Genomic DNA, 60,948 nt, shown 5'->3' with positions numbered 1-60,948 from the left:
TGGTGTTAGGCTGCTGAGCACGAGGCCGCGGGATCGAATCCCGGCCACGGCGGCCACATTTCGATGGGGGCGAAATGCGAAAACACCCGTGTACTTAGATTTAGGTGCACGTTAAAAAACCCCAAGTGGTCGAAATTTCCGGAGCCCTCCACTACGGCGTGCCTCATAATCAGAAAGTGGTTTTGGCACGTAAAACCCCATAATTTAATTTTCATAAAGAAAATCACCGACGATTAAGATACTCCCTAATGAGAAATTTGAGCGTTGCGCTATATGTGTTTTCATTTCGCGATATATTAGCTGGCGCACGTTGCAAACGGAACGAAATGTGGCGCGACTGCCGCACGAATCGGGAGATCGCGAGAGGCAGCGCGTGGGTGACGCGTGGGAGCGATTCCCTGCAGCGGCCGCAGACAGACCGCCGGTCGTACAGCGCTTTGTTACCACGTGCGACATTGACGAAGTCGACCGTGACGATGTCAGCGCTTTTCGCAGGCACAAAATTGACTTGCAATTTGATTTAATGTTATTGAATGGCGGCTACCACGCCAACCCATGCTTGCTTCGGGACGTCGATGACGTTGCTTTGGTTTAGAAAAAATCCGTTCTTCTCTGAAGAAATTTCAATGGTGAAGCTCATTCGGACACCCTTCTTGACATACATCCAGTCGATTGCAGTGCCCGGAGCGATATCTGCGTTCATTAAAAAAAAACTTTTTGTTAATAAACTTTCCGTGAGCCCTGCAGCGAAGGTATAGACGTTGCCTTAAGCAACCGCCTCAATATTTGAGAAAAGCTACCGAGGGCCCTTCAAGGAAACCAGGGTATACAAGTGAACGGGCTCTTGCACAATTAGGAAAATGTAACATATGAAGGAAAGGAGAAGAAAGAAGTATACTGGCATCAGACATGTCTTTAGAAGTTAAAAGCACATTACATTTCGTGCAAGTGGGAGCAAGGTAGTTTAGTTTCCACATGAGCTGAATATTCCAGTCATCCGTTAACTGTCACACCGAATCAGGTAAGCACAATACGGACTCCTTGAATTTATATGAGTGGTTTGGAAAGCGCACACAACTTCATGTCGAGTTCTCTCATATTTTCGCGATAACGATGATAAACAGACACTTTGGCGCGAACAAGGACGATACCTGCGTATTTTAATTACTGTTATTTTTGTAAACAAACAAGTTTGCGTGATATTCGACTTAGTTTTAAAGACGTAAACTTGTGGAGGAACATCAATTCGTAGATTATAATATATGTGCCATAGGGTAGTTATTTAAAATGTTAATTCGCGTAATTATGTTAATTATTCAGTTAAGCATTTTGATTTTTCGTAGAAGTAATGGCCGCGCCTCATTGAGCAATTTAAATCAAACCAGAATTTTGCTATCTGCCACAGGCAATTTTTTAAAATTTGGTGCAGCTAAAAAAAAAAAAAAACTTTGTATACTATATAACTAAGATTCATGCACGTCTACTATACTCCGGCGCGGCGGTCGCAACCATGTTTAAATCAAGACCAACATATTTTTATCTTTATTGTTTGCTGTTATGATGCTGTATTTGCGACGAAAATGCGTCACGATGTGCTAGGTCAGGCATCCGCGACCTTTGATCGTGTACTCACAAAGTAAGGAAGATATGGATCCGGCTTTGTAGAGGGTGCCGCTAACCTCCTGTATTGCCGCGACTGCTCGATTTGCCCTCGCCATCTGAAAGGACATGCGGAACAAGAGGACTGAAGAGGGCCGTTGTGAGGAGTGTTGCAGGCTTTCACCAAAACACGCGTGCATGCGCAAAAAGGTTGCCGGAAGACTACGCCAACAATCCCGAGATTCAACACAGTTCATATTCAAGACGTTCCGTAAATAAACTTATCAGTAACAGAATTGCAACGCTAATATTTCTCATCGCGGTTTTGAGTCAGATTCGCGGGATATTTTCATAACAAGTCGGAATCAAGGGGCGGGAAAAGAAACATTTATGAGAAAAATATGTAATGCAGAGCATAAACACCAGAAGTCGCCCCGCGTATTCCAATTTGTTGGTTCCTGTGAATCTCAGTCAGTTTTCGAGCATCCATCCATCCATCCATCCATCCATCCAAATTAACGACCCAATAACGAGAACAGCAAAAAAAAAAAAAAAAACAAGAAAAGTAACTGGGGCGAGTCATGAACCGTCGCGGTACGGAACAGCGTCCGTCCGGCTGTGTATGTACACAAGCGATTACCGACAGTGCGCTCCCGTCGCTTCGAAATCAGAGAAGCACGCCGGGCACGCACTCTTGCCGCGCACGCGGGGCGGCGCTGAGGTCACACCAACAAGGACAGGTAGCGGCCAGCGCGTACCAGTTCGTCGTAGTCCGGCGGCCTCTCGGAGCGGAAGCTGTACGGGATAAGCCAGAGGTCTCCAAAAGCGTGGAAGCTGAAGTAGAAGGCTATCCTATTGCGGAATTCAGTCACGTATTCCCGGAAGGCGTGCGACTCCGGCTCCGAGAAGGGCGCCTTGCCACAGAAGGTCTCCTTGCAGGGATCCGCCTCGTCGGGCGTGCCTGCACATACGCGCCGCGTGTGTATGCGTGCGCACTGCAGCGACGCGAAAGCCGCGCGCCCGGCGTCTGGGCATCGGCAGTCGCGAGAGTTCTCGGCGTCTCTCCAAAGACGAGTGCTACATAGCAGTCGAGGATAGAAAGAAGGGGTCAGTCGTGCGTAAGAGCGGCAGTCAATCGCCCTTCTCGCAAAGAGCATTTAACCCTGTAACACTCGAACACAATTCCATATCAAGCAAAATTGGCACAACTTGCTCACCGCTATTTTTGGCCATGCAGCAATTTTCGCACGAATAGAAAACAAAGGAATGCTATTTCAGTTATAACTTTATCAATACAGCAATTACTAATTTAATTCTTCATTTGTTGAACTCCACAGATGGGGAAGGGGGGGGGGGGGAAGAAGCACTAACCTCCAGCGTTTCAACATCGCCACTAAACGTTTTGCGTTAAGCTTTCCGCGCTTAAATCGGCATTTTGAGGCGTCAAAATCAGCGTAGGATATATGATACGCTTGGCGTTACGGAGTGCATCTCAGAGATTAACAGTAAATGTATGCGCTGACCGGTGGTCTTAGTTTTGTTTCCTGTTCTGTTGCCAATTTTTCTTGCTATATATATATATATATATATATATATATATATATATATATATATATATATATATATATATATATATATATATATATATATATATATATATATATACATATATATATTCTCATTTAGACTTTTTATGTAATTATAATATTTGGGAAGTTGATTAATTAAGCAAGACTGATCGTCTAATTAGGCGGAATGAAAAAAAAATGAGTCCAAGCGACGGCAAACAACATTACCTTGGTTCTGTCAAGCTACGCGGCATTCGCATATTTTTAAACTCTGGCTAAAGTTAGCTGGGACATCCTGTATATAGTCTGTATGTAGTTCGTGTAGTCAGCGCTGCGCACTGTCTTCCTTAAAATAAATGCAAATTCCTATAGCAGAAGTCAATAAATATAGCCCAGAAAACCGCAGAATGAAATTAACTCACGGTATCTTATATTCCCCCCTCCCCCCACACACACACAAAAAAAGAAAAGGTTACGTACAGAAAAAAGCGTGCACGCATTAACACCTGAAAATACTCTCTCGTTCCATTACAAGGTGGCATTTCTTGTTGCTTATTTTTGTTGCTTATTACTAGCAGCAATCTTAGCTGTCCTTAATGTAATCAGCGGTTTACTTTCTCACTTGTGTTCGTCTGGGTGCACTTCACCGGTATATCACTGGCTGATGCAGTACTACTCACTCCTATATATCAATATGTATCATTCACTCAGTGGTATTTCACTGATGCGTCGCTTCCACTACACTGAGAAACAAGCAAGGGAATTAGAGTGTAATTAAATAACAAGAATTGGTTACAAATTCCTGCTTGACGCGCTCTGATTACAGAGGTTATTTTTTTTTTATTTGTAGAATCCCACACAAAGCATAACAACACTTTCTTGCGTGTGTGTTTCAAAAAAATGTTTCGAAAACTTACTGCAGAATGACACGTCGAAATTACGGTTGAGGTCGGTACCGTAACACTTTGTGCCATTGGACGAGTACTGAACTGATCGATTCTTCCTCCACATCCTGTTCTGCATGGCAGAAGAAAAAGTACTTCGTTTATTTTCCTATGCAATACAATGGTCACGTTTCACAGCTATAATATACATCACAAGCTTCAAAGCTGCGATCCGAAGCTCAGCATTATCTGACAAAATTTTCTTCCACCGTAGGAAGCTATAATTACTAGCAAGCTGACTAGTCGTTGGAAGCAGAACTAATGCACTCTCGCGGATGATCCTGTTTGCACGTGTATACGTGCAAACAAAGTTCAGTAGAACATATGCAAATACATCTGCAATGGTATTTGGATGACAAGACCTGGTAAGGGAACGGAAGAAATAAAATGTCACGGACTGAGAACATTAAGCCAGCTAGCGCTAGGAAAAGCGATAAAGTATAGCATACGAAATTATCGCACTAGAATTCGTGAAAGAAAACTTTACGGCATGTTCACGATCGGCAAAGTTTACACACCGATCTCCTAGAGAACTCGTATCCGTCGGGATTGAGGCAGGGGATCACTCGCCACTCGTAGTTGAATATTTCGGAGACGTCTGAGGTTCGCTCCTGATGGCGGCTGACAAGCTGCAACAAGAAAAAAGAAGTTTTTTTTTTCTGATGATAACCTTCCAGGCCTCTCTTACTTCCAAACGGTTCGTTGTATAAACAGTGAGAACAATCTTCTCCTTCTATTCCTTAGTTTGAAAAGCTGTGAGTTTTCCTTGGCTCAGAGACTTTTGATACAAACCCAGCGAATCGCGCACATGAAAGGGTGTGCGTGAGGGGTGCCTGTTCATCTTGCTGAATTGTCCTGACGCTTCGAAATGCCATCCTGAGTGAACTCTTTTGAAATGCACTTTCATTCACGATGGATCGACTAATGATCTTGTCTATCTATCCAACGGGATTATTCTGCAAATAGCGACTGATCGAATCTTTCCCACTATGGTAGATTTGTGCAGGCGTCACGCGGCAGTCTCGGCCACGGTGGTACGTGGTCTCGGCGGATCATGAGCGGCATCGCCTGCCTAGCGCATTAGTTTACAGTTACTTATTGGTTGCATGGTTTGTGTTTGAAAAAAAAATTAACTTCTTGCAGTATTAAGGAGTTTACATTGCCTTGAAAATGAGTCCAATGCGTTTGGACCATCGACTGCGGATTCGTCGCTAGGAGAACGACATTAGAGACAAAAAAATGGGAAAATTCTGAACCATGGTAACACTGTTTTTGTGTCCTTCAGATTGATTGATATGGAAACGAAGGGATACAAGAGCAGTATAGTCATGCTTGGACATGTCGCTCTTCGATGCACCCAAAAGTCACGTGCCTGTTTGCCGCGACCGTCGCTAGCCTACAGTATTGCGGAATTACTACTCCGGAATTGGAATGAACGTGACCCCGCAATGGTATGGAATGGCGACAACGTTTGGAGGAATGTAACGGGAATGGAGTTACATCTTTTTCCGAAAATAGAGCCCCTTCTCGTTTACGCGCTATTTTTGGCAAAATACACCGAAGAGCCACCCAGCGCACGTTCAAACATTAGTATGCCAGAGCCTCGAACCTAACAATACAGTAGTATAACGTAATAGTTCTGCGGAAACCCGGAAGGAGGAGAGAAGCCCACGTTCAAACATTAGTAAACCAGAGCCTCGAATCTAACAATACAGTAGTATAACGTAATAGTTCTGCAGAAACCCGGAAGGAGGAGAGAAGTAAGTAGCTAAGGGGAAATGAGACATCCACCCAACCGTAGCAATTGCTACAAAGGAAACCCATACGGGTTCCTCGAAAGAAAAGCCTCGCAGTTGAAGAAAAATTCGTTCTGGCCCGGGACTCGAACCTTGGACCACCGCCTTTCCGGGGCGGCCGCTCTACCATCTGAGCTAACCAGGCGGCTAGCAGGTGGCAGGGCGAAGTCGAATTTGTCAACAACTCGAAGCAAAGGCAAGAGTTTGGCGTAGTAGTTCTGCGGAAACCCGCTAGGTGGAGAGAAGTAATTAAGTGAAAATGAGACATCCACACAGTCATAGCGATTGCTACAAAGGAAACCCATACGGGTCCCTCGAAAGAAAAGCCTCGCAGTTGAAGAAAAATTCGTTTTTCTTTTTTTGTTGTTGAAGCAGCCGCCGTTAACACTTCGGGTTTTCAAAACTAAACGGCGAAGCGCCCATTCAGTTTATCACATTTTGTTGGAAAATTTTGATGAATAAAACCAAAATAAAGCTTCTTTTTGCACCTTGAACTGCCTCCGACCTTTATTGAAGCATTTAAATATCACGAGGACACCTAAGCAAAAATACGCTACGTCATCATTTTAGCATTAACACATTTAAGCTTAAACAATATTAAAACATCACAAGCCGTTAGAACATGCTGACCATGCAAATACTAAGGTAGCGGGCGAAATGCCCCTATGGTAATTAGTAGGGTGGTTGTACTGCACGAGATATGTCCCCAAGCTACTATCCCTCGACCTTGGTAACGTATCTTGCGTATATTTGCAGTTCTTAACCCGTCTGACGACATCAGCTTTATGGTGCGTTCATTGGTAACTCTTTAAAACTACCAAGATGCCTTTCTTACGTTGAGGAATTACAGGAGTGGAATTGTACTGCCCGGCCATTCCCGGAGTGGGAATGGTCTAAGTTTTTTTCATTCCGAGGAATTGAAAGGAATGGAATCGCGGCAAGGTTCTAAATTCCCCGGAATAGAATTGGAATGGAATGGGGGCGCCGATTCCGCAATACTGGCCCACACCCCCCATGCAACAAAAGGTATGCGCGCTCTGATTGTTATGTCACCTAGTAAGCCAAGGCCGATGCTACGACTGAAAACCGCACTTTAAGAAAGAGGCGGTCAGGGTAAGCGTCGCTGACGTGCCCCATTGAAATGCATGAACTGTCGACCTTCCTGCGTCACGTTACTGCTCAAAGTGCGCGCATGACCTGGGTTTTGAAGGAGGTGTTGCACCGGTTCGCACGGAAAGCAAACAGGCCCGACTGCCACAGAGCAGCCTACTCGCCTCGTTGACGATGTACATGCAAGCGGAGATAGTGATCCACTCCCTGGCATGAACACCGCAGTCGATCAGAATAACAGGAAGGTCACTTTCGCTGGCTACCTTTAGAGGAATGAAAGAAAACACAAGAAGCAGTTGGTTACCAAATATAGGAAGTGGCAAGACAACGTGATATACTTCAATAGGCGTACAACGCCTGATATAAACTGTTGCACATATTCTTTGTAGGATATTCGAGAAAAAAAAAAGAAGGAAACGTGGCCACAGGAATTTCATTAAAAATACAAGAAACAAGAAGTTCACATTTTCAAAAAGAAAAAAGAAAGCGTGCGACGCTGTGCTAGTTTGTTGCATATGGCTTTTGACGGCAAAACAGCGCAGGAAGCGAAGACAGAAAGGAAAGAACACACAATGCTTGGTTCGCGGGATCGAATCCTGGCCGCGGCAGTCGCATTTCGATGAGGGCAAAATGCGAAAGCACCCTTTTACTTAGCTTTAGATGCACGTTAAAGAAACCCAGGTGGTCCAAATTATTCCCCCACTACGGCGTGCCTCACAATCAAATCGTTGTTTTGGCACGTAAAAACCCACAATTTAAATGTCTTTTAACAGTGCTTGCTGTTGCGTGTTCCTTCCTCTGTCAATCTTCATTTCCTAGATGCAGTGTTTAACCGTCAAAATGCACAAAAGAAACTTCACAAAGAAGTTCACAGAAATGAGCTTCAAAGTGCGCGTATCAAGAATGTATCGCGAGCAACTTAAGCGGTTAATTTCGCGGAATATTTATCGCAGTGCCCGTCGTGTAAGCATTCCCTCTGTTGGGCTCAATCAGGAAAAGATGCCGCTTACCTTTTCGATTAGTGCATGCAGTCCTTGTGCCTCGAAATTTGAGCGATTTACCACCATCTGCCTGCTTTTCTTCTTTTCGTTCCCCCTTCTAAGTCTTATATAGGCCACCTTCCGCGCAATAAAAAAATTTCAGTTTCTAGTCATCCTGTATCCGTGTATCTGTACCCCGTGTTTATAGAGCCGTTTGTTCCTTAACACGTTCAAGTTGCAAGAGTCTTACAAACGCTGCCACATTTATCGGCCACATAATTGCGTTTTAAATGTCGGTCACGGAAGGCGCTCAGAAGCACGTTAAAATCACCGATAAACAGCTACTCTCTCTTTTTTTTATACAGTAATACCTATGCTTCGGCCATATATCAACGTGTGCGTAACCAATGATACTGCGCTAATTTTTCGTTGCGGTATAGCGGAGACAACAAACATGAGATGGTGCCTACCTTCACAGCGATGATGTCGTTGTCATCGTGAGTTTGCCCAATAACTTGCGTTTCAAGAAAGCTGTGGACTTTCGCAAATCCCAGCAACGCTTTCGTTACCTGACAAAACAAACGAAGTATAACAAGAAAAAAAAAAGGTGTCATGGGCGAAAAAAAAAAAGGGCAAAGCAACATTCGAAACAGACCTTGTAAGATGAGAGGATGTGAATAGTATAGTTGAATACATGTTTTAAAAAGCGACAAGTAGGTCACGTCGCACTTCAACGTACTTATATTCCGACACGCTCTGCGGGGCACAAGATTTTCGACAAGCCATGGTACTGGTGGCAGTTCGCCTACCGCGAGAGAACAATTCGTTGTTGCATTTTCCCTTGTTTATTTATTTACTCCCATTCGAAGAGTTCAATCCCCTTGAATAATGAGGAAAACAGACTGCAATGTCATTGGTCCTCTGACGCACGCATTAACGAGTTACAACAGATGAAGAGCTGAGCGAAGGAAATGTTTTCTCGCCTATACGAGCGAATTCCAGCGCGTGCTAGCGGAAATATTGTTCTTCGTAGAAAAACAACAATACGATATAAAAATTGGTGCCTTATGGCACCCAGTTACGAAGGCAACAGCGCGTACAATTTGTATTTTATACGGGAGGGATTTAACGTTTGCAACGTTTTCTTGCGCTTATTTTCTGCTGACGCTTGTGCAAGGCTGCATACGGGCGACTGACTGTTCACCATGCGAAAAAAAGGGACTTCGGCTTACGGCACAGCTGCCCCGAAATCCCTAGTGTGAACAGGATTTTTATATAATGGGGCCTAATTTTCATGTGCAGTTGCATATGAGAAGAAAATTAAAAGAAGAAAATGAATGGTCCGCTCTACCCAGAAGCTCCTTCCTTTTTCGTTGTTTTTTTTTCCCATTCATTATACTGTTCACTCTTCCAAATATATTATATTATACGTGTACTGAGTACGCACAACCGAAATTAAAACAGATAGCTTTGTTGTATTCGGGGCACGTTAAATATTCTCTGGCGGTCAAAATTAATCCGGAGTTCCCCACTACAGCGTGCCTCTTAATCAAATCGTGGTTTTGGCCCGTAAAACACCAAAATTACAAGCTTTGTTGTACGGGGCCAAACAATCCCACCATGCATGCGTGCGGGACGTGTAGCTTTGCTCAGCATATATAGCAGGCTGCTTAGCTCGTTGGTCTATAGCGTGTCTCTAACTGTAGCGCGGCCCGCCGCTGTATAACTCCGTGGCTATGGCGTTGTGCTGCTGAGCACGAGGTCGCTGGCGCGATTCCGGCCGCGGCGGCCGCATTGCGATAGGGGCGGATTACAAAACACGCTTGTGTATCGTGCATCGGATGCGTGCTAGAACCCCAGGTGGTCAAAATTAATCTGGAGTCCTCCATTACGGCGCGTCTCATAATCAAATCGTGGTCTTGTTTTGAAACCCCTGTAATGTATCGCGAACTGATGTGAACGCGAAAAGACGCGAATATGGCGCTTGTGGTGTACTTTTTTTTTTGTCCGCGTCTGTTTACTCTGCTTCGAAAAAATAAAATGGCGGCGGTACCTCCCACGAAAACCACGTCACTTGCATGTAAACTGTACAGCAACGTGGCCGTAGTCGACTCACAGACTTGTAGCTGTAATAGCGCGCGTAGTCGAGAAGGTCAGAAGCCGTTTCCCCTCTGGCAGCGCTCGCATCGTCGGGGGCGATGAGGCGCTTCTCTTCGTTCACCAGACTGCGAAGGAAATTCGTGTCTGTGCTCAGGCGACTCCCTGCAGGAGTGTACAGCGCCTAGGCGATACAGCGGATCACTGGCCGCAGTGAACCACGACGTTAGAAAGATGGCAAATAAAGAAACTGTCAAACTGTTACTGCATGCAGACGTTATGAACTACGCCGGACCGTGTTCCTCCGTTCTCTGAGGCAATGCACAACGTAACCAAAATGGCATATCGCAGCAGGTATGCCTGGGATAGAAACAACCGACACACACTTTCAAGTCAAGGATTTTACATTGTAACCAAAATGCGCCCCGACCGTACTGCGCAAACGACGAGAGATGCCGGCATTAGGCGCTGGCCTACGGTTTTCCGCATGGTACAGTTATATCACAGAGTTGATCGAGATGCGGTGCCTGCAACGTTGGTGGGAATCTCTAAACGATTGAGGTACGTGTCAGCAGCACATACGATTGTGTCTGCAGTAATAGAGCATGAGGCTTTTCTGCTTCGAATGATTGCTTTTGACTTGTTGCGTTCCGATATCGGGGACATGGGTGCCCCCGTAGCATTCTGGTATACAGTCACTTGGATAGCAGTTTTTCTAAATGATCGTATTCTGATTCTGCGTGGCCTGAGACTGACCCTAAACTCCTAAAGTGACAGAAGTCACCAAGGCTGCTTTGTGTATCGATGGCGACACTAGATTTACTAAAAAGGCAATGAAGGCGGTGGCATTTAAGGAGACGCGCCTGCTAACCTCGCACGTATAGTTTAGCCTGAAGCGGCTGCTTGCGGACAGGATTGCAAGCGCGAGCTCCCATAGGCCGGAAACGGGGAAATACCGTCGCTACCTTATGCACCCACTGCAAGGTGGCACAAGCTTGGTTGGAGCTTGGACGCAACAGTGTGCACATAAATTTGGCTATAGTACTACCGACAGTAATTTAAGTTGCCCCGTACTGAGCTTGTAAATTTAATTTTGTGGGGCATAACAAACAACTTGTTGCCTTCTATTGAGGGTAACTCCATACTTACCCGCGGCTAAAAGATTCTATCAATCGCTAACTTTCGATGTCACAAATTTTAGCAGCACAATACAACAAAAGTGATGAAGGTGAGCAGTCTTTGAAATAGCAGCGAGCTTTTAAGGTCCTGGATATTGAAGAAAAGAAAAACGAAAAACGAAAGTTACAAAATCTCGTCACTAACCTTTGCAAGTTGTCCGAGTTGACATGGTACTGTATGCCCGCAGTCTCCATAACATCCACGATTTCGTTGATGCTCTCCGGGGGTACTCTCACCAGTCCAGTATGACCCTCTTTGATTGCATGACTCCAAAAGTCTAGCTGTTTTCCAAGGAAACGAATATTATACTGACACAAGCATTAATGAGCAAAATTAACGCAGCATGCGACGTTCTTTAAACAACATTGTTTTGTCCTTCGACACTCACTCCACTAGCAGAGACTGCTAATGCGCAAGTAGCCAGAAAAGTGCACGTAGTGTGAATACAGTGACGAATATAAATTCTTCAGCGAAACGGTTAGTGCGATTGCAGAAGCGCTGAAAACGTAATATGTGTGTATTCTCGGACTAGATCATGCACCGAATATATATTTGGAGAGAAAGAGAGGCATGTTAGGGGTTATTTGCGGGTACAGACTGAAATGTGCGGGTTAATTAGGGGCTAAATGAAAATTACTAAACACATGTTCTCTGCCTGCCTAAAGGCGTTATGCGAAACACAACATGTTCTCGGTATCCTCGGATAACAAAGAAATGCCAGAAATTTTATATTTCTAGAGAATTGGTGGCCATATTATGGGTGGTGCGCCCTGAAAATTTGAAGAATGCAAATTATTTAGGAGCCTTGGAAACAATTACTAGATCCTAATTTTCTTCCTATTTAGGGGCGTTAATAAAAAAAAACGTCTACTTGGTTTGTCTGGTGTGCTGGGAGAACAAAACACGACACCAAGATACAATATATGAAGATGGGAGGCATGTTGTGGGTGATGTACGATAAACGTTTAAACTGGATATGTTAATTACAGCCTTTGCAGAAGATTAATTATGCAAGAGTGCCAGAGGGAAGGGGGAGGGTTTATAATGGTGCTTTACGAACCGTGTGCGAAGTTTACCGGATGTCCTGACAGAGCTGAACGTGCCACAGAGCTTTGCGCTTATATGAAATAGGAGGCATCTCATATGGGTGATGTGCGGGAAAAGTTTCAAGAGCGTCAGGTAATTACAGGCTTAGCGAAAAATTTCTCAGGCAAATGCTAGACAGCGTTACACTACAGTTACCCGCAATGTTTCCCAGTGTCTCGAGAGAGCTCTAGATGAGCTCGAGTTCACATTTGGTGAATATGAGGAGCCTGTTAGGGTTAATGTGTCGCGAAACTTTAATGCTTTTATATCAATTACGAACTTTGCCGTTAATTACTAAATTATCGTTTCCTCCATATTCTCATGCGTAATACGACGCACGTAGTATAGTTTCCCTGCTGTCCTCAGTGAACCGATTAATGTACCTTGCTTATATTTGATGGAAATAGTGGGCAAGTTATAGGCAATGTGGTAGAAAAAGTTCAAGTTGTCTCGGTTTTTTACGGCCTTTGCAGTAAATTATTCACGCAAGCGCTCCATGGCGTTGCAATTGCGTTCTACGAATAGCGTAGAATTTAGACCCCTGTATTGGGAGAACTAATATAACTGGCACCGAGTTCAAATTTGGTGCATATGGGGGAAACAGTGTGGCTGATGTAGTACATAACGTGTGTGGGTGAATTTACCCTTTACAGGAAATTACTTGTCGAAATGCCCACGTCCTGGGAGAACTGTGCATGTCACCGAGTTCACATTTGCTGGATCTGACGAGCATGTTGCAGGGAATGTGTGGCGGAAGTTTAATGCGCGTCAGGGTTAAGTAATGGATTCAGATAATTACTCAATACTTATCTTCCATATTTCGGGCATTATACGAAGCACGTATTTTGTTTGTCTATGCTGTGCTCGGAGGACTTACACAGTAGCACCAGCTTTACATTTAGGACAAATTAGGTGCACATAATGACTGACAAAACTTTATGACAGGAAACGTTAATACGTGTGGGTTAATTACGACGTTGTACACGCGTTATACGCATGTTTTATCGGTATCATGAGATAAAGAAATGAAGACGCCGAGTTTAAAATTTGCTCGAAATCGGGTACATATTATAAGTCACGTGAATTATTCGAATGAAGATGTGAACAAATTTGTTGGAAGCAAGTAGTACCTTCTGGTATACTCGCACCATCTTCGTATATATAGCTATACTCTTCTGGTATACTCGTATGCCATCTGGTGATGATTCCATTGATGATTCCATTTGGAATCGCTGGGCCTTAAAGGGTTAAGAGGGCGCCGCACAAGTACCATGAAAATGTTTTTTTGCGTGCATTTTATCAATCCTGCGCCATCCCATCTTTCGCTTTCACAAACAGAATTTGTTTTTCGTGAAGCTTAATGCAACATTCGTAAAGTGATAGACCGAGTTCAAATTTGTAAAATTTACGAAAACTTCGGGAGATTTGGCAGGTACGATGACATCTTTCATTCCGAAGTGACACTTTGTGCGAGTTCCAGTGCCTCTACAGGCATGATGATGTTATTGACCATTTTTGCGGAGCAGTTTGTTCTAGAGAAACGAGATGGTTCTTTCAGCGGCGCGCCGCACGTCGCCTCAGCGACAGCGCACGAATGCGAAACCATTACTGCTGTCACCTTGCTTCTGTGCGATCAGCTGTCGGAAATGCAACCGAGTTTTCGCTAACGCACTTTGATCCATTCATGCCGGATTGAATCATGTGGATGGAACACGTGTGCAGTAGTTGGCTGCAAAACTAGTGACTGGCATATTACGGAATGGAATGAATCTGTGTAGCCAAATTCGCGGACCGTTGCTGCAACTGTCCGTATATGTGTTACCGGCACTTAGAGATGTACGGCTTTCTTCGAGGATACGGAAATTTGCTCATCCGCCAGCGTTGTATCGCTAACCTTCAAAGAAAGTGCTTCAGCCCCGGAACGTCGGCAAAAGTGTGTACCACTCGTTAAACAATGACAAAGGGAGTAGCGCCCGCTTCCTGTCGTAGTAAGTTTCGCTCACAGTATCAACACACATCTACCCCAACTGGCACGGAAACTTACGCCCACTTTATCGCTAACGTGCCAATAAGTGCAGTGGACGCACACTTGAATATATGCGCACCATACACGCACAGTAAATGACGGTCTACACCGATAGCACACGAATGGTCCAAGCTGAATGTTTCGTGAGTCTACAAGAGTAAGCAAGTTACTAGCGATAATACATCCTTGCTACAAGGTATTACAATGTATAAAACGGCTACGTTTCAAGCCTTGCGTGTACCCAGTAAATTTACTGAGTCAGAAATGTGACAAGCCACTGCTAAAGAAAGAAGAGCAAAACACACTAATCCTGATTGAACTCATGAGCGGAAAGTTTGGATAGCTTGGAATACCTATTTAGCCTCTCTCTTAAAACAAGCACCATATACGCTGCTCGCGCCGTTTAAACATAGCTTAATCAGCTTCCAAAGCGATTTTGCGTGTTCAATGAAGCTGTGGCCAAAGCTTCGTGTCGCCCACCCAGTCACCGTCTACCATATATCTCCCGAAACAGAGGTTTGCTGAGCCGCACCAGCGTCATACACACCCATTGTAGGCGCGGAGGCAACGGATGTATTGAGGCAAACAATGGACGCGTCACCACGTGATCAAACATGGCTGCTCCCACGGGATCGCCGCGAAAAGGGTTAATAGATCGTCAAACGCTTATTCATGTTCCAAGTGATGCAGGCTCTGGTTCTGTTAGAATTGCCATTGCGGAAGGAAATAAACTAGGAGGGAGCACTATAGTTCCCGCAGCCAGCCTGCGCTCCGTGAAGACAACCCCTTTGCTTTTTCCTCCCTAAAAAATTCGACCTAACACGTGATTCTGCGCGCGGCGGACTCGGCCCAGTGTGCTGGGTTCCCGCTAGGTTTTAATCGAAGCGCACGTGTTCGGGGTTACTATGCCAACCGCTGTGTGGAAATTTTCTCCCGATGTGCTTGTGCAACTTGGGTGCGTTTATATTAGAGCGTATACATTTGCCGTCACCATTGCAACGTGCGATCGTGCCGCACGTTGCTGTCGCACCCGTTCTCTTTTCGGAAGAGCATGCGTTGAGCGCTGCTATAGTGCACGCTGCAGAGGAAGACACTAAAACTTACCGCGACATGATCACTTGCTGGGCCGACTTTTCTTGGCTTCAAATTTGCTACGTAATGCTATCTCCTATAGTTATTTTCTTCCTCAGTGAAAATTGCGCACTGCAAGGTGGGAATCGTGTAACAGTCCTATTGAAGTTATATTTCTTCTCGCTCCTATCCACCGGCCCGAGTGCTGCCCAGCCTGCGTTTTCGTAAGTAACGGCCGGGCCGTAGCGGTGGGTTGATAAGCATGGAACAGAGTCGCTGCGAAAAGAATCGTTACATTATACCGGCCCAGCTGCGGTTGCTTTTTGTTCCATGGATCGTGTGCAGTGGTCATCGAGTCTTCGTAGTTCGGCAACAAGAAACGAAAGTATCGCATCTTTAAGTAGCAATATATTGAGCAATGATACGGTCCTTACGTCGAGATTATCTTTGACATCCAGTAGCGTCTTCAGATGTGCCTGGCTGTCAATTCTTACTGACAGGAGGTGGTGCCTGCACGCAAAATAACGCAACCATCATGAACGTGAATGCGAAAGAAAATATGCCACATAGAGAGAAAGCGAAAAGAAATAACGAAGCGATATATTACGTAGCATTGAATAAATTGTAAAAACAGTCGATGTTCCTCGCATCTGTTGACTGCATTTGAAAAATGAAAACATTCGCGACTTTTAATATTTTGCCATAGGAATAGCTTACTAGCTTATCTGGCTACTATAGAGTAGACGAGATAAACATTTGAGCTTTTCGGCCGACACACATGGCAACGCCTTGAGAAAGGCTCATATTTCACTCCCTGCTTGAACTGTAAATGATTATCCAAAAATGCACGAAAACAAGCATTTTGATGTTGTAGACCATTTCCACCAGCATTCCGGTCCCTTACCAGTGTACTTCCGCGGCATAATGATACTTCCTTAGCCAAACTATATATATAGACGTGCAACTATATAGTTCTTGCGTCACTCCAGGTGTCACCTTGCACTCCCGCGTTCTCAGTGACGCGCCACTGTGTTACACATTGTAACCGGGGTGGTCGTCAAGAGCGCTTTGTTCTTCCTCATTGCAAATGACATAAAGGTAGTTACACCGCTACCTAATAAAAACACCTGCCAAAAGTTTCCGTTGCCCACCGTGGAAGGTTGACTCCGGGACTGCAATTAAAAGATGGCCGGGCAGTGTTTGACAAGGCGGCGAGTGCTCACCCGAAGAAGGTGGTGTCGATGACGGCGTCGACTGCGCCCTGGGCGCCCCTGCATAACTGGACGCAGGCGAAAGCCAGCAGCAGGGCGGCTCTCGTGGACACGGCCGCGGCCATGAGACAAGCCGCAGGCCGTCCCTGGACGGCACTGTTGCTGGCGCCCGCCAGAGACCGCTACTCCGGAAGAGCCGCGACGCCACTGCGCTGCAATGAGACACCGAGACGGGCGGCTACACGCATCCGCTTACGAGGATTCTGTGCGCGTCCATTCAGTACTCAACTTCTACCGCGGACGGCCAATGTGCGCTGGGAAATTATTGGGCGTCCCCTTATCTCGTACGTAAATGTATTAAAAGAAGTTGGACTATGGCGGTCCGAGGAGCAACATTTACAGCTAAGATTATCACAGTGAAGATTTACAGGGCACAGTTTAGCAGCTTGACTGCTAAACTGCTACAGCGTACCGCAAAAAAAAAAAAAAAACGTTAGCGTCGCGCATAGTTTGCAATTGCGATTATGATGTGCAGTGAGTCGAAACCTGCCTCGTATTGAGGCTATGAAACAGCACGAACGGCAGCCTCGGTGGTACGCCGAGTGAAGGGACTTGCAATATAGATGCTAGACTGTTGAAGGCCGTGAGATAGAACAATGTTGCGGCCCTCTCGTCAAGCATCTTTCTTCCGAAGCTCTATGTTAATCTAACTTTATCGTTGGATTTGTCGGGAAGTTCACGGTCTACTGTACGCGGACAATTTTTTCTTGGTCGTGGTTTGCGTGCAAGCTGTTTGAGAATTGATACATGGTCGATGTTGTCACAAACCTTTTTTTATATACGGGGTGTCCCAGCTAACTTTAGCCAGAGTTTAAAAATATGCGAATGCCACGTAGCTGGGCAGAACCGAGGTAATGTTGTTTGCCATCGCTTGAATAGCCGGATTATTTCTTGCCTTCCGCCTAATTAGGTAATAAGTCTTAATTAATTACCACCTTATCAAATATTATAATTATATGAAAAGTGTCAATGAGAAAATTGTAGAGCGACATGAAAAACTCCCGATGCACCTTTATGTTGCTCAATACGTGCTACATAAGACTGTTTTTCCGAGCATGAAAGAAACCCGCGAAAACACGCAAAGTACCTCGAACGGGCAGTCGCGTGGCAATTCTGAGTGCATTTGCGGACTTCATTCAAGCTCGGAAAATCACTTTTATGCAGCACGTATTGAACAACATAAAGCTGTATCGGGAGTTTTTCATGTCGCTCTACAATTTACTCATGACACTTTTCATCTAATTATAATATTTGAGAAGTTAATTAATTAAGACTATTTATCTAATTAGGCAGAATGAAAAAAAATCTGATTATCTACAAGCGACGGCAAACAACATCGCCTTGGTTCTGTCCAGCTACGTGGCATTCGCATATTTTAAAACTCTGGCTAAAGTTAGCTGGGACATCCTGTATAGACTTACTATCGCTCCTATCTGACAGGACTCTTGTACTGGTAAACACATTCGAGGGAAAAGAAGAAACGACACAATGTTGCGTCGTTTCCCTCGCGTCGTTCGTCCCACGTCTGGCGATATTTTCATTGCCTCACGTATGATTAACATAGTCGTACAACTGCAAGATAAGTTTGAATAATTTGCAGTTATATTATTTTATTTTTTACCTCTCTCGTTCTTTTTCTCGCTCTCTCATCTGTTTACTCGACGCGACCAGTTCCATGTATATTGGCATTATTTGCGATGTCAGAAGTAATACAGTAAACGTTACGGTGAAGACAATTCTCATAAATCTCGCAGTTACTACTGTATAGAAGAACGGCGCTTCCATCTTACTCACCGTTATCTCCACTGCAATACTACCGTAAGCTGCGAAAAAAGGAACAAGTTACATAGGCTCTCAGCTGACTGCTTAGAGCAGGTGAATAAACAAAGTCAGGCATACTCTTTGCACTGGCTCCGTGTTACCAACTCCGCGCAGTATGGCGTCAGCCAATCAGGAACGTGAACCGGATGCCTACGTCAAACGCCATTACTCCCGCGCGTTATAGGCGATCCCTTTTTTTAATTCACTGACGCGTGCAGTCTGCCTTCGTTTCTAATTGGATGTCGTGGAGCCTTCGATGTGCTGCATAGTGCCGGTGAGACAGAGTAAATCTACATTACACGTAATGCTTCGTACTATCTGAACGAGCGGAAGAAAGAAGGGTTAGCAGACAAAGCTAAGGTGCTTACGAAGCCTTGTGCTTGCTCCATGGCTGAACTGGTGTCCTTCCCGCCTTTTGTACGTAGCTCGGTTGGCTACACAAAACTGACGACGGACGCAAGTGGATGGTCCAGACTTTCAGGCCATCCTCTCACGCGTGCTGGGTCGCAGCTTGCGTCAACACCACTCGGCAACGCCCGAGGGGACTTCGAAGCATTTCAACTGATGATGATGATCTCATTAACTGTGGCGCGTACCCACTGTGGGGTATTGCCCAAGTGTTGAGCGGTGTGAGGAAAGTAAATCTGAAAATTTTAAAGAAATACAGAAAAAGACTTGCGAGTATAGTCACACTGGTATGAAAAGAAGAGACAGAGAGAAAGGAAAAAATATCAAAGCAGAGGAAGATAAAGAAATGATGACATTAAGAAGATAGACGGCGAAATTCACTGGTCAAATTTGCCATCGATGTGTAAACATTTCTGCGATATTGAGCAAGAACGGACACACACAAAAAAAAAAACGATGACAGTTTTAGCGCTACTCACACCAGCGCAGCCTTCTGCGCCCTGTGAAAAATAACAAGCAAATGTGACAGCAAGCGACAAATAATAATTAAAAAAATTACGGCAGAACCTATCTCACGATGAATGTCGACGTTGACTCGAGTGACAATGTAGCGAAGTAGCGACAACGCATTGCCACCGCAGAGATGCATCATGTATTTGAGGCGTATATGCACCCGGGCTCCACTCTCGCACTTCCCTCTGGACATGCTCGGTCACATCGACGCGCCGCCGCGAAGGCCACACAAGTGTGCCTGAAGATATATGACGCGGGTTCGATTGCACCTAAGTCTCACATACCCAGTGGTACATCTATACCCAGTGACTCAAGTTGGCGTCAAAGAGGTTCACTAAAGAGCGGCACATACCCAGTGTCACATACCCAGGGACCCAAGATGTTCCGGTGGCTGGTTTCTAACCCGGTTCCCTCAGCACAGCAACCTGATCATTACCCATTAGACCACGGACTTCCCTAATGACACGCCACGTGAAGACTTCCATCACATTATATTGGCATGCCCATCAACTCCAAACAACATCAGACACAGCATAAACCACAATGCTAAAATAAAACCCCCGAAGCGGTGGGAGGCTATACTGCTCAGCGAATGCCCAGAAGACCAGCTCTGTGCTGTCCGGCTGGCGGAGGACGCCGCTACGGTTCAAGGCCTGGCCTGCGTCTGAAGGAAAGGGGAGCTTTACGGGGCTAGCCTCCGGGCCTCTCCGTGCGCCTTTCGAAGTCAGCGGGGGCTTTTCAATAAATAGGTTTTATTTCTCTCTTTCCCAGTGACCCAAGTTGGCGGGAAAGCGCATAGATAGATAGATAGATAGATAGATAGATAGATAGATAGATAGATAGATAGATAGATAGATAGATAGATAGATAGATAGATAGATAGATAGATAGATAGATCCCTAAAAGTGGGTGAACTAAAACAAGTATGCTAATCGCACTAAACAGACGATACGTGTACCTGTAGCCTCCTGCAGACTTAGTCCACGGCGCCAGCTCGCCAACTCGCCAGCCCTATTTTATACGATATGATCACTTCCGCTATGCCTTTGGACCAAAAACGAAAAAAAAGAAAAAAGAACGTAAAGCGCCCAGACAGGCGCATGAGAAATAAAATTGCCCCTGAATATTTGTCGGCACAGTTCTAGCTTGGTGACGTCCCCTCAGGGCGTGTTCTGCATGTACCCTAAGCAACTGATCTTTCCGCCGATTACCTCTGACGTCGAACGATGGATCACGGACAGCACATTGTATAAGCTGCGGTTGCAGTATCCCTATGAAACGGGCTTTGCATGCTTATCTTTAGCTTCCTACTGACGTTATGCCGTGTGGCAACCCAAGCGAGTAAAAGCAAAAAAAAAAAAAAACAAATCTGTGAAACATGTGAAACATAAATGCTCTCGTTAGACGACCACCAAACCAATTAGAAAGAAATTAATTGCATTTAAATGAGAATGCCAAATTCTATCGACTGTTCGGAGCTAAATTTCTATTTATGGCCTGATCTTTCTCGCCCAAATTCGGCATTTTTTGCGTTCCAGCACAACGTTTACGACTCCAAGAAGAATAAGAATAAGAAGAAGCGACAACGACAACAACTATAGAGATGCAACTAATGACAAAAAAAAGTAAAGAAGGAGCAGCAAAGAAAAGGAATAATCCACGGAAGTCATTATGCATCGAGTTTCTCACTATATTACCTAGAAGGAAATCTGGCGCTGCTGCGCTGTGGTATGCATGGGAATGCCGGTACATTGTGACTTCGGATTGGCATCGTTCTCGGAGAGCCAGGCATACACCATTCCGTCTGTCACAATGATTCATATTCTACTAGAACTGCACGTAAAAAGCTGTTTTAGCTTTATTATTACACAGAAACATGTTTTGTTTAACCATAAGAACTTGTTATTGCATGTACAATTATATTATGCGTAAAAAGTATCAGCGGGCCGCTAAAGTTGGAGGACAGACGACAAGATTCGCGTTCGCTTTGAAACAGTTTGTCGTCTGTTCTTGCTTTTCTTCTCTTCATCATGCTTTGTAGGTGAGTAAAGATGCAATTTGCGTGAATGGAACCATTTTTTGACGATTTTACTTTAAGGACGCGTTATTTGTGTAGCCATATCCACATTTTAGACGAAGCCTCTTACAACACCAGCCAACACAAGCCTCGCAGACACATACGCCGTCATTCCCATGACGGCACGGCGCCCCTTAAGAAACTCCCATAGACGGTGACGCCAGTTTTCCCTTTAGGTGTTATAGTTTTAGTTTTCTCAGACTCCTTTTCGTATTGCGCATCGTTACAAAGGGTTTCGTCATTTCATTTGGGAACAACAAAGTATTGCAGTTAAGCAGGAAGCTATCACCCAGGAATAAAACACTCAAAAGGAAACGGAATGGCGCACGAAAGCATGTAAATGATAATTTCACCCCCAAAAGACTTTTCCTTTTTTGGTTGGGTCTAACGTCTTAAAGCTACACCACTGTATGTGAGAGACGCCGAAGTCCCAGACCAGCGAGTGAATTAACGTTGACTGTAAGGAATTACTCGGTGCGAGAAATATCAGCACATGGCCGCCGCTGTAAGAATCGGGTCTAGCTCCGTGGCCCGGAAATGAACCGAGGACTGTGAGCTCAACAGCATAGCGCCTTAACTCCTGAGCTACTGCGGAGAGTAACAAGACCGTTCAGGGGTTCTATTCTGGACACTTCGCCGCTATCAAGTTGTACATTAATTATCATATGTCAATATCGCATATCAAGTAGATATGTCGTAAGATGTTATAGAGCGAACGCGTTCGTCAGAACAAATATAACACGTATATGTATGTGTTCTCGGAGGGTGCCACATTAAGACTTCGAGAGTCTAGCATCCTCTGTGCCAGAAGTACCTCATAGTTGAAACGACAGGGGAAAAGACAGGTGAATAAGAAATGGAAAGGTTGTGGGCATCGTGACTATCTTACTTTTTGGGGGTTACCTGTGCTGCACTGCTGCCTCGCAGATGTGTGATGTCCCGATATGAAGTCGGCCAAGCGCAGCGATAGCCGGCACGACCGCAAGAACCCATGTTTTGTAGCGTTCATTCATTCGCCCGTGTTCCCGTCCACCGGGCCCAAGCATTACTGTCTTATGCATTAGGGTGCCTCAACGCGCACCTCCACATGGAGCGGCGGGCGAAGAGGGCATCCAGGCACGCTGTTCGCATGCTTCGATAGTGCACTGTGGCGCTAAAGCCGATCGTCTGAGCTGCGATGATTAAAAACATGTCTATTTGCATGGAGCTGCATCAGTAAAAGATCATTTGTTCCTGGCAGTGATGTGCAATTATTTAGCAGGACCAGCACATCTTTGTTTCGACAGCAACGGAACGGCACTAGACCTATGATAAACATAACAAGACAACTGACAACGGAGTTAAGGAAAGCATTGGGGAACTGAACCGTTTTTAAACACAATAATAAATTATATAATTCATGCATGAGCTTTAAGTTTGCGATAAACTTCGTGCTTCTAATAAATAAATAAAAAAAGAAAGAAAGAAAGAAAGAAAGAAAGAAAGAAAGAAAGAAAGAAAGAAAGAAAGAAAGAAAGAAAGAAAGAAAGAAAGATCAATCCTCCTAGCGGGTAGCCACATGCTCGATGTAGGCAACAACAGACAACTTTGCCACTGATGGGAGCCGAACCCACACGTCACGTATTGCGTGACGCCATGTATTACGTGATGTTTGCAGTTTATTGGATATTACACATCCGCAATTGTGGGTGGCGCTGGCTAACACTCCCTTGGCTAGACAATACATGTACGTAATCGTTTACCCAAGAAAGTGGACAGCGGTTCAGCCGTCTTAGTAGCTCAACTGAGAGCGCACTTCACGAATCGTGCAATAGTAGTAGATTCGGTTCCCACCGGCGGAAAAGTTGTCCATCGTCTAACTTCCATTTCTTTATTTATTAGGGATATGAAGAATACCACAAATTTAAGCTTAATATTCTCACGCGCTAAGGCAAGAGTAAGCAGCAGTATCAGCAGCCAGACACGAAAATGTCAGACACAAGAAGGACGGTTCTCCAGCTGGCGCGAGATCTTTGACTTTGTCGTCTTCAATCGCCGTTTTTGATGGGCACGCAACGCTGGCTCAAAACACCTGGTGGCATTATTCCCCCTCCCAATGGAGCATCGACTCGATGCTCAAACACAGAACGTACACGGGAACTACACAAATTAGGTAAGACAAAAAAAAAGAAGGAAATGCGCTAGCACACATGCGGAAATGCACACGGAAAAATGTGTTCTGTGGTCGGGAACAAAAAAAAAACGCTTCACAGTTCTTTGGAGGACGACGCGACGACAGCAAAAAAAAAAAAAAAAGGGGTAAAAAGAAAGGTTGTTTCACTAGTACACTTCACCGTGTAAAATACGGCTTGAGGCCGACGACATGTACAGTCTCTGCGCGTGGTAAACGGCGCTTGGGCGATGGCAGGTCTCCGTCTGGAATCACTTCATAGTTCACGTCGCTTACACGCCTTAGTACTGTGTATGGTCCGAAGTACTTGCTCAGGAGTTTCTAGCTGAGACCTCGCCGTCTAATAGGTGTCCAAACCCAAACTTGGTCACCAGGCTCATAGGTAACTTGTCGATGGTGGAGATTGTGCTTTATTGCATCTGTACACTGCTGCTGTCTTATGTGCACTCGGGCCAGTTGACGCGCTTCCTCGGCGCGCTGAATGTACTCCTCGACGTCAGGAGCTAACTGGTCGAGCTGGTCGGTATCTTCATATGGAATCATGACGTTTAGCATAGTTTGGACATCTCGACCATAAACGAGGGGGAATGGCGTGAAGCGTGTAGTTTTCTGCGTGGCCGTGTTGTACGCAAACGTTACGTACGGTAGGATTGCGTCCCACGTTTTGTGCTGCACATCCACGTACATAGCGTTCATGTCTGCCAGTGTTTTGTTTAGTCTTTCTGTCAAGCCGTTAGTCTGAGGGTGGTATGCAGTGGCCTTTCGATGACTCGTGTAACTCAGCTTGAAGATGTCGTCCAGAAGCTTCGCTATAAATGCTGTCCCTCGGTCAGTGATGATGAATGGCGGTGCGCCATGCTGAAGCACAATGTGATGCATAAAAAATTGGGCAACTTGAGATGCTGTCCCGCGTGGTAGTGCCTTCGTCTCAGCGTAACGCGTCAAGTAGTCAGTTGCGACAATGATCCACCTATTGCCGGAGGGAGACAAGGGAAATGATCCAAGAAGGTCTATTCCAACTTGATCAAACGGCGTACGCGGAGGGTCGATGGGTTGTAGAAGGCCTGCAGGCTTGAAGGTTGGTGACTTGCGGCGCTGGCATTCACGGCATCCTTTCACGTAGCGTTTGACGCAAGCAGTCAATCTAGGCCAGTAGTACAGTTGCCGTACCCAGTCCAGAGTCCTTGAGTAGCCCAAGTGACCAGATGTCGGCCCGTCGTGGCAGGCTAATAGGATGTCGTCGCGAAGGGCTTGAGGTACTACTAGAAGATGTGGTTTGTCGCCGGCACCTGTGTTTCTTTTGTATAAGATGCCCTGTCGTAGGCAAAATGACGACAACCGTCGCGAAATAGGGCGAGGAATGGACGCGATGCCGCCTTCTAAGTAATGGATGATGGGTCTTAACTCAGCGTCCGATCGCTGTTTAGCGAGCAGATCCGGCCCGCTGAGGGCTCCCAGAAAGGCGTTGTCATCTTCCTCGTCGGGATTCTGAGATTCAACAGGTACTCGTGATAACGTGTCAGCATCTTCATGTTTTCTGCCTGACTTGTAAACGATGGTGATGTTAAATTCCTGGAGTCGCAGACTCCAACGTGCCAATCGTCCAGAAGGGTCTTGGAGGTTGGTCAACAAGCACAAAGCGTGATGGTCGGTCACAACAAGCCCAAATAACCGCGAGGCACTCCTTCTCTGTGGTGGAATAATTGGACTCTGCGCGTGACAGAGTGCGGCTCGCGTAGGCGATAACTCGTTCAGTCCCGTCTTGCCGTTGCACCAGGATAGTTCCGAGACCGATATTGCTGGCGTCAGTGCGTACTGTGTCAGCATCCTCATCAAAATGACCGAGCACGGGAGGAGAAGACAATCGACGTTGTAGCTCCGCAAAGGCGATCTGTTGTTCATCAGACCAGAGGAATTGCGCGTCATCACGCGTAAGGCGAAATAGCGGATCTGCAATCTTCGCAAAATTTTCAATGAAGCGTCGATAATATGCACACAAGCCCAAAAATCGTCGGACACTTTTCTTATCGGTTGGAGAGGGAAAAGCTGCTACGGCAGCAGTCTTCTCGGGATCGGGCCGAACACCTGCCGCGCCTACGACGTGACCAAGGAACTTCAGTTCCTCGTAACCGAAATGGCATTTCTCTGGCTTGAGTGTAAGGTCAGCCGATCGAATGGCTTCGAGTACATTCCGAAGGCGTCGAAGGAGCTCGTCAAAAGTTTCCGAAAAGACAACGACATCATCGAGATAGACAAGGCAGCTTTTCCATTTGAGGTCAGCGAGAACGGTATCCATCATTCGCTGGAATGTGGCTGGAGCGGAACAGAGGCCGAAAGGGAGTACTCCTAAATTCGTAAAAGCCGTCCGGAGTTACGAAAGCAGTTTTCTCGCGGTCACGCTCATCTACTTCAATTTGCCAGTAGCCACTTTTCAGATCGATAGAGGAGAAATACTTCGCGTGCCTCAGCCTGTCCAGAGAATCGTCGACACGAGGCAACGGGCACACGTCTTTCTTTGTGACGTTGTTTAGCTTCCGGTAGTCAACACAAAATCGAAGCGTGCCATCTTTCTTTTTAACAAGAACGACTGCCGATGACCAGGGACTGCATGAAGGCTGGATTACGCCGTCTTGAAGCATTTCCTTCACCTGCGTTTAAATCGCATGTCGTTCGGTCGGGGAAACACGATAAGGCTGTTGCCATATGGGGGGCACGTCGTCATAGGTGATGATACGATGTTTCGTAATCGATGTTTGACGTATCTTCGACGACCGTGCAAAGCAAGAGTGGAATTCAAGCAACAGCTCGCGCAGGGGTTGCCTGTTCTCTTTAGGAAGCGTTGGACTAATGTCGACGTTGCGTAGAGGTGCTTCAGCAGTGCCGATTGCCTCGGAAACAGAACACTCAGTGACATCGGCGATCGGGTCGGCGTAGGCGATGACAGTACCGGGGAAGTGCCGGTGTTCGTAGCTGAAGTTGGTGAGAAGAACCTCACAGTGGCCATCGTGGAGATCGACAAGGCTTCTTGCTACGCAAACACCATGAGAAAGCAGGAGAGAGCGATTGCTTTCTGCGACCGCTTCACCGTGTACGAGCCTGTCACATGCCACTTGAACCACGACACTTGCACGCGGTGGTAACGTGACAGCGTCATCGATGACACGAAGAGATGCTCGAGGGTGGATGGTGTTGGTCATCGCTGTGGCGCTCTTTATCGAGAAAGTGACGAGGCGTTGTCGAATGTTGATGATAGCTCCGTGCTCCCTGAGAAAGTCCATGCCGATGATTAGGTCTCGAGAACACTGAGGAAGAATGCTCAAACTGGCAACAAACGTAGAGCCGCGAATCTGTATTCGTGCCGTGCACATGCCGAGTGGTGTGACGATGTGCCCGCCAGCTGTACGAACTGGCTTTTGATTCCAAGGCGTGGTCACTTTCTTCAGCAGCGTAGCCATTTTTTCGCTGTTTATAGAATAATCCGCTCCAGTGTCCACTAAAGCAGTCAATTCGCGACCGTCGAGCAGTACAGGAATGTCCAAAGAAATTCTTCTTCCGTAATCAGCAGGTGCTGTCGTCGTCGATATATCGTCGGTCTGCGTACGCATCGGTAGGGGTCCTTGAGCACGTCCAGACTGAGCGGCCTCGCCCCCAAAGGTCGCTGTGGTTAGTTTTCCCGTCGTGGGCTGGGCGACCGACCCTGCACCACGCTTGAGTACGCACGGCGAGTCGGAGAAAACCGCCGCGGCGAAGGGGAGCGTGACTGGTGTCGAGCTAATGGAGATCCGCGCTGCTGGACAACGTAGTCTTCAATTTCAGGAGGACGCTGGCCGAACCTAGGTCGCGGCGAGTTCGCTGAGAATCCGCGTAGTCCGAGCTCTCGATAGGAGCACTGTCGGTAGACATGCCCAGCTTCGCCACAGTGAAAGCAAAGGGGACGGCGATCAGGTGCCCGCCACACGTCTGATTTCCTTGGGGCCTGTCGGTGGTCCTGGTAATACGAGGCAGCTTGGACGGGCTCTAGCATGGCCGGGCGCGCGGCGCGAAGCGGGGAGGGAGGTGGGGCAGGTTGCCTCAAGGCTTGCGAATATGACATACGGGGGCTGTCGTTTCTTAGCGGTCGAGCTTCTGTGTTGAAGGGTGGTTCTCTCAGCGCATGCTGGACTTCGTCACGGAGAACGCTGGACAAGGACCTGAGCGTCGGCTGTGAAGGTACCGACAGTTTCTGGAGTTCTTCGCGGATCACGGAACGAATGAGCTCTCGAAAGAAATCGACGTGACCATCGAGAGCTCCGAAGAAGTCCGTAGGTGAGGCAGTGTTCACTTGGCGTTCGTATGATGGTGTCCGCTAGCGAAGAGTCTGCTCCATGGTGATGGCCTTGGAAAGAAATTCTGACAGTCTTGGGAGGACTGCGCACGAGACCGCCGAACATCTGCTCTTTCACTCCGCGCATCAGGTACCGCACCTTCTTTTCTTCCGACATGCTAGGGTCGGCTCGTCGAAAGAGAAGCGTCATGTCCTCGACATACATTGCGACACCCTCGTTCGGCATTTGTATACGGGATTGGAGATCACGCTCAGCTCGCTCTCGGCGATCAGGGCTCGCATACGTCTCAAGAATTCGGCGTTTGAATTCTGCCCATGAAGTTAGGGCATCTGCACAGTTCTCATACCAAACACGTGCGCCATCGTTAAGGCTGAAATATACGTTTTTCAGTTTGTCTGCGTCATCCCACTTGTTGAACGCGGCAACACGTTCATAGTGCAGCAGCCAATCTTCAACGTCCTCATGTATGGTGCCGTGGAAGGGATTCAGCGTTCGCGGATTGAGTAGCGTACAATGAATCGGGCGTTGTGCCTTCCATACCGGTTGGGGTGGTCGGAGCTGCCATTTTCTCTGGGAGGAGTCCAAACTCAGGGGCTTGTCCACGGATCCTTCTGCTGGCGCGGTGTACAGGCGTAACCACCGGTACGGGGCTGGAGCACCTGCTGCCTGGAGGGGTTTGGTGCATAGATTAGATTACCCCGCACGTCCACCAGTTTGTCACGCGCTAAGTCAAGAGTAAGCAGCAGTATCAGCAGCCAGACGCGAAAATGTCAGACACAAGAAGGACGGTTCTCCAGCTGGCGCGAGATCTTTGACTTCGTCGTCTTCATTCGCCGTTCTTGCTGGGCACACAACGCTGGCTCAAAACACCAGGTGGCAATATGTAATGAATTGAAGAGTTAATTTGCCCTATTATGCGTTGCATATTGCAATCACTCAGTTCAGCCCTTGGGCGCGGCCGGGCAGCCACCATTGACCTTCAGCGCAACCAAGTGACGTGACGTCACGATAGCCGGAGGAAAAGCTGGGCCCCAACTCGCGCGGCCGCAGCCACCACCTGACTCCCGCTCCTCCCGCTAGGGGCGCTGCGCTGGCGCGTGACGTCACGGAGGAAAAGCTGGGCCCCAACTCGCGCGGTCGCGCGCGGCCGCAGCCACCACCTGACCGCGCAATATGCAACGCATTATTGGCTTAACCAAGCTAAGCCTGGCCATTTTTAACGCGATAGCGTTAAGGAGCTCGTGTCGCAGAAAAGCCGGTGTCGTCGGCGTCGGTGTCGGCGTCCGCGGCGTTGGCCGTGAGTGATAAATCACGGCAGGCACTTCATAAATAAAAAGCAACTTCCAAGATGGGCTGGGTGGGAATCGAACCGGGGTCTCCGTAGTGTGAGACGGAGACGTTACCACTGAGCCACGAGTTCGATGCTTCAAAGCGGTACAAAAGCGCCTCTAGTGAACGCGGTGTTGCCTTAGAAACGAGCTGTTTCGGGCGTGCGTCGCTTGCTCAGGCGCACATTTCGTTGTCGCGCCGAACGCTGCGTTGCTCGACGCTCACCGCGTCCGATGCGGGACGCGTAGTCGCTGCGCCATAGCCCATTGTCTTACACCCCTTGGCGGGTCGACGGGAACGCTGTCGCGTTCCACTCTTGAAGGCGAAGCTTAAGCGTCCTCCAATTTTTTTTATTTCCTTGGTTTCATTGTTCTGTTTGCATCATACGGTCGTTGCTAAAATATAGCCCCTCGGTTCCTTCAGGCTCGCTCATTCGATATGTGATAGAAGTACGTTTCAAAGAAGAAAAAAATTAGCAATTAAACTTAAAATGTATACACAAACTGAAATTGCACGGTATAGTAGCCGTGGGCGCCAAAGTAGAGTGGCAAACATCAGTATGTGTCTCTGATAGATAAATGTTGGTGATGCAGCATATATTTCAAAGGTTGCGCTCGGGAGGAGCAATCGTAAATTACAGTATTTCTCCCTTCCTTTCTGTTTTTTTCCCCGCCCATAAACCTAATTTCTCCTGTGCCCCACAACCTGCTGGAATTCCATGCTCGCGCTCCGTGATCTATTCTGACTATTTTTGCATCACTTCGTAATTTCTAGCCGTGTGGCAGAAACAGTTAACGGCGCTCGGTTTTGTAGCCGCTATTTTCTGGCGAGAACTCAATAAAAATATCACAAGGACCCATATATCACAGAGACCCCAAATTCTGAAATTCGGACCGCATAATATAATATATACACCATGCTTTAGGCGAGCACCGTGTTCGAAAAGCTGTTGCGCCGTGTAAAAATATGACACGCAGAAATGTGGGTCTACTATCTCGCTTGGCTTCGCTTGGTTTGGTACCTAATGGTATGGCTGAACCCACTACGGCGTGTCGGCTATTAGTCGGCCGGTTTCGCGTTGACTGACAACTTGTTGTGAAAGACGAAGAGAGAAAAGCAGCGACAGCAAACAATGAATGCGTGTAAGAAACTGCAGCACTTTAACAGCACATAGCGCTTTGATCCTAATGTTGTGCGTCGTAGCCAAGTCTAATCAGTGTAGCACTGCGCCGTTTCTAATCAGTGTGTGTGCTCACATTAGGTTTCATGAACGCCGATACTGCTTCGAACTTCGTGTATACCCGAGCAACACCGCTTGCTTTCTCTTCTGTCAACTCACAGGCGACTGTTACTGCCAACACATCCGTGCATGGCCGGGCTGAAATCGGGAGCCGTTCAGCTCAGGTAAGTAACGAAAGTACAATCCCGGTACCTCAAATGGAAGTGGAGCAACGCTGCTCATTCGAAGGCAACATGGCAAGGCTTTTGATTTGCAACAAACTTCTGTCCACATATGTACTTTTTTTTTTAAATTTAAATACACGGTCTATTTCCGATTGTCGTAAATGTTCCACGAATTTGCGACTCGGACCTGTTAACGCTTTTTATTTTCTTTCTTCTCTTGCATGTTCTTAATCTAAGCCCCTCCATACATATTTCCGCTGACCAAAGCAGCGGTGGAGCGACAATGGAGGTGCTTTAGCATATTCTGCCTTTGCATTCTGCAGCTACGGTACTTTCGTACAATTGCAGTCTTTTTCTACTCCAAGTGATATATTAAAAGTTAAATTAAAGTGTGTGGTTTTACGTGCCAAAACAACGATTTGATTATGATGCACGCCGTTGTGGGGGACTCCGGAAATTTGGACTACCCAGGGTTCTTTAACGTGCACCTAAATTTAAGTACACGGAGGTTTTCGCAGTTCGCCCCCCATCGAAATGCGGCCGCCGTGGCCGGGATTAGATCCCGCAACCCCGTGCTTAGCAGCCAAACACCACAGCCACTAAGGAACCACGGCAGGTCAAGGACTATCTTCAATATGTCATCATGGCGCCCTCTGATGTGCGCACGTCAGAACAGCACTCTGCCGCACTTTTCTGATTAGGCTGTCATGCTCAGTCCATCTGATTAATCTATAGCGCGGCTTGTTCCCCGTTCTCTGTCTAAGATAAACATAAAAGAGTAGTTTGATATGATTATTTCAAAACTGCATGTAGCGGGAAGTGTATAACTGATATCACAAACTCCCATGTAAGTCGTGTAGAAGTCTGGACGACTTTGGTATCGATGTTGAGCTTACGGTCTATCGAAGAACTGCTGCCAGCGTCAGCTCAACCGAAACTCTAACGCGGACCGTGAGGTTCGGAACTTCCTTCACCAACACAAGTTGATCATGGGGAGCAAACTGACGTGACCTTGTTTTTTAGATGCTTAAGCATTGCTTTGCCTACCCAACGAAGAAATCCGTCCGTCCATCCGTCACGTAAGACGAATCGCTACAAAGAAATTAATGTACAAAAGAAAGTAAATTCAAAAGGAAAAAAAAAACGTTGGCGGGGGTGAGTTTCCAACCTACGACCCCACGCTCAGAAGTGTCTTACCAAAAGGTGAATATATCTTAACCATATGAATGCATTGTACCGGCGGTACAACACAAATGTCAAAGGAGAACAGTTTTTTATAAAGGCTTTGTTGAAAGATTTGGTGATGGTGGAATAAACGCCATCTCTAGGACTACATGTAGAGCCGACTTGGTGCATTGTAGACATAAGGAAGAACTGAGACTTTACGAACTCTAATGACAAACGCGCCACATTCCCAATGCGTTTCGGTGGTCGCGGGATATGCCTCCCGTCGGGGTGTTTCTTCACCGAACAGAATGCCACCGACCCCTGAGGGCTCATGCGCATGGCGTCGCGCAACACTGATAGATAAGCAGTTAATGAGTTCATAAGGATGATAAGAAGTGATGAGTGGTTATGTAGGTCTCATCACGGTTGATAATGGTTCGGCGCGCGTGCGTATAAGGTGCTAAAGAGCGATAACGGCTTACAATGATCGGAACAGTTCTGATAAGGTTGCTAAGGACCCATAAGGGTCGGATAAAGTCTGATAAGGTTGATAAGGATCGGATCTATTGCGATAAGATTGACAACGACCGATTATGGTTGACAAGGGTCGGATAGAGTCCAATAAGGTTGATAACGACCGATAAGGGTCGATAAGTGTTTATATTGGTTGGATCAAGTTTGATAAGATTGATAATGACACCGAGCTGCGTGGAGATGAGCAAGTGGCACAATGCTTACGCATACTTAGCCAACTCCAGTGGAATTTCTGCGTGAACTCTTTATCACATGTATAGATCGATCAGGAACAATAACTAAGCCTGCATAAATGTACGTCCCATTAAAGATGAAAAATGAGATATCGCCTAGTTGAAAAAAAATTATCGAGGCCCCAACTGCGGAAATACATAAATATGCCGCTCAAAGCTCAGGAAGGCTCTGCGTCTTGTTTTTTTTCTGTTTTTTTTTCCTCTAAGACCACGACGGCACCAGCCGTGGTATAGCCCAGTGGGTACGACATTGCGCTGCTTAGCTCGAGGTCGCGGGTTCGATCTCTGCCGCTGCAGCCGGTGTGCCTCATACTCGGATCGTGGTTTTGGCAAGTGAAGCCAAAACCACGATCTCCGTTAATTCCTGCGTTGTGAGGAATTGTGCAACTGCACTCGGTGTCGCTATCTCCATACACGAGCTATGATACCCGGCCTATATCTATCTATATTAGCCCTGACAGAGATTTCTTGAACAACCTGGCTGGGCCAGGCTTGTGGATATAATGAACATAGATCATCACACAAGATTCGGTGCTGCACATGACCAAGCGTACGCTGGTATTGAGCCCTGACATCGTACACCTCAATCAGATTTGTCCGTTATTAACAGCAACTTCCGAAAGAAGCATGATCTAGGCGCATGCGTTTCCCTGCGCTGTCGTTCCAGTAAACCCACGCATGTGATCATAAAGGCCCGCCGGCATATACTCCTCCAAGATGGTGCCAGTTTGAGGCAAAGCAAGTTCGATGATTCGCGCAGCATTGCAGAAAGTGAATGAAGCACCGTCGCTTGGACAGCCAGCCCGCACGTTTCACGTAGTTTGCTCTGCATGTAGGCACGATCCGCCCACAGGACGCCCACGTTGCCCGCTCGTGGCCTTCGAATTACTGCGTACTGCTGAGAGAAGCCTGTCGCCCTAGTTCATCGCCCCTTCCCGCCCCACCCTCCGCAACCTCTGAACGAGTTACACAAGTACGAGCTCTTCAACGCAGGCGCGGCCTCGAGCGAAAGTCGGCAGCGAGACCCGCTTGCTCGAGTGCCCATCGGCCGGGCGGCTGGCGACTGAACGAGGGCCCTGGCAACGTGGGTGAGGCGATCGCGGAGAAGCTCGTCAAGTTGCTGTCCTCGGATGCGGCGAGCTCGCTGCACTCAGTGCCCTTGCCTCTGCTCGAGGCGCCGGACGCCGAATTGCGTGGTGCCAAGTTGCTGGGCCTAGACCGCTTTCGGCTGCGGCCGGACGACCCGGCCCGAGTCCTGCGCACGGACAAACACCTGCTCGTCCACATCCCGCTGCAGGCAAGCAGTTCGGTCCGCGTAGCCGTTGCTGCAAAAGACAGATCGAACCCTGTGGCCATCAGGCGTGATACGGTGCACATGCGTGCGCGTTATAGAGGCGATCAGCAGTCCATCAACGCTCGCCCAGCACTGTTAGCCTCCGCCATCAGTACAAGCCATGTGTAGTTACAGATGGTTGTCAACGTTCAGTTGGGCGTCATCCCACTAGGTGGTAATAACGACAAAACGCACCTGGAACATATCCCCGTCCCCGCTGCGCATATATTTATTGCATCGAATTCCCGGAGTAGAACTACAGACTTAGCACAGCGTTGCGGATGAAATGACATTACTCCCATCACTACAACTATGGGGATGGGGCAGTCGTATTTATTTAGTGCACCATCACCCCCTTTCTCAGTCTCTCTATTACGATACCCACTACCTTCACCCACCCTGCTTTTTTTTTTCTTCTTTCTCTGCATTCCCCTAAATCAAAGGGGCCGAGGAATAGGTGGGACCGCTTCTTTGCTGCTTCACTACTTCTTCGCGACGACATCATATCTATTCGATGCCGCACGCTTTTAATGACGCGCTCCAGCCAGTCCGTCTGAAATTTCGCAAGGATTACGTTACTTTTACCGCAGAAGTTGTCGTTGATATTTTACCCATAGCTGGTGCAATTAAGAAATTATTCTGGCATCAAACATATCGTAAAATAAAAGAATAACCCTAGCTGCGGATGCTGTCAGATGGCCTCGCCTTCTGGCACACAACGCAAAGGGCCTGTAAACCTAGCTAAATACCACAAGCAGCACTAAAAGCTAGAAAAATAAATTACTACGTTTATACTGCTTTGCACACAAACAGTGGCGCAGCCAGAAATATTTTTCGAGAAGGGGGGGGGGGCACCCGCTTGACCGGGGACGGAGAAGGTGATGTGAGAGGTGGGGGGCTGGGCATGCACCGTATAAAAACACAAATTTCTAGGGGGGGCACGTGCCTGGTGTTCCACCCCCTGGCTACGCCACTGCACAAAAGACACCTTGTACTGCACCTGTGCTGCAATGTAGGTTTAACGATTCGCTCATTTTAATAACTACACTAGCCCTTTGGCCGCGTGGCTCAAGCGCTATTTAGAGTACAGCACGCGTCACGCGGATTTAAGCTGTGAATTCCAATTCCTCGTGTTTGCGCATAGGCGTATATACAGGGGGGGGGGGGGCACTTGCCCCTCCTCTTTCAGAAGTGTGTGGGGGACAAAGTATGTTATTTGCCCCCTTCCCCTCACTTTTGAAAGCGGGCACTTTCGACGGCACGCTGAACAGTTCAAGAAAACTACAGCTGAAGCTAAATTTTCTTTATTAATAGAGTGACCACATAAGTAATGCTTTCCTTTACTACGCATCCCTGCTTGGACAGCGAGGATTGCCTGTTGTGCCTTTTTGGGAGGCCCTGTATAGCGGACCACGCGCGGAATTGGCCATACACACTCGCGTTACGGAGAACGCCTGACGCTGGACAGTTTACGCCCTAATAAATGTCAGCTTGCGTAACTTGCATCATGCACAGTTCTTTGGGACCGCTATATCCGTATTCAAAAACACAATCAGCTTGGTAAATTTAACCTGCGGGAGAGGGGGAGGTCCGGATAACGTATTATGATCAGCCGCGCCCGACTGGTGTGCCTTACAGCATGAAATCATTGGATTATCAAATGCGGGAACTATTTAATCTCTGTCTGAGATAGCCTACGTAGCGTAGCAGCCTCGGTATCTTACCAAAATCAACAATCTAATAAACCTCTTACAGGTGTAACTGCCGAATTTCATTGTGTAAGCACGACTTATCGTAGATATGCTCGTGAAAATGACCTTGTTCGAACGTGCAGACCCATTTCAATACCAATAGAACACTGATTTGATTCTTTTCTAAGGCATGTGTCACTTTTGACTGACAATTTCATTTTCAGGCTGTTTCTAAATAAGAGCTACACTATTACTTGTTTTCCGACAGGAGAAAAAAGCAGCAAGTTAGGTATTCTGTAAGAGTCCACCTAGTGGACATGTCCATTTCGTCTGCTGCTGAAGTTCTGATTGGCTGAGCTGGACTGAGCATCCACTGCAGCCAGGCACCACAGCTAACCAGAACTTCAACAGCAGGCGAAATAGACATATCCACTAGGTGGACTATTACAGAATACTTCCTCAGGTATTTCGTATATCGAAAAAATGAGGACCACTTTTTGGTGAAGTGTACCGAAAATTCGCACTGTGTAGGTTGCTATGTGCTCTGAAAACAGTTCCTGAGTAGTCGCTTTCTCCCAATTTTCATGCGCCATACTTGGCATTTAGTTGTTTTCCCCTGGTATCCTCCATGAAATATTCGGGGCATGGTGTTTGTATTTACTCGAAATACGAAGCTATGTTCTGAGTGACGAGCGATATATTTTTATTCTATGTAGGTTCATTACAGCCTTTGTAGAAAATCACTCAATAAAGCGTTCCACTGTGCCATACTGCCGCTAATCTAAATGTATCCCAGATTCCTAGTACAACAGCACAACAGACGGTTGACATTCCGTGAAAATTGAGAGAATTTTAAACGGAATGCGTTGCGAAATTTTCACTTTCCTGCTTTAGATGCAAGTGTTGCAGATAATTACTAAACTCCCCTTTTTCCATGTGTTTTCGTGGACCATACGAGATTCGTAGTTTGTTTCACTGGTGTCCTCGGTGAGCTGAACAAGAGATCGTGTTTTTATTTGGGGAAAATTAGGGGAATGGTATTGCCTGTTTGTAGGCAATGTTCCAAATTGGTGGGTTAAATGTGCATTTTCCAGTAGAATACATGTGCAAGTGATCCATAGCGTTATTAGTCTGTTTTACAAGCGCTGTAAAACTTAAAAAGCCACGCTGGCATGATTACAAATACAAATGCGGTCAAATTTCGCGAACATAAGGGGAACAATACGCCAATTTTATGTGCGATAGTAAATACGTGTTGATCAAATACAGCATTAAAAAAAATTGTAAGCAAGTGTTCGAAAGTATAACGCTGCTGCTATTAGCTAGGTTTCCGAATGTCCCAAAAGAACTCTGCGTTTCAGATATTTCATACTTTGAAGGAATAGGCGGCATTTTAAGTGCAATGTGTCGCGTAGTGTTAACGTTTCTGGCTTATTTAGAAGCATTAAGAATAATTATTGAACCGTCATCTATTTCGTTTTACTTTTTCATGCGTGATATATTAGCTTCGCCTGGTGCCCTCACTAAATTAAAGGAAGCAGATTCGTTATGTTTGGTGACTGTCAGGACAATTTAATTGGTGACGTGTAGGTGAAGGTCAAAATACATGGGTAATTGGGGCTTTCGCAATAAATTATGTATGCAAGCACTCTAGAGCGTTTGAACACGTCTAACGAGCGGGAGAGAATTGACCCCGCTGCCCTGGCAGAACTATAAAAGCCACCAAGTTGGTGGTACGAAAATTGGTGGTACGCTACGGAAACTCTCTGTGCAAAGTTTAGTACGGTTGGATCAAACACCGCCTTTGTAAAAAAATTCTTATTCAAGTCTTAGAGCGTGTGATATGGCCGCTATCAGTTATGCTTCCCAGTGTCCCAACATAGCTGTATATTACAACAGGTCTACATTTTGTGGAAAGCGAAGGGGGATACGGTAACTGCAATGTGGGACAAAATGTTTGCGTTCCTGATCCAGTTAGAAGCGTTCCAAATAATTACTGAGCCGTCGTTTTTTTTTTCTCCTTATTTTCAGAAGTCATAACACGTTCCGACTGGGTTTCAGCGATATCATCGGTGAACTAAAGACGACATTTTGTTTACAGCTGGCGAAAATAAAGGGCGCGTTATGGGTAATATGCAGGTAAACTTCAAATACAGGGGTCTAATTATGGCATTTGCAGTAAATTATGCATGCAAGCGATCCGGAGTTTTATGAATGTGTCTTGCGAACAGACAATTTATCCCGTTGCCCTAAAAGAACTGTGAACTCAACCGATATCGAAACTAGCGGAAACTGAGTTGGGGTGGTGATGGGAGGCAGAGAGGGACGGAGGACACCATGGTAAATTTTATGGCGAAGTAACATATTTGTTGATGAACTACTGGCTTTTTTAAGAATTGCCGACAAGAAGTGCTCCAAAGCATTACATACCGGCAAGGTTTCAAACGTGACAGTCATATATATATATATATATATATATATATATATATATATATATATATATATATATATATATATATATATATATATATATATATATATATATATATATATATATACAGGCAACTCTTTAAAGCATGCGATATAGTTACATGAAACGAAGTTTTACTGAAAGTTTTATTGCAATTGATTGTTCGAAAGAAACAGCTTCGCTGCAAATCGCGTTGTGATTCTCCCAAGGTAAGTTTATGTTGTATACTTAAACATCAAGTACAATTGTTTGTTTAATTACTAAAATTATTTGCAGCAAATGCACATTTTTATGTGCGCTGTACTGCTGCTACTTGGCGGGATCTGGGATGTCTGTGAGGTACTTATTACCTTTTGTCCCTGTATCAGCTTGAGATTTTATATAGCTGCAAGAAATTTTTCGGGCCCCCATGGTTCACCATGTGTGAATGATAAATAGGTATATGTATGCCAATCCTTTAACTGGCAAGATAAGAAAGGCTTAGCCTAGAATATTTTCATTGCTTTATTTCTTCATTATATTGTTCAAATACACACCAGCTGAAATATTGAGGAGATTGTCTAAAAGCTAAGCGAGATATAGTAGGTGAAAAATATTGTTGACCAGCTAGTTGAAGGTCAATGTATGGTCAAAAACTGGTGTTTGATGCTTGCTTTGGCAAGGTCAATGCGTGTTCTTAAGGTGCACCTCTATGGGGATAAAAAAGACAAGCTTGCTCAAACAAAAGAGAAAAAAAAAGGCATTGGTGAAAAAAAAAACGACCACCATGTACGCTAAGACAATGACGAAGTCCTCCAGTTTGTCATCAAAACATCTCCTGCTGCTCACGACTGACATTTTTGTGTATGCCACAGTTGAGCAAGAACATAAAAGGATATAAATTGAGAGGCACAGTCTAATATTCAGATTTGGCTCGTTTTTGCAGATGGTTTTGTTAGGTCAACAATATTGTTGAGCTACCCGTTAAAGGGTTAAATATAACTGACAGACGTATTTCCAGGCTCTTTAACTTATTGCAATTGTACTTCGGAATATATATATATATATATATATATATCAGGATCAGGTAACAGCAAATTTGTTGAAGGATGGTGGGCAGATTGTTCTAGAAAAACTGGCCACCCTGTATACGCAATGCCTCATGACTTCGAGCGTACGGGAATCTTGGAAGAACGCTAACATAAACCTAATCCATAAGAAAGGGGACGCCAAAGACTTGAAAATTATAGACCGATCAGCTTACTGTCCGTTGCCTACAAAGTATTTACTAAGGTAATCGCAAATAGAATCAGGAACACCTTAGACTTCCGTCAACCAAAGGACCAGGCAGGATTCCGTAAAGGCTACTCAACAACAGACCATATTCACACTCTCAATCAGGTGATAGAAAAATGTGCGGAATATAACCAACCCTTATATATAGCTTTCATTGATTACGAAAAGCGTTTGATTCAGTCGAAACCTCAGCAGTCATGGAGGCATTGCGGAATCAGGGTGTAGACGAGCCGTATGTAAAAATACTGAAAGATATCTATAGCGGCTCCACAGCCACCGTAGTCCTCCATAAAGAAAGCAACAAAATATCAATAAAGAAAGGCGTCAGGCAGGGACATACGATCTCTCCAATGCTATTCACCGCGTGTTTACAGGAGGTATTCAGAGACCTGGATTGGGAAGAATTGGGGATAAGAGTTAATGGAGAATGCCTTAGTAACTTGCGATTCGCTGATGATATTGCCTTGCTTAGTAACTCAGGGGACCAACTGCAATGCATGCTCACTGACCTGGAGAGACAAAGCCGAAGGGTGGGTCTAAAAATTAATCTGCGGAAAACTAAAGTAATGTTTAACAGTCTCGGAAGAAAACAGCAGTTTACGATAGGTAGCGAGGCACTGGAAGTGGTAAGGGAATACATCTGCTTAGGGCAGGTAGTGACCGCGGATCCGGATCATGAGACTGAAATAATCAGAAGAATAAGAATGGGCTGGGGTGCATTTGGCAGGCATTCTCAGATCATGAACAGCAGGTTGCCATTATCCCTCAAGAGAAAAGTGTATAACAGCTGTATCTTACCAGTACTCACGTACGGGGCAGAAACCTGGAGGCTTACGAAAAGGGTTCTACTTAAATTGAGGACGACGCAACGAGCTATGGAAAGAAGAATGATTGGTGTAACGTTAAGGGATAAGAAAAGAGCAGATTGGGAGACTGAACAAACGCGAGTTAATGACATCTTAGTTGAAATCAAGAAAAAGAAATGGGGGGGCATGGGCAGGACATGTAATGAGAAGGGAAGATAACCGATGGTCATTAAGGGTTACGGACTGGATTCCAAGGGAAGGGAAGCGTAGCAGGGGGCGGCAGAAAGTTAGGTGCGCGGATGACATTAAGATGTTGGCAGGGACGACATGGCCACAATTAGTACATAACCGGAGTGGTTGGAGAAGAATGGGAGAGGCCTTTGGCCTGCAGTGGGCGTAACCAGGCTGATGATTATAGAGAGAGAGAGAGAGAGAGAGAGAGAGAGAGAGAGAGAGAGAGAGAGAGAGAGAGAGAGAGATAAGACGTTTGCGGTTTGACCCCCCCCCCTACACACACACACACACACACACACACTCGAGACACACTTGGTACGCCACTGTGCTTGCAGTCTTCTGCTCTGTTTCCATTTTCTGTTCTCAAGAGGGTGCTTTAAAAGAAAGTAGTAATGTCCAACTAAACACACTATTCAAGCGCATATACTTTCTTCCATGGCTTCATATGGTTCTTTGGCTGTCGCTCATCTCCGGTAGCTTAATTCCCCCAACGCCTTTATCACGCGTCGGTTGCACGCACGCTTAAAAGCGCTATTTGCAGCAACAAATACACCACTGACCCGGCAACCGGCAGCGATCCGAGCATTTGTACACGGGTTCGTGCACGCAATAATAAAATCGTTTCACATATTATTAACATCTGTGGCGAACACCTGGGGTGCGATCTTGTACGCGTTCCAAAATAGAACGGAGGCGGTCCGTTCTTTACGTCACGAAATAGGCAGCATGTTCCGTTCCGTTCGTCCGATAGCAGGCGACACGGAATGATGGACAGCAGATACACGTCACAATTGACGTCATGGCGTTCGGCACGGTTCAAATTGACGAATCGTATATGGCTCGGTGGAACGAACCGCCTCCGTTCTATTTTGGAACGCGTACAAGATCGCACCCCAGAGCTTTCTTCTCGAGAAGATCCGCAGTATACGCATCAGTTGAAAAAAAGTAGACGCGGCGGCAAAATGAGTGTGTCAGAAGTGGGATTCGAACCCACGCCCGGAAGACCGGACTGCGACCTGAACGCAGCGCCTTGGACCGCTCGGCCATCCTGACTACGCTCTACTCGCATACTAAAACACCTTGGAGTATATACGCTGGTAAACCAGCTTCTTTCCGCAGGCACACATGTTGTTGACAATGTATTGTCGCCCTCGAAAAGTTCTCCCTTTGCGAGACTGTGTGATCAAGAAAACGGTTCGAGCTGCAGCGCTGTTCAAAACAAGGCACACGCCCTCACCTACCACAGTGCGCAAACATGACACTTTCTTGAGCGTCTTAAATCTCATGCATGTTAAATCTACATTTGCAGTCTACACATCACAAATTATGCCATTCTCGTTATCCGTAGAGGCAGTGGCGTAGCCAGAATATTTTTCGCGGCTAGTCTATGGTCGATCCCTAGAATAATTGGAGAAGAGGGAAGGGGGCAAGCGGGCGTTGTCGCAGGCCGTTTTACGCTGGGGAAGGGGACACATTCTTGGTTATCCCCCCGACGCTACGCGTACTACGCGGCTTTCCTCCATGTATGCATAGAGTTTCCTACAAGAATTGTAGGAAACTCTATGCATGCATGTACTAAACTTTTATGGATGGATGTTATGATCGTCCCCTTTGGAACAAGGCGGTGGGTTGCGCCACCAAGTTTTGGTTATTTTATTGCCTAATTTCCTACCTATGTTAAAAAGAAAAAAAAAACAAGACAAAAAAACACGATGAATTCCCATAACGAAAGTTTCTCAACCCCTATAGTGGACTTTGTTATTGTATGTCTCCGTTGTTTGTGGTTTCCTTACTTTTCTTCCACCAATTCTCCAGTCGCCTTTTACTAATCTCTATTGCGGACATGTTTACTTTCCCCCTGCTCTGGCTGAACCACAGTGTGCTAGAATACTGTGCGTAAACTACAGTGGGCACACTGTATGCTCAACCCAAGAGTTCCAAGGAGGCCAGTGATTACTAAATCGACCACTGGGCAGATATTTGTGTACTAGTGTTCCTGTATATGCTCCCGCGGGAGCATATACAGGAACACTATTGTGTACGGGTACGTGCCGCCATCTGGATACGAACTACCGAGCTAGCGTCGGATAAACTGCGGATGGGGTGGCTGTACTGGTTCTCTTGCAGTTTTTATCTGCCTTTCACCGTTCTTCGATAACACCGAAAAATACCGTAAAATGTATCCGCAAAGCTTTTCGTAATTTTCATTTTTAACCTAAGATAGTCACATTTCCGAACAATGTGGAACAAGAAAAATAGTGAGAAAGATCAAATTTGCAGTGTTATGGCTAGATACTGGTTGTTTAGACACTAAAAAAAAAAAAAAAAAGAAAGCGCAGCGCCCTCCGGACTTTGCCGGGGGGGGGGGCGCTGCGCCCCCCCCCCCCACGGGCGATGATTCCTTCCCCTACGAAACGACCCCCTCCCATCACACACACACACACACTTAAAGTGTCATTACGAGAGCTTTGTCACCCGCATAATTTGATGTTTCTTTTCAATTTGCTGGACCTTTTCACTTGAAATTTTACTGGGGCTAATATCACCGTGGGCGTGGACATGCGCGGCTTTCAATTGATACTTCCGTTTTATTTCTGCAAATTGTGACAATAGGAGGACAAGGGCATTAGAAGCACTAGCGGCGGCTGCCTCATCCATATTTTCTCACTTCAACATTGCTTTAAATTTCCACTGTAAACACCATGCACATGCACGATATATTTAAATGTACACACAGGACAAAGTTTATTATACTTTAGAAGGAGATGGAGGTAGCATATGAAAAATTCTTTCTAAAGGTGTGGATAGCCTACGACTAGAGAATGAATATGATGCTGCATGTTCACCACGCTTCAAATTGCTTTGCGTGCTTTTCTGACCATGGGAAAAAACTGTAGACTTAGTTACCTCATTGGCAGAGTCTTTTATGAATGACGTGTGAAATGCATGTGAATGTTGTGTGTCTCAGTATTACTTCCCTTTCCAGTAATCAATGGTAATGACTCATGACAAAAAAATCATTTCTAATAATTTACAACATTTATTAGGCGTGGAAACATCGTAACTTGCATGCAAAGGCCATAAATAAGTACAGGGCGTCCCAATTAACTATAACACCCCAAGTTTAAAGAAGAGCAATGCATTACTCGAACAAAACCTAGTAGATATTATTTGCAGTACAGTGGAGTAGCTGCCAGTAATTTTTCGTTACTGAAATTTCATTAGGTAATTGTAATTAATGATTTAACTCGACACATAGTATCCTAATTATCAAAGCGTCAATGAGGCATTTGAAGGGAAAGCCAAGGGACATCCAACTGCGGTATTTTCAGCGACATACATTATAATTGTGTACTAATTTTTTTCTGACTGATAAATAAACCCCACGAAAAATGAAAAATACCACATGACTGTGTTCCCACCTGCATCATAAAGCAGTGCCCTCGAACAGGCTCCCTCTCAGTTATCCAGAATGGAGTAAAGCAAACATCATGATCGAGCTAGTTCTTTATATGCCGCGCCCCGATCAAAGTAACACGTCGCGTTTGGCTATAGTTGGAAACAAGCTGTGATGGCTGTTGTCTTAGCGTAAATAAAGTGCACGGATTTTTTCTTTTTTTTGGCCCCAAGACATATCACTACAAAAGCGATTTGACAAGATCAGTGCAAAGGTTTAAAGGTGTGTTTTGTTTCTTCCCATTCGCCATGTTTTTCTCTAATGAGCAGAAGGTAAACATGATCCTTGCCTTGGGATCTGCAAATGACAACAAGAGGAAGGCCGCAAATATACCTATCAGACATCGAAGTGTGGCGGTAGACCAAATGCATCTACTATCATCAGTAATTATGAAAACCTGAGATGAACCGGCAGCTTGAAGAAACAGTGGCAGAGACCCGCCATGGTTGCTCAGTGGCTATGGTGTTGGGCTGCTGAGCACGAGGTCGCGAGATCGTGTCCCGGCCATGACGGCCGCATTTCGATGGGGACGAAATGTGAAAAAACCTGTGTACTTAGATTTAGGTGCACGTTAAAGAACCCCAGCTGGTTGAAATTTATGGAGTCCTCCACTACAGCGTGCCTCATAATCAGAAAGTGGTTTTGGCAGGTGAAACCCCATATTTAAGGAGAAAAGAAAGCGGTGGAGGATTCCATATTTGAGTTCTAGCCTACACACAGATGTTCTAGCATTTAGGGCCTCAAACCCTCATGCTAGAGTGTGGGACGTGGCCACCCAGGCACCAATTTCCTACTCCTCAGTTTGCAGGATTCCAAACGACGGCCTTCATCCGTATAATATTAACCAGCACCAACGCTTGGATGATAGGGACCTGCGGAATCGTCTAGATTTCTCGAATTGGGTCTCACAAAAGCCGATACGTCACCGGACTTTTTGGGCATTATTATGTGCACAGATGAAGCCAATTTTCTTAGAAATGCCTTGGTAAGTTTGCATAACGCACACCATTGTAGGGACTCCAATCTAAACTGGGTAAAGCACAATTGGCACCAGTACCAGTGATCGCTCAATGTGTAGTTCGGAATTTATGCCGGTGCTATAATCGGTCCCATCTTGTTCGATCACACACTGAACTGGACAGCGTTACGTGAACGAAATACTTGAAGGAGTGGTGGATGAGTTCCTCAGCGAAGTCCCGCTGTCACATCTTCCACTTCTGTGGTATCAGCATAATGGAGCACCAGCACACAGCAGCAGCCGAGCACGAAACTAGTTGATGCGTCTTTTTATGCGCAATAGATTGGAAGGCACGGGCCTGTAAATTGGCCGGGTAGGTCACCTGACCTCTCTCCACTGGATTTCTTTCTTTGGGGTTATGTGAAAGATTGTGCTTACATGATCGAGATGGACGTCAGATTAGTTCAAGGCAAGGATAATGGTTGTCTGCCGTAGAATTCTCTCTACATGTTGGTCGCTTTCCAGTCTGTTTATTTCGTTTTTATTTTCTGACACAAACCTATTTTTGCAGCACTTTCATGAAAAATAACACGGTCACATTAATTTGGCTTTGGTCCGATGGAAGCAAGTTTCTGGCGCGAAATATAGCTTCACGCCCACTCTTTCGATGCGGTGCAATCAATGCCCGGATTTTGAAACATGCTATGCCTATTCCATTGCTTTTCACATTTCATGCGTGGTCAGAATGACGCTTCAGCCGAATTATCAAGGGGCTTTTGCTATCAATGTGATCAGTCGGCCTTGAGAGATGGCTAATAAACGTGACGTAGAAATGAGAGGAAGCAATAGCTGCTAAGCCGCGAAACCTGCTGTTGGTGCTCCTTCCGTACAGCATTGTCAAGGTGACGCGCTGTCTCTTCGGGTTTGCAACAGGCAATTCACTTGCTTTCAATCAGCTTATTTGAGGGCACTGCTTTATGATGTGAGTGGGAGCGCAGTCACATGATATTTTTCGTATTTCGTGGGGTTTCCTTACCAGTCGAAAAAAATTAGTACACGATTAGTGTGTCGCTCAAAACACCATAGTTAGGTGTCATTTGAGGGTGCCTACAAATTCCTCATTGACACTTTGAAAATTAGGACAGTACTTCTCAAGTTAGATAATTAATTGCAATTACCGAATTAAATCTCAGTAACAAAAGAATTATTGGCGGCTACTCCACTGTACTGGAAACAATATGCACTAGGTTTTCTTCAAGTAACGCAAATACTTTTTTTTAAAGTCTTGGTGCATGATAGTTGTGGAACACTGTATAATTCACTCAGTAACCAAAACGTGGCCCATCCGGGTTCACTCGAAATCAGAATCAACAGCAGTCATGGGCCACAGCGCTCGTACTCGGACTCACAGAAAAAACTGGCAGTGGCTTAGCTCGGGTATGCCAGGATATACGTAGCAAAAGCTAAGTCTGGTTGTCTAGCTATGTTGCGGCGTTTAGCCAGTCATTCGGCGCGCTGTTCATATGTTTCCTGGGAGATTCGTTCCCTCATCATCTCGTTCCGATGTCGATTCCAGGCCTCCTCCTGCTTATCAGAATTGTCGCCGTCCATACTGCCGCCTCAACTGTGGCTGCGGCGCACGCGAGCTCTCCTTTTCAATCCTCCGACATGTTATCAGGCATGCGACGCAGCTGGCGAAGCGAAAGGAGGCGAGCGCACCGACGACGAACGCGGTGTGACGTCATACCAAACGGCGGCGGCGGAAAGGCGCGGCGCTGCGCAGCGGCGGAACACCTGTGGCTCGGTGCTACTAGTGCATGCGCAGTAGTGACTAAGGAGCGAGAGAGAAATATCCGCGGCGAGGCGCGCGTTATGAGGTCATGTGCCTCCTTGGAGCACCGCCACGGCAAAATCGCAAGTTCGCGGCCAGTAAAGCTTTTGCTTAAAAAAAAAAAAACGAGCTAGAGAGAGAGAGTGAGGCTGCAGTTTCGCCGGAAAAGCGAAGCAGTATTAGTGATAACCAAGTACGTGACAATTACACGAAGCACTATTACACCACCGACAGGATTCAGGCTATGAAGTTGAACTGTCTCCTCCTATGAGGTCTTGTATAAAGTCATATAACGCCGTCACTTCAGCGTTCAATTCTTCGAGGTTGCACGCAGTTTCTTCAAGTGCAAGAAATTTTATGTATATATATATATATATGATTCAGAAAGCTGGTCGCCCCCCTTCCCCGGAAAAATGAAAACTCTCCGCCTATGTTACTAAGTATTCAGAAAAGGAATGCTCAGCATGCACTAAGTTAGCAGCACGTTAGCGTACTTCACAATGTTCGATGATCCAACGCCGTCTGGATTTGTAGGATGTTTAGTCTAAGCTGTTGCCAATTCTTTCACTACCAAAAACCCAGGATTTTGTACAACACGGATTGAGGTTTCGAACTCTGTAAGCAAGAGCTCCATTGGGGATGCTGGCGAACCTTTCCTGAACATCCAGAATGGGTCACACAACATTCTAGGTAAGAGTTGCGCCGGAGAATCACTCATGTCGGCTAAAAACATGAAGCACACAACAATGCTAAGTCCCGTTCAAGTGTACCGTTGCGTAGAGCAGTCTGAGCCCTTCTCATCTAGTCTCTTGCGAAGCTAGTAATAACAGCCTTTAAACCAGCATGGATGCAGCCTGAAATCATTGAAGAGGAAACTGGCATAGGACAAACCAAGATGTATGCACTGAAAGATAAGCAGGGTAATATCATCAGCAAACTTGAAGGTATAGTAAAAGCAGTGGAAAAATTTTATACCTACCTGTACAGTACCCAGAGGACTCAGGAGACCTCCAATAGAAACAGTAATGAACAGGATATAGAAATTCCTCCTATAACAAGCGGGGAGGTCAAAAGGGCCTTGCAAGACATGAAACGGGGAAAACCGGCAGGACAAGATGGAATAACAGTATATTTAATCAAAAATGGAGGAGACATAATACTTGGAGAGCTGGTGGCTCTATTTATAAAGTGTCTATCAACTGCAACAGTCCCAGAAAACTTGAAGAATGCAAACATTATACTAATCCACAAAAAGGGAGACTTTAAAGAATTGAAAAATTATAGGCCCATTAGCTTACTCCCACTATTATATAAAATATTCACCAAGATAATCTCCAATAGAACAAGGGCCACACTGGACTTCAGTCAACCAAGGGAACAGGCAGGTTTCAGGAAGGGATACTCTACAATGGATCACATCCATGTCATCAATCAGGTAATCGAGAAATCTGCAGAGTACAATCAGTCTCTCTATATGGCTTTCATAGATTACGAAAAGGCATTTGATTCAGTAGAGATACCAGCAGTCATAGAGGCATTGCGTAATCAAGGAGTACAGACCGCTTACATAAATACCTTGGGAAATATCTGCAGAGATTCCACAGCTACCTTAATTCTACACAAGAAAAATAGGAAGATACCTATAAAGAAAGGGGTCAGACAAGGAGACACAATCTCTCCAGTGCTATTCACTGCGTGCTTGGAAGAAATATTCACACTATTAAACTGGGGAGGCTTAGGAGTAAGGATCGACGGCGAATACCTCAGCAACCTTCTGTTTACCGATGACATTGTTCTATTCAGCAACACTGCAGACGAGTCAAAACGAATGACTGAGGACCTTAACAGAGAGAGTTGGGTTGAAGATTAATATGCAGAAGACAAAGATAATGATGAACAACTGGGCAATCTGTGAAGGAGCATGTTTACACAGGTCAATTAATCACAGGGAACCCTGATCATAATAAGGAAATTCATAGAAGAATAAAAATGGGTTGGATCGCACACGGCAGACATTGTCAGCTGCTGACTGGAATCTTACCATTATCGTTGAAAAGGAAGGTGCACAATCAGTGCATTTTACCGGTGCTGACATATGGGGCAGAGACTTGGAGACTGACAAAGAAGCTTGAGAACAAGTTAAGGACTGCATAAAGAGCGATGGAATAAAGAATACTAGGCATAACCTTGAGAGACAGAAAGAGAGCGGTTTAGATCAGCGAGCAAACAGGTATAGACAATATTCTAATTGGCATTAAGAGAAAAAAATTGTGCTGGGCAGGTCATGTAATGCGTAGATTAGATAACCATTGGACTATTAGGGTGACAGAATGGGTACTAAGAGAAGGGAAGCACAGTAGAGGATGGCAGAAGACTAGGTGGTGCGACGAAATTAGGAAATTTGCGTGTGCTAGTTGGAATCGGTTGGTGCGGGACAGGGGTAATTGGAGATCGCAGGGAGAGGCCTTCGTCTTGCAGTGGTCATAAAATAGGCTGCTGTTGCTGATGATGATGACCCCAGCAGACTGTTTGTGATAATAATTGACTACCTTCAGGCAAGTTTCCCACCAGGTTATAAGCAAAATGAGGCTATGACAAAACACACAAAAAGGCAGTTTTAGGCTCTGAAAATACAATATAGACATCAACATTGAAATAGGCACTGATTAGCACGATAAAGGTGCTACTAAAATGTTCCTAGACCAATAGTTTGTGCTTATGTGTTAACTTGGAATAATACGAACGTAAGAAAAAAATAGCCATTTTACCTAAAGTTCCCGTTACTAGTTATGGCATGTGATCAACACATAATTGCTGATTATTTGTACAGCCAAACCGAGTTGTAACAAAGTGGATCGTGCTTTAAAAATAGCTCAATATGTTAATTTTATATACCTGATCCCAGGTACAATATACGTTTATGAAAATTTATGTTGAGCTTATTGTACATAACAGAACAATCCTGTACACAGCAGTGTTGGAACATTTCATGGCTGCCTGATTCTCACACTAACACCTGCAAGTAACATAGCAACTTGATACAATCTATAGCTCTATCAGGTTATGCGTCATTTCGAACCCTACCTGGTTATGTGCTGAAACATGCTCAGAAGGCATATGCAGAAAAACAAAAGCCTATGTGGTTATTTTTATATGCAGGTTGTAGGCGCTCAAGAGTTCAATATATGAAACGTGTTCGTTTTGAGGGATTTATTTTGCGTGAATATCATCAAGTTTTCGATGTTGGATATAAAGCATAATTCACTGTATTGGTAAAACACAATTAGTATATATACCCACAAGTCATAAATGAGCTTGTGTAGTGTGCCCCTTTCTTCGTCCCTCGAGTTGGTGCCGAGTTAAGTTTGCAAGCTGATCGGTCTATAACTTTTCAAGTCTTTGGCGTCCCCTTTCTTATGGATTAGGATTATGTTAGCGTTTTTCCAAGATTCCGGTACGCTAGACGTTATGAGGCATTGCGTATACAGGGTGGCCAGTTTCTCTAGAACAATCTGCCCCCCATCCTTCAACAAATCTGCTGTTACCTGATCCTCCCCAGCTGCCTTCCCCTTTTGCATATCTCCCAAGGCTTTCTTTACTTCTTCCGGCGTTACCTGTGGGATTTCGAATTCCTCTAGACTATTTTCTCTTCCATTATCGTCGTGGGTGCCACTGGTACTGCATAAATCTCTATAGAACTCCTCAGCTACTTGAACTATCTCATCCATATTAGTAATGATATTGCCGGCTTTGTCTCTTAACGCATACAGCTGATTCTTGCCAATTCCTAGTTTCTTCTTCACTGTTTTTAAGCTTCCTCCGTTCCTGAGAGCCTGTTCAATTCTATCCATATTATAGTTTCTGATGTCCGCTGTCTTACGCTTGTTGATTAACTTAGAAAGTTCTGCCAGTTCTATTCTAGCTGTAGGGTTAGAGGCTTTCATACATTGGCGTTTCTTGATCAGATCTTTCGTCTCCTGCGATAGCTTACTGGTTTCCTGTATAACGGCGTTACCACCGACTTCTATTGCGCATTCCTTAATGATGCCCATGAGATTGTCGTGCATTGCTGCAACACTAAGGTCCTCTTCCTGAGTTAAAGCCGAGTACCTGTTCTGTAGCTTGATCCGGAATTCCTATAGTTTCCCTCTTACCGCTAACTCATTGATTGGCTTCTTGTGTACCAGTTTCTTCCGTTCCCTCCTCAAGTCTAGGCTAATTCGAGTTCTTACCATTCTATGGTCACTGCAGCGTACCTTGCCGAGCACGTCTACATCTTGTATGATGCCAGGGTTCGCGCAGAGTATGAAGTCGATTTCATTTCTAGTCTCACCATTCGGGCTCCTCCACGTCCACTTTCGACTAACTCGCTTGTGGAAAAAGGTGTTCATTATCCGCATATTATTCTGTTCTGCAAACTCTACTAATAATTCTCCTCTGCTATTCCTAGAGCCTATGCCATATTCCCCCACTGACTTGTCTCCAGCCTGCTTCTTGCCTACCCTGGCATTGAAGTCGCCCATCAGTATAGTGTATTTAGTTCTCACTTTACCTATCGTCGATTCCACGTCTTCATAGAAGCTTTCGACTTCCGGGTCATCATGACTGGATGTAGGGGCGTAGACCTGTACAATCTTCATTTTGTACCTCTTATTAAGTTTCACAACAAGACCTGCCACCCTCTCGTTAATGCTATAGAATTCCTGTATGTTACCAGCTATATTCTTATTAATCAGGAATCCGACGCCTGGTTTTCTCTCCGCTAAGCCCCGGTAGCACAGGACGTGCCCGCTTTTTAGCACTGTATATGCTTCATTTATCCTCCTAACTTCACTGAGCCCTATTATATCCCATTTACTGCCCTCTAATTCCTCCGATAGCACTGCTAGACTTGCCTCACTAGATAACGTTCTAGCGTTAAACATTGCCAGGTTCACATTCCAATGGCGGCCTGTCCGGAGCCAGTGATTCTTAGCACCCTCTGCTGTGTCGCAGGTCTGACCGCCGCCGTGGTCAGTTGCTTCACAGCTGCTGGGGACTGAGGGCCGGGGTTTGATTGTGTTGTTTGTAACCATGAATCGAATACAACTAGCCCAATTTGCTGGTTTCTTTCCATCAAGGCTATATGCAAGACTCTAAATATCCAGCTTACCTTAATTTATTATCTTTGGATAATTTACTACAGCAAGTTTGAACCTGGGAAGAGTAAATAGTGGTTGCAGCAGCAGCATATCTCACCCTATCTAGGCATATCACAGAGGTTGCCAAAATGACAGGTAAACTTTTACGTAGTAATCATTGAAAGAACTCTGGTACTCGTGTGCAAATAGCCACACACATTTCTTTTAATATTAGCGAGTTTTAGAATACAGGCCCCAAACGTTTGGGGCCCCAAAGAAATAGTGTCGAAACCACTGCGCATGCACGAAACGCAAACTGAATTTGGGTTGGACAAGAAAGTTGGACAAGTCTTATAAATTCATGCTCAGCAATGATACAAGCTAGTGTAAAATCATATGAAGGCACGTGTGTATCAGAAAGCTGCTGCAGACTTCAGTTACCATCTAAATATTTCAACATAAAAGCAGGATGCCCGGTAATTTTACTTTCAGTTTATGGGTGTTGCCATCTTGGGGTGTCCTATGAACAGATTAAGTTGATGCTGAGTGATGTCTAGTTAACACAGTGACTACACATTGAACACACCTCTACCACGATTCTCATGCATATATGTAATGACTGCATAAAGTATATTGGGTGCTGCATTTAACGGCCATGTTAGCAACCAATTATGGCAGCATTCTGATGCTTTCTTAAAACAGTGCGTACCAAACCATTACAAATTGCATAGCTCTGTACATGAACTTACCACACCACACAGGGAAGATGCCGTCGTTGCGGTACTCCCTGCAGCTGCCACTTCCATGTGATCGTCAAACAAGTAGCCAAACGGCTATATGGTCGTAGACGAGGGCAGTAGGGCTCAGTCGAGGCATCCCCCTTAGTGTAGTCAACCCTATGCAAAAAGGCTCGTTTTTTGCATCTTATTCCTTTTCTTATGCCCTGGATGTTAGACTCCTCTTGCCTTACCCATGGACCAAAAGCAACAAATTTGGCCATGCCTCTCATCAGCCAACCACTGTATTACTAGAATGAAATTCCACAGAATAAAAATGGTTACTTTTCGTTCACTCTTCATAACACACATTTTTATTACTAATGGTAGTCAATTCCTACATTCTAACATGTCCAAGAGCTGAAATTGTTAAAAAAAAAGAATGAAGCACCACTACAGCAGAACTAGCATAGACACATTGGTGCGAAAATAAATGGTAAATGGCATTTTAATAGAAAACATCTGGTAACTAACATGTGAAGCTGTAGGTGCTCCATAAATTAAAGGGGTAGCAGAATTTTACATGGTGCCATACAAATCAACATTCCCATGCTAGTGGTACTGGCATAAAGTGCGTTTCAGAGTTCCTGTTGCTCCCTGTTGCCATATGTATGCTTCAGATGCAAATGGAATGCTGAAAAACCTCACCTGCAAAACAATCCTGGCAATGCCACTGTCTTGCACGCAGGTGCAAGACCTAAATGTAACTGGCAAATACACTGCACTGCGACCCCATGTCATCACGAAGGGGAAGTTCAAGGCACGTCTGCAATGCCTGCAAATCTACACAGAGATTGCCATCTGCAGTAGCCGTCCAAAACTGGAGACGCTCGAGGTCAGTTTGTTTTGGAATACTAGAAAACATACTTCATTAGATGTAGTCTTGTGAGCAATACTACATGGAACACTCAATTTACATTCAAGAGGCCACAATGGCTCAGCATCTAGGCCAAACATGTCCCACAAGGCTGCCTGTTCAAAGGTAAAGTTGTATAATTGGCACATAATCACATCTACGTGCATGACCACATTATGCTAGCAATCTTTGCTTGAGAAAAAGATTTGGTGTTCCCTTTCATATTGCTCATGGGTGTTCAATGCAAGCGATATTATGCATGGTTGCATCTCTTTGCACACCAGGAATTTGGGAAGCAACAAAACTTGTTAACAAGTTTGTATACAAGCTCAAATTATTCCCTTGCAGGTAATGAAAATGGAAGGACTCAGCCTCATGTCTGCAAAAGGCATGACTGTATTCCTGAACTGGATGCTGCTCACTATGATTGACAACTTTGTTAATCGCAACCAGGCACAGTTGTTCAGACTAATTAGAGAAGCCTCATGGAAAGCCTTTGCAGTGCATGTGATGAGCGTTCTACCTCACCTCGATGTGAGGTATATTTCCAAGAAGCAGCCATGCCACCACGAAGAACCAAACTGAACGTCTTCGGAAAACAGTCACAGGAACCTCGTGGTCCATTCGATTCGAATTACTAGAGAAAGCCAAACCAACTTTGCATGGCTATCAAAATGAATAAAAAGAAGCTTTCTACAAAGGCTTATATCGACATTTTTTCCATCAAGCATACTGCTAGTAAAAAGTGGCATCAGGTAAGTGGATCACAAATGTTTCCACGTACCTGACTTTATAAAACAAAAATGTTATAGCAAGTACAACGGTCGTACGTACATGAGCACTACGAGGCTAAAGAGCAAGTGATGCATAACTACTTCCAAAAGGCAGTCAGGCAACTGAAAGACTCTTTACTCTTTGCTCATGAAATTTTCATTGGCAGATTTGTCCAGGTGGGTGCTCAAACTCCGAACTGCTCCTGGCAACAAGATCCACATTTAAAAACTTAAAAAAAAAAAACTGAAAAAGAATAAGCTATTTTGAATGACACATTCTTAACACAATTGTTCGTGTTCATTTTCCAATTTATTTTTATCATGACATTACAGCAGATAATTTAAGCTCTTGCACGAAGACGATGCCTAGTCTATATCTACTCATTTTACATAGACTAGAAAAGTTGGCAGGGCAGTTGAGGCAGTGCAAGAAATTTACAAATTATGCTGTGAAGTTAGCCATGAATGAGGTGACAATGTTCTTCAATTTTGCATCTGTAGCTTCACTGATGTGGCCTTCTTGAGCAATGGTAGCCAGGATGTCCTTGTGGTGGCTTCGAATGTGCTGAAGGTACTCCTTCTCAAAGTCGTTGATCTTGGCAGGGTCGAGTTTGTCAAGATACCCACGGACACCAGTGTAGATGACTGCGACTTGGTCTTCAATTGCCATTGGTGTGTACTGACCTTGCTTCAGCAGTTCTGTGAGCCGCACACCCCTGTTTAACAGTTGTTGTGTGGCTGCATCAAGGTCGGAGCCAAATTGTGCGAAAGCAGCAACTTCACGGTATTGGGCAAGTTCCAGCTTCATGGACCCTGCGACTTGCTTCATGGCCTTAGTCTGGGCAGCTGAGCCGACACGACTTACAGACAACCCGACGTTGATAGCCGGCCGAATACCCTTGTAAAAAAGTTCAGTTTCAAGGAAAATCTGGCCATCGGTGATGGAAATGACGTTGGTGGGAATGTAGGCCGAGACATCACCGGCCTGCGTTTCGATCACTGGCAAAGCAGTCAGGGAGCCGCCGCCAAAGTTGTCGTTCATCTTGGCTGCTCGCTCAAGGAGACGGGAGTGAAGGTAGAAGACATCGCCAGGATACGCCTCGCGACCTGGGGGCCGTCGCAGCAGCAGAGACATTTGACGGTAGGCGACGGCCTGCTTGGACAAATCGTCGTAGATGATGAGGGCATGCATGCCGTTGTCGCGGAAGTATTCGCCCATGGCGCACCCAGCATAGGGAGCGAGGTATTGAAGCGGAGCAGCGTCCGAGGCGGTTGCACTGACGATGATGGTGTACTTCATGGCATCGGACTGGCTCAACCGTTTTAAAATCTGCGCGACTGTACTCCTCTTCTGTCCAATGGCGACGTAAATACAGAACAGCTTTTTCTTCTCGTCCGAGCCTTCATTGAAACGCTTCTGGTTGATAATTCCATCGATAGCAATAGCAGTTTTGCCAGTTTGCCTGTCTCCAATAATGAGCTCTCGCTGTCCACGACCGATAGGGACCAAGCTGTCTACGGCTTTGATTCCTGTAAGCATAGGCTCCTTTACTGAGATACGCGGGATAATGCCAGGCGCCTTCACGCCGACACGAGCACGGGATTTGCAAGTTATGGGTCCTTTGCCATCTATGGGATTGCCAAGGGCATCCACAACGCGACCAAGGAGTTCGGGACCGACCGGCACGTCGACAATAGCTCCGGTACGCTTCACAATGTCACCCTCCTTAATAAGCCTGTCGTTACCGAACACGACGATACCCACGTTGTCCGGCTCCAAGTTAAGGGCCATACCTTTCAATCCGCTCGAAAATTCCACCATCTCTTCGGCTTGTATGTTCTTGAGGCCATAGACGCGGGCGATGCCGTCTCCAATGCTGAGCACGCGGCCGGTTTCTTCGAGGTCAGTTGCAGAGGTCTGGCCCAGGATACGCTCCTCGAGGATGCTGGAAACCTCGGCCGCACCGGCGGATGCATAGGAGCATGGCGTGGTCGAAAGCTTTCGTAATGCGAGCGCACTTATCGCTTCGTGAGCGGGCTTAAGTTTCGGCGTTTGCTTCGGGAATTGCCTGGCCAAGGTGCAGGCCAATCTGCGAGAGACGAAAGCCATACTCGCTGCAAGCTCGAGCTACAATGCTTAACAGCCAAACGCCCAGCGAGATCACCTTCCCCTACACCGACGAGAGGACGTGACCTTCCCTGTCGGCGCGGTTGCCAGACGGAATCGAGCGCGCGCCTTCGTGCAGCGCGCACGCCGCCGCGCGTGCCGCGTCCGGTGTGCCGCTTAAACGGTGCGGAAGTGCTAATTAACACGGTGTGCGATCAACTGAAGCTCAGCAACTTTCCGAAATGGAAGAAAAATGCGGTAGATAACATGACGTTAAACTTTTCCATACATGCAAGGGAGTATAAGCGAAGGCACGAAGGTAACCGTTCGACAAACGCAACTCGCTTCTACATTTTGAGAACGCAAAAATGTTTGTATTAACTGTTCAATCGAATCTGGTGTCAGACAGGAGCGAAATCCTAATTCAGGCCCTCTAACTAAGAAAAAGAAGAAAATCAAGAACGATATCGAAAATTGCAAAATTAAATATAAATGTTAAACGTCGATTTCGCTGTTTTCTAATTCCGCAACAAAAACAGGCGGCAGTATTTGACAATCACGTTAAAGGGGCCCTGAACCACTTTTTATCGAAGTGGAGAAAGACATTTGAAGTGAACATAGGCTATTTCAGAACCACTTTGCCGCAAAAAGTACTTCAATGCATTCAGCAGACGCGGAGTTATTGGCAATGCACTGCGAAGGCTACAGCGGAGACGTCACCGTGGCGCGCAGTTCAAGTTTACGATTTGGTGCCTATGCCGCGCTAAACGTAAGCCAAACGCGGCTGTCCTCAGAAAGCCGTAGTGCGCTTAGGCACTGGACTCGTGGCGCCACCTCGCGGCGGCCGCGGTGTAGCCGAGCACAGCAACCAATAGCAGCCGCGTAGTGGAGTGTGCTTTATGACGAAATAAAGCACACAGAAAAGAGCGAGGATTATTGGGTTTTTGAAACGAGAGCGTTTGAGAGAAAGGTGACTTCGCGCTCCGCTTGCGAGCTCTACGGACCGCGTAGAACAGAACTTGACTGAGATGTTCACAACAGCATATGCTACCCGCGGACTATGTTATTTCTCCAAGACCGCGGGGTGGTTCAGGGCCCCTTTAAAGGGCCGCAAGCGGACGTTAATTAACGCGATACATTTTATCCGCAATCGTAAAATAAACAAACAAATAATTTTAATATAACAACATTGTAATACTATAATATTTATAATATGCCTGATCTAATCATGGTCTGCAGTATGTACATGAATTTAAAAAAATATAATAATAGTGACTAAGTAATATTACTTTATGATCTAAAGCCCATAGTTAACGCACACAGATTAAATTTGCCCGCGGACCACAACACAGCCAAAAGCTCGGGAGCACCGGCACACCGCAGGGATCTGTCATTTCGCTGATGCTGTCCAATCTGGTAATGATCGGAGTGCCCAAGAAGCTCGCGGACATCGAATACGTTAGGCGCACCATCTACGCGGACGATATCACGCTGTGGGTGACCGGCGGCAGCGACGCCCACATCGAGGGCGCGCTGCAAGCCGCCGTCAACGCGATAGAAGACCAGCTGGAAGGCACCGGACTGAGATGTTCGCCGAGCAAATCGGAGCTTCTGATACTCCTACCTGCCGACAACGGCAGAGGCAAGACCAGACAAGGGGAATACGAAAAAATCAGAATCGTAATTAAATCCGGCAACGTGATCCCCGAGGTCGGCAAAATCAGGATCCTAGGCATGGTCACCGAAAAGCACGGAAGAAACGGCGAAACCATCGCCCGTCTCACGGCAGAAACAGTCAACGCGATTTGACTCCTCAAACGAGTCACTTCCCGGAAGGCTGGCATGACAGAGGGGAGCCTAATTAGGCTCGTTCAATCCATCATCAGCCACGTTGCGTACGTTGCAGCCTACCACAGATGGCTGCAACACGAACGCAACAAAATCAACGTAATCATCAGAAGAGCGCACAAGACGGCGCTGGGCTTGTTCGAGTCCACGAGCACGACCCACTTCTTACAACTCGGGATACACAACACGCTCGAAGAAATAGCCGAAGCGCAACGGACCTCTCAACTGGAGCGGCTGTCCGCGACCAAAGCCGGAGGGAAGATACTGGACGACCTGGGAATAGGACAATCGAACGAGGCGGAGATGAAGCTCCCCGCCCCCGAAGAGGTCCGATGCCAGACCAGAATCGACCCCATACCCAAGAACATGAATGCCGAGTTCAACAAGGGAAGAATAGCGGCGAGTGCCAAGGCTCTTATCGACCTCCATGCCAATGACGAGCACGCGCGGTACGTGGACGCGGCCGGATACCAACGGAACGCCTTCGCAGCGGTCGTAATAGAGGTTAGAGGTATCAACCGGCGCCACGAGGACGGCAGCGAGCGTGAGAAGCGCCGGAGCGGAACAAGCGGAGGAGGTGGCCATCGCCCTAGCCATCCCTGGCCATCGCCGACGCGGACTGCCACACGGTGCTGAGTGACTCGAGACAGGCGGTGCGAAACTTCGCCAAAGGCCAAACCTGCAGTGAGGCCGAGCGCGCACTGCGAGCGGCCATGCTGCAAGACAGGAGAGTAAGAATCAAGTGGTTCCCGGTGCACGCGGGCGACACGTCGGAAGGCAATGAGAACCACAATGAGACGGCACACGCAGCGACGCGAGCGTTAACCAACCGCGCACCGGCGACAGACCGTCGGACGTGGTTCGGAGCCAAGGACCGCATGACGGACTACAACGACATCACGAAGGCCTACCGCCTGGCTCGATGGACTCTCCCATCCCCGCACCTGAGGCTGAGTCGAGCGGAGGCGGTACTATTGAGACAGCTCCAGACCGGATCGCTACCGAGCCCGGGACTGATGTATCGCCATATGTACCCCGAAACATACCCGACCGATAAGTGCAGGGTCTGCCGGAGGGAGACGGCAGACTACACGCACGTCTTGTGGGACTGCATAAAAAATCCAGAGGAAGTAAGATCAAGAACGATCCCGCCGCGGCTCGAGGCAGCCGCGAAGATCTATGACCAAGACCAACAGCTCTGGGCCGTTCAGCAGGTCCTCGGGGCGCTCGAAAGGCAGGGACCCAGCGAGCCGGCAACGGCGAGCGGAGACCCGCGCCGAGTAACGGCAACGTACGGCAACCTCGTAGATGACGTAGGCCCTCGTCGGGGCGCGCGAGCGCCCAACTGCAGGCACAAATAAAGTTTGTTCCAATCCAATCCAATGTCTGCGTGCCTCTCTTAGCTTGCCCATGAAAACGATTTAAATTGTCCACTCAGCGTGACATTCAAGCCCTGTTTCTCAGGTAATTACTGTATTGCGCAGTAAAATTCAGCTCCCACCAGTCATTTAAATTGAACTCCTGCATTTTCAATCCATCAACTTTCGTAGTATCTAGGTTCAGAAGAATATATATATTCTGATGAGAAATTTTCTGGAGTTTCACGTGTATTTCATCGGAGAAACCGGATCGGCCGCGAGAAAAGTGATTCCTGTCGATGAATCTTTTTGAAGGTATCTTCGCATCGCAAAAGTAATGGTGGGTAAGATGCTTCGTGGATCCAATCGCAACGGTAGTGTGGCGAAACACTTTTCTCCTGCAAACCTTTAATGCTATTTGTGCCTACAGACATAGGCGGAGAGTTTTAATTTGTCCGAGGGGGGGGGGCGACAACTTTTCCGAACCATATATATGTATGTGTATATATATATATATATATATATATATATATATATATATATATATATATATATATATATATATATATATATATATTTGAAGAAACTTCGTGTGACCTCGAATCGATCGCTAAAATGACGGAGTTATTTGAATATATACACGACCTCTTAATTGAAGACAGTTCAGTTTCACAGCCTGAGCCCTCTCGGTGGCGTGATCTTCCTTCGTGTAATCCGCCTCTTTCATGTTCCTGTGCTGCCCTCTGACGCAAGCCGCTGGAAACGTTTTGGAAGGGTGCCGGCGATTTCGCCGGTTGATTTGTGTACCTGCGCCCATGTTGAGTGTACGTCGGTTGTGCGTTTCGTGGATCGCGATTGATTATTAATGGTTTCTTCGGGACAGCATGTCATTCACCCATTGTCAGGGTTGGGGGCTCAATCCCATCGCTCGTAATCAGTTGTCAAGATTGGAGTCGGGCATGAATTAGAAGGTAGCTGGCCCATGCCGTCGTCCAACTTATCCACGCTGAGGATGTTGTTGAGGGGAATGACTGCTTCTCATCGAGAACGAGGAATATGGGTTTATTTACAGTATCTACATAAGGATGTTGCAGTTCATCAGTCTAGCATGACTGCGAGAGAAAGTGCACTGAGCAGCCGCACAACAGCGGTTTATAAACACTCGGTCCTCCCTCGGTCCTCGTTTGACCCGGAGACATGCCGCCTCTTCGCGAGGGATTACACACACACACACACACACACACACACACACACACACACACACACACACACACACACACACACACACACACACACACACACACACACACACACACACACACACACACACACACACACACACACACA

General features: G+C 46.1%; 2 protein-coding genes and 1 non-coding gene across 3 annotated transcripts; all 3 read right to left on the bottom strand.

Moving 5' to 3' along the window:
- Positions 1 to 503: 503 nt before the first annotated feature.
- Positions 504 to 19,083, bottom strand: LOC142573597 (carboxypeptidase B-like). The gene is made up of 12 exons (XM_075683030.1): positions 18,917 to 19,083; positions 16,680 to 16,879; positions 15,891 to 15,966; positions 11,418 to 11,554; positions 10,114 to 10,222; positions 8,468 to 8,566; positions 7,182 to 7,280; positions 4,630 to 4,740; positions 4,085 to 4,184; positions 2,358 to 2,560; positions 1,634 to 1,718; positions 504 to 693 (listed from the first exon to the last, which is right to left on the bottom strand). Exons 2-12 carry the CDS (start codon positions 16,790 to 16,792, stop codon positions 527 to 529), a joined length of 1,299 nt encoding a protein of 432 aa, XP_075539145.1. The 5' UTR covers positions 16,793 to 16,879; positions 18,917 to 19,083; the 3' UTR covers positions 504 to 526.
- A 22,403-nt stretch (positions 19,084 to 41,486) lies between these two features.
- Positions 41,487 to 41,570, bottom strand: TRNAL-CAG (transfer RNA leucine (anticodon CAG)). Its single transcript has one exon. It is a non-coding gene; the product is annotated as a tRNA-Leu (tRNA).
- Positions 41,571 to 54,576: 13,006 nt separating this feature from the next.
- On the bottom strand, positions 54,577 to 56,499 carry LOC142564548 (ATP synthase F(1) complex subunit alpha, mitochondrial-like). Its single transcript, XM_075675578.1, has one exon. It carries the CDS (start codon positions 56,396 to 56,398, stop codon positions 54,731 to 54,733), a length of 1,668 nt encoding a protein of 555 aa, XP_075531693.1. The 5' UTR covers positions 56,399 to 56,499; the 3' UTR covers positions 54,577 to 54,730.
- Between the last annotated feature and the right edge of the window lie 4,449 nt (positions 56,500 to 60,948).

The sequence above is a fragment of the Dermacentor variabilis genome, chromosome 1 (assembly GCF_050947875.1).
Source record: "Dermacentor variabilis isolate Ectoservices chromosome 1, ASM5094787v1, whole genome shotgun sequence".
Taxonomy (NCBI): Eukaryota; Metazoa; Arthropoda; class Arachnida; order Ixodida; family Ixodidae; genus Dermacentor; species Dermacentor variabilis.
Note: the sequence above shows the minus strand (reverse complement) of the source record. Positions and strands in the feature narration are given on the sequence as shown.

Coding starts and splice junctions, on each gene's coding strand:
- LOC142573597 (XM_075683030.1), bottom strand. CDS start 16,792: ATGGCCGCGGCCGTGTCCACGAGAGCCGCCCTGCTGCTGGCTTTCGCC. Junction 15,967..16,679: donor ATCGACACCACCTTCTTCGG/GTGAGCACTCGC, acceptor TTTTGCGTGCAG/GCACCACCTCCTGTCAGTAA. Junction 4,741..7,181: donor GCATGTACATCGTCAACGAG/GCGAGTAGGCTG, acceptor TTCTTGTTGCAG/CTTGTCAGCCGCCATCAGGA.
- LOC142564548 (XM_075675578.1), bottom strand. CDS start 56,398: ATGGCTTTCGTCTCTCGCAGATTGGCCTGCACCTTGGCCAGGCAATTC.